Source organism: Mirounga leonina, unplaced genomic scaffold (assembly GCF_011800145.1).
Source record: "Mirounga leonina isolate KUSES-001 unplaced genomic scaffold, KU_Mleo_1.0 Mir_150, whole genome shotgun sequence".
NCBI classification, from domain to species: domain Eukaryota; kingdom Metazoa; phylum Chordata; class Mammalia; order Carnivora; family Phocidae; genus Mirounga; species Mirounga leonina.
The window spans coordinates 24,899,403-24,962,640 of record NW_023270374.1 but is presented as its reverse complement, the minus strand read 5'-3'; the positions used below and the strand labels follow the sequence as shown (position 1 = coordinate 24,962,640).

The 63,238-nt window shown below is 48.5% G+C and overlaps 2 protein-coding genes across 2 annotated transcripts in view; both read right to left on the bottom strand.

Annotated features, from left to right (window-relative positions):
* Positions 1-2,898: 2,898 nt before the first annotated feature.
* SNPH (syntaphilin) lies at positions 2,899-11,989 on the bottom strand. Its single transcript, XM_035005685.1, has 4 exons — positions 11,500-11,989; positions 10,688-10,795; positions 7,437-7,586; positions 2,899-4,397 (listed from the first exon to the last, which is right to left on the bottom strand). The coding sequence occupies exons 1-4, from the start codon at positions 11,679-11,681 to the stop codon at positions 3,215-3,217; spliced, it is 1,623 nt and encodes a 540-aa protein (XP_034861576.1). The 5' UTR covers positions 11,682-11,989; the 3' UTR covers positions 2,899-3,214.
* A 34,360-nt stretch (positions 11,990-46,349) lies between these two features.
* Positions 46,350-63,238, bottom strand: part of RAD21L1 (RAD21 cohesin complex component like 1) — a 26,358-nt gene continuing 9,469 nt past the window's right edge. The window contains exons 4-12 of the mRNA XM_035005684.1: positions 61,832-62,002; positions 60,833-60,928; positions 59,752-59,859; positions 57,925-58,151; positions 57,588-57,687; positions 56,624-56,748; positions 54,174-54,269; positions 51,581-51,658; positions 46,350-46,582 (exon numbers count right to left, since the gene is read on the bottom strand). Of these exons, the coding sequence (XP_034861575.1) occupies positions 46,394-46,582; positions 51,581-51,658; positions 54,174-54,269; positions 56,624-56,748; positions 57,588-57,687; positions 57,925-58,151; positions 59,752-59,859; positions 60,833-60,928; positions 61,832-61,838 (1,026 nt within the window). The 5' untranslated portion in view covers positions 61,839-62,002 and the 3' untranslated portion in view covers positions 46,350-46,393. The remainder of the gene's footprint in view (positions 46,583-51,580; positions 51,659-54,173; positions 54,270-56,623; positions 56,749-57,587; positions 57,688-57,924; positions 58,152-59,751; positions 59,860-60,832; positions 60,929-61,831; positions 62,003-63,238) is intronic.

Genomic DNA, 63,238 nt, shown 5'->3' with positions numbered 1-63,238 from the left:
AGGGATGGTTTGAGCCCCCTGCCTCGCTCCTCGGGGTGGAGGGGAAACACGATATAAAGAAAACAGGCCCAGGGTCTTGCTGTGTTTTCATGCTTTAATTCAGAGCTGTCTGCTGTGGGTACAACTCTGTCTGAACAGGACAAAGGAGACAAAATGAAGACCCTCCCCACCTTCCATCTTCCTGTATCCCCTGAATTCTCCGTCGAGGGGATGGCCCAATGGGAGAGTATGCTGTGACTTCTTGGTACTGGCCCCCTAGGTCAGAGAAGGAGGTCCTGAGTTCCCTGGGCTCAGGCCCTCGGTAGACCCTTGTCCCAGAACTTCGTGGATGCCTGCCCCTCCCCAAGCGCTCGCTGTCTGACAGCCTGGTGCTAGCGATGCCTGGGAAGGCTGTTCAGTGAAAAGCTAAGCTATCCCCTTGGGAGATGCGCAGCATAAACTCCGCTGGAGGCCAGCTCTCGGTGCAGAGTCGCAGCCCCGGCTCTGATTCCTGCCTGAGCCCGGAGCAGGAGCAGCAGAGAGGCCCAGACCCAGGCCCTCCAACTAAGCAGAGGCCACTTCTGGCCGCTGGGCTCCAAGGGACCAGCGGTTCAGTAGGTGGTTCCTGGGGAAATGTCCTTTAGGATTGAATCAGCGCCAGCCGGAGGCCAGGGGGCAGGGGAGGTCCCCCGAGGATTTCTGCGCCAGGAGCCGAGGGCAGGAGGGCAAGGCCATGGCCCAGCCGGAGGAGGTATTAAGCAAGAAAGTAAAGGGGAGCTTTGGAGGAAGAGCACTGCGCGGGCGGCCCCCGGCCCTGGCCTTGCCCTCCTGCCCCACACTCCGTGGCCCGCGGCGCCAGGGCCGGGAGCCAGCAGGCCGCGGTGCCCGGTGCTCGGAGCTGCGCGCGCGGCGCTGCCCCCCTTGCAGAGATGCGGCTACTGAGCACGCGCGCGCGTGCGCACCAGGGCCCGGGCCACCGGCCCGCGTGCTCGCAGGGTCCGTGCCGGGACCTGGCGCAGAGCCACCGCCTCCACTGACCCGAGGAGGACAAGCCCGTTGCAGGCTCCGAGAGAAGACCCTCGACGCTGTGGGCGAGGGCCCCGCAACCCAGAGCGGCGGCCCCACTCACCTCAGGCGCGGCCCTTCAGCGGGCGTCCTCCGGCGGGACGGAGCGGCTGCGGCGCCGACCACGTCCACCGAAACACAAGACACGACGGGAAGGCCACAGATAGCAAGACACAGGCAGGAGCAGAGGGGCTGCGCGGCTCGACTGAATTCCAGTGTGAAAAATACATAGATTTCATGTTGTCAAATGGAGTCATACATTTATTTTCTCGGCAAAGCTTGGGCTACTTCTAAGGAGACACTAGGCAGCTTCGCGAGTACACGGCACAGGAGGCTGGGTCCACGGCCAGGCCCGGCTGGCTTTGGATTGGGTTTGTCCACCGCCCCCCGTGTCCCGACCCCAGCGTCTGTGGGGCAGCCCCAGCCAGGCCCCAGGAGTTCGGGTCTGGTTTGGCTGGGGTGGGGGAGCTCCACTAAGGATGGCTGGTCTGTCTGAGGCCCCAACCGGTGGGGGGAGCCTTGGACGCACAAAGCGTGTGGCAGAGGGGGCTGTCGCCCCCATGGCTGAGCTGGCTGCCCACTCCCAGTGCATGCAGGTGCCCCCCCGCCTTGAGTGGAGGGCGCAGAGAGGAAAGGCGGGCCCCCTAAGTCAGGCAGCGGCTGTCGGAGCAGCGGGGGTGGGCGAGCAACCTGGGCAGAGAACCAGAGTGGCCCCGGGGCCAGAGGGATAAGTGAGACCCGGGGTCCCACCAACCCACCCCAGATGTGGGGCCTGACCTCTGAAGAGTGGGAGGGGCCACCAGATGGGTGTAAGCCCCACAAGGGAGAAGGAGTGCGTTTACTCTGTCAAATAATAGTGGTGGTAAAATGTCAGCAGCTTTGCTGGGGGACCACATGGGGTCCCAGGGAAGGAGGGGGGACAGTGAAGCTCCCAGGCCACATGGCCTCAGGCTGTGAGCAGGGAGGCCGCAGGGCTCCCACCTGCCCTGCCCCGTCCCTGCCTGAGAGACAACCCGGGGCACCCTGCTTTGGCCGGGACGAACATCATGGCTTCAGCATCCCATCGTGCCATCCGTCCTGCTGGGAGTCCCTCCAGAGGCAGGCAGGTCTAAGTCTAGGAGCCCTCACCCTAGAATGCAAGCAGCCCCTCAGTGGAGATGCTGGGGTGCATGAGAGCCAAGCCCCAAAGTGAACATAGTGCAAAGCAGAAGTTGGGCCCGAGGCCCCCCAGAGAAACTTGGGGTGAGCTCCAGGGGCAGTCGTCGGGCTTCTCAAAGCAGCTGAGGATTGCCGAGTCCAGCCCCGCCTCCCGGACTGCAGGACCTTGTCTCAGAAGGGCTGGAGGAGGCCCCCTGGGCTGCCAGCCCCCTGCCTCCTCCTCTGGGGCCCGCAGACGCTCCAGCCCCAGCACCAGCCTGTCCGGCTCAGCTCTCACGGGAAGAACGATCTGACACAGCCAGACGCGGCGACAGGGAAGCGGAGCCTGGGGAAGGTCCAGGACGAACAGACACAAGAGCCACGCTGCGCTCTGCCGCCTCGTGCCCAACATCGCCCCGTCTTTCCTCCGGCCCGTGCCTATGGCCGGACGAGGCTTCCGAATCCCAGAGCGGGGAGCGGCCGGAAGACGCTGGAACTGCAGCCGGGGCCCGGGGGTTGCAGACCCCGCTCCGAGTCCTGGGCCGGTGGCCTGTGCTCTGGGCGAGGAGCTAATACTGGCCCAGAAGGCTGGACTGAGGGCAGGGGGCGGCTGGAGGGGCGTGGGCGGTGACACGGGGGTGGGGGCGGGACACGGGGGTGGGGGCGCGGGGCTCCCGTGGGCACGTCAGGCCCCGCCTCCCCACATCGACACACCGGAGACTTCGGGGAGGGAGGAGGGGGTGGGCGGGCGGCCCCGTGCGGAGGTCCAGGTGGACAGGGCCGGGTGGGGGCACCTGCCCACCTCCCCTCTCTGCAGTGCGTCCCTTCGGCGTGCCTCCCTGCCTTTGGTCTCTCTTCCCTTGTCCTCTGTCACAGTTTGAGGGTGCCTTCCCCCAACCCCGACTGCCAGCCCCCCGACACTGTTCACGTCCCGAACGAGCCACTCCCAAACCCCAAACGGAAGTAAGACGAGGCCCCCGGGGCACGAGCGGGAGGGAGAGCGGCAGCCCCACCGTCCGTGGTCAGGCGGCGCTCACAGCTGGGAGCTGCGGGCCGGGGCGCCCGGGCCGTGCGGGCTCAGCGAGCGGCAGCTGACCCTGCGGATGGAGTGCAGGGCCACAGTGCAGCAGCCCCGCAGCAGCGAGCTGATGTTGTAAACCGGCTGGCCCTGGCGCCGCTGCGAGCGGCAGAGCCAGGCCACCGTGGGCACGGCCGGCACCACCACGGCCAGCAGATCCACGATGTAGTGGCGGCTCCAGTAGCTCTTGGGCTCCTTCTCGGCGGCCGCCGCCGCCTCCTCTTCCACCGGGCACGCCACGCTCACCGACGGGCCGGGGCCGGGGCCGGGGCTGGCCCCCGGCCGGTGCGCGCTCGGCCCTCGGGTGATGGGCTCTGGGGCCTCCAGCTCGTCACCCACCGTCACCACCACGGCGGAGTTGGGGTCTTTGGGCCCCAGGGGGTGGGGCTCCAGCTCTGGGCCCCCGACCCCCAATTCAGGGACTGCCCCGCAGACCTGGGCCTGGGTCACTTTCTCCAGGATGGCGTCCAGGTCCGGCTGGTAGTGCGCGAAGTCCGTCTGGATGGCGCGCTCCTGCATGCAGCTGGCCTGCACCCCGGCCTCCAGGCCGCACAGCAGCTTCTCGTAGGTGTTGCTGGCGGGGAAGCGGGGACCCAGGCCGAAGCTGCTGTGCAGCGAGCCCTCCTCCGGGCCGCAGTCCACCCCCGACGACAGCAGGCTGCTGGCCTCCAGCGCGTCCGTCCGGCTCAGCGTGTCCTCGGTCAGCCCCGCGAAGCCACTGTCAGCCCCGTCCTCAGCAGAGGCCCCCGGGTGGTCGCTGGGGGGGCGGTCGCCGCAGACGGCGGGGTCACTCAGCTTGGTGTAGGTGGAGCTGCGGGTGAGGGAGCGGGCAGGGGACCCGCCGGCCGACTCCCCGGCACCATCCTCCTTGGCCATGCCGTTCTGGGCCACTTCCATGCTGTGTAGCAGCGTCTCCAGCTTCTTGTTCTGGATGTTGATGTCCACGAAGTACTTCTGCAGCCCCTTGTCCTTATCAATCAGGTTGTTCTTGACTGTGTCGATGACCTGCTTGAGCTGCTTGATCTCCTTGCGAGCCTCCTTCAGGGCCAGCTGGGCCTCCACGCGGTGGCACTCCTCCTCGATCCAGTCCTCCTGCATGCGCGACAGCTGCGTCTTCAGGTCATCGATCTCGGTGTCCCTGGGAGCAGAGGAGACACACATGCTCGCTGCCTGGCCTGTCACCACCACCAAGGACAAGCAGGGAAGGGCTGTCACCCAGGACAGAGGACCTGTGTGCCTCCTGGCCCAGAGCCAGACACAAAAGCCCTGACTCAGTGCCTCCTTCTCACTCCAGAGGGGGTGAGGGGGTGGCCAAGGGGCCTCCTCCCCCCATCCCCCGGGGTCAGGGTAGGGGGAGAAGAAATGTCTAGGCCCCTCTGCATCCTCAGCCCTGGAGGCTGAAATGCAGACGACCGTCCCCACTTAAATCCATCACCTACAGGAGACATTAGACAAGAAAGACGCTCAGTGTATAAATAAATGCCTACTGCTATAAAAACCAAACACATCTATTTTAAAATCTTAACCTAAGACAATAAGAACTAAACGTAAAATCTCTGCCCCTACGAAAGCCGGTGGTGCAGACTGTCCTCGGGGGTCCCCCGCCGGAGCCCCCGGAGGGGGGAGGCAGCGGGCTGCTCTGCTTTGCTGTGGAACTTACTGCCACCATGTGGCGGGTGGGGGGGGGGCTGCCGGCCTCACGCCTCCCCTCAGTGCGGGGGATGAAATGTGGTGGGTGCGGCAGAGGAAAACGGTGACCACAGGTGGCTCTCTTTTATCCACACTGGTCATCTCTGCTTTGTATCTACTGTGAAGGGGATGGGCCCAAAAGATGGACAAGAAGGCACAGGCCATTTCCGAGAGAAGAGGCCAGCGCCAAGCAAAGCAGACACGGGCACCCCGAGTCACAGACGAATCTGGGGTGCAGCGGAGGGAGGCGAGTTAGAAGAACATCCTATCAAGTCTGGCGGAAAAGGCAGCGTGAGACGGGGCAGGATGCGGTGAAGGCCGTGAGGGTGAAGGAAAGCCACTCCCGAGCCAGCAGGTCTTGCGGGGAGAGGGGGGGCGGGGCACACCCACCCCGGCACCCACCCCAGCCATGCGGCCCACGTGCCCCACATTCACGGAAACGCAATGCACACAGGGCTGACTGTCACTTTGAGGGTGAGAAGCCCAGCAGAGGGACCATCCCCGATCAAGCACCGTGCGCTCTGCGGAGTCAGATGGGAGGGTCAGTTCAGGAAATGAGGCCAGGAAGTGTGCTCTGCGGAACGTCGAGGGGTCCGGGCTGAGAGGCTGCGGTGGCCGGCAAGGTCAGCAATGGCATTACCTGGGAAGGGGCGGACTGGCCCGCCTACCAGGACACAGCGCCGTGATGGCAGCGGGGAACCAGAGCGGCTCAGAGTGGCCATGACAGACGGGCCACTGGGCACGGGGCCCTTACTGGCGTTCCTTCTAGGGAAACCTGCCACACTGACGCCGAGTGCCGGGAGGGAGGAGCTGCTTGGAGGAAGGGATTGGGCATGCTCCGTGGGGCTGGGCCCTGCCCCTCTCTCCTTGGAGCTGGTGGGACCCCAGGCCAGGCAGCTCTGGCTTCCCCACCCTGTCTAGGACATTACAGTTGAACTGAGCCTTGAAGGATGAGTTTGCCCAGGGAGCAGCATGGGGGCAAGGCCATCTCAGGAAGTGGGGCACAGCAAACAAAAGCACAGGGGGTAGAAGCTTCTTTATGGAGAAGGTAGGTTACTGCAGGAGACGGGTATCAAAGTGAACACGCGGAGCGCGTGCGGCAAAGAGCTGCCATGGGTCCCTGCAGGACTAGCAGGCAGAGAGCGGCCAGGGATTTAAGGTGGGGCCCGTCCATGCCAGGGCGGCGTGCCCAAACCACGCAGGGCAGATGGTCTGCCCAAGCCACTGGGCCAGCCCCAGAAGGGAAGCCGGGAGACGGGCTGTCTGCTTCCTGAGCCCGTGAGTGCAAGTGGCCAGGCAGACCCAGGGCATCACCTAGAAGATGACGGGAAATAAACATAGAAATGCCAACTCAACAGAGAAGGAGGCCACAGAATGCCACCTGTAACTTCCCGTAGTTCAGAACCACAGCAGAGCCAAACCGCATCGGCTGCTTGGCAAAGCTCTGGCCATGGAAGCCACGCTCACGCGTATTACAGGCTTCCGTTTATATGCGGTGTCCAGAACAGACGAATCCATAAAGACAGAAAGACGAGTGGTTACCAGGGGCCTGGGCCACGACTACTACCGGGAATGGCCTTCCTTTCTGGGGTGATGAGAATGTTCTGGGACCAGATACCAGTGAGGGTTGCATGATTCGGTGCCTACACGAAACATCGCTGAGTGGTACACTTGAGAGAGGGGAACTCTACGGGCTGTGAGTGACGTGTGCATCACGCTGCATAGTTTTACAAAAAGAGCAAAGAGGAAAGAAGCCATGATCGTGTCGGCCTGCCCCGGCCCCCAGTGCCCAGGGCAACTCAGAGTCGGCTGCCTGTTCGGACACTGTCCAGAGGAGATGGCGAAGAGTTGGGGGCAGTGCTGAAGCTGCGGTCATAAAGATGAAGCCGGTGGCCCAGAAAGGTAGCAGCCGAGAGGGTCAGGATTGGCCCTCAGGTCCGGAGAGTGAGCTCAGAGGGGATCGCGGGGGCTCCCGGGGGACCCCGGGGCTGAGTAGGAGCTCGAGAAAGGTTTCTCATGATGTCCCATCGTCTGTAAGTACATGAGCAGAAAGGCCTCTGGGGCCTGAACCCGTGGGCCAAGAGCCCCCTGGTGACTCCCTGGGCGGAAGCAAAGGGGCCGGCAGGTTGTTTCTCCCCCCGCAGGGAAGGTAAGCCAAGGAGAATGCCCTGGGCTCCTGCTCTCCAGCTGGGAAGGAGCCAGGGGACAAGAAGTGGCCCACAGGGGCCACCAGGCTCAAACTGAGAGAGCACTGCCATGGGTGTGGGGAGGACCAGCAGGCTGGCCGGGAGAGCAGCGGATGGGAGGAGGGGGATGGCTTGGGGCTCTAGAAAGGGGGTCCTACGGGCCTTTGCCGGAAGGGAAAGGGCAGGCTGGGTGCCGGGAAGCCCTCAGCCACTCCTTCCTCCCAGAAGTGCCCAGGGCCCTGGGGCCTCTGAGTGTGGAGAAGGCGGCGTGTCCCCAGGGCTGCCCCTGGCTGGCAGCTCACCGGTCCTGCAGCCGGTCCTGGGTGTCCTTCAGCCGGGCCTTCAGGTGCCGGATGCACACCTCCTTCTGCTGCAGGGGGGTCAGGTACTGCTCCGGGGTGGGGGGCTTGACGCCGTGGTTGTCGCTGCAGAGCGTGTACTTCATGGAGCGCCTGCAAGGGGACACGTGTCAGCGGGGAAGCCGTCCCTCACCGTCCTGGTCCCACGGCCACCAGATGGCTCCGGGCTAGGCCTCCGCGGCAGCCCGTGTGGGCCTGAGAGCACCCGGGCCTTCTGGAAGGCAGGATTTATTAAAGCTCTTCTGAGTGAAGACCACAGTGGGGAGCCTGGGGCTCCCCTAGTTACGGGTGGGGACGCATGACAGAGCCAGCGCACGGCCCGGCACCATGCAGGGCGTCCCACTGATGCTGCCATCTCAGTCCCGGGGGGGATCCCAGAACTCCGGTGTCCGGTCTCCGAACCCAGAGAACGAGGGGGGGGCCAGAGGCTGGGGGGGCGGGTGCGCCTTCCCTGTGTAATTCTCCCAGGGCCTGCGGCGGGGGGGGGGGGAAGGACCCCGCCCTGTGTAGGAGGACGCACCCTCAGAGCTGAGAGCCTTACGGCCTGGCCTGCCGGACCCTGGGGGGGACCGGGAGCGCAGACGCGCGTGCAGGCTCCGCTGTCTGCAAACGCACTCTGGTGCCCTCCTCGCTGTCCTCACGTACAAGCGCGCTCGCCCGGCCACGCACACGCCTGGTCCACGTGTGCCTGCACGCCCACCTCCGTGTGTACACGCCCGTGCCCGTGCCTCCCCACCGCCCTGCGGCCACCCTCAGGGACACTCACAAGGACCAGCACAACAGCCCACACACGGGTTCACGCAAATGCAGGCACACGCCCGTGCTCGAGGGCACGCACACACACAAGTGTGAACACCCCCTGGCTCTGGGCATCCCCTCGTCCACAGCTGTGCCCTCAGGTGGCAGCAAGCCGGCTCCACCTGCTGCCCAGCCTGGGGGGGCACAGACGCGTGCGCGTGTGTGCATGAGTGCACATGTGTGTGCGTGGGTGTGCATGCGTGCGTGTGTGCGTGCATGTGTGTGTGCGTGCGTGTGTGTGTGGCGAGCGCACCCGGGTCTCAGCACTGCACGGTGGAGGCACCCCGGCCCAGTGGAGGAGGGCGGCCTCACCCCCAGAAGGACAGCACCCGGTTCCAGCATGCTACGGCCCAGGCTTCCTGCGGCCGCGTGTGCCAGAAAGGCTGCCCGGGTCTCGGCCGAACAGTGGACGGGCTCTCACACAGCCCACCAGAGGCCCTGTGGCCACCCAACGCTGCCCCTTCAGGGCACGCGGACCCCCGGGGCTTAGGGAGGGGCGATGACACCCACAGGTCTGCAGACAGGCCGGGTTTGCCGAAGCAGCCGCCGAGGAGGCAGTTTGAAAGGTTCCGCGGGAGCTGCCTAATGTTGGAGGGAAAAGTTTTCGTAAACCGTCAGCCGCTGCAGAGAGCGTGGGGCTAGAGGTGGAGAGAAAGGGGCGGATTCTCTTCTACTGACTCACCCCGTGGTCCCTAGGTTTAACTCAAGGCCTATCACACGCCAGCCTGTTTTCCGCGTGACAAGGGGCAGAGGGGTGGCGCGGGTCGGAGCTGGGGACGCCCCGTCTGTGGGCCGCCGTGCCAGGACTCGCGCTAGAGGGGCGCGGAGCTGCGGTGAGTGAGAAGGGGTTCCTCCCCGGGCCCCGGGCAAACCAGTTAAACCAGTACAGTGGAGAATCAGAGAAGACGCTGTTCTCACTCTTCCCATTTGCTTTCATGAGTGGATTTTTTCTAATATAGCATTTCACACTCATACATTTTTATTCATTAGCTCTATCTTTGCGGAAAAAATATATGAATAACCGAGAAGAAGAACATACTATAATCCGTGGGTCTCCGCTGTTCCCGCCTCGGAACACCTGTTTGCACTGAGGCCACAGCCGAGGCCCTGCTGCTCGCCCATAATGGCTACCATCCACATGGGCAAGAAGACCCTCCCACGGGGGCAGTGCTCAACCTCAGGGCTGGGACAGTCCCTTGCGCTGCAGTTATGACGTGCACTGCAAAAATCTGCTACTAATGAGAAGGTGTTCAAGTTGCCAATCGTATACTTTGCAAAATGTGAGCACATCATCCCGCTCACGCCCCCTGCACTCAGGGTGGGGTCCCGGCCAGGAGGCTGGGGCGTGGGTCCTGCGTGTGTGTGTCACCCATCATGTGTGTCGAGGTGGAAAACTCTGAGAACGGCTCCCTCAGTGTGATCTGAACATCACTTCACACCAACGACACCCTCTCCGCTGGAAGGGCAAGACCAGCCAAGACATCAACTCACCGAAGCCTGCGGGATGTTAGCCCTACTTGACGGATAAGGGAAAGACTCAGGGACTGGAAGAATGAATGCCCAGCCCGCACTCCCCGAGCTCCGGGCTCCTCCGGGGGATCAGGATGGAGCGCTCAGCTTCCCTTCACCTGCCTCCGCAGCCTGCTTTTCCAGTTCCATTCCCCTCTCTGGAGTGCACAACATAGCATGTGCTGCATTGTAACACACTCCACCTCCCAAACCTGCCGCAGCTCTGCCAGGGCGCAGGTGGACCCCCCGAGGAGAGCAGGACGGCAGACGCCCTAGGAGCCTGCTGCTCTCCGTTCCTGCCTTTTCCCCCAAGAGAACCCCAATTCTGTGCACGGTGGCAGGGTACCAGGGACAACGCTGGCGCTCCCCACACCACCTGGCCGGCAGCTGTCACCCAATCCTATGTCTCAGTGCCAGCCGGCAAGGCGTAGACGGAATTCCTGGGCAAGTGTCCCTTCTCAGAAAACATGGGTGTGTTGTCGGGGGGGGGGGGGGGGGGGTGGCCTTTCTACCTTCTTCCTTCCTGGCCCCGAGGCTGACCTGATGCCTGGAGGTGTAGGAGCCTCTGGTAAGGGCGAGGGCAAAAGCTGTACCCCAAGGACGGTAGAGCAGGAAGACGGGACGGGGTCCCCGACACTTCAGGGAGCTGCCTGCCGCTGGGCCCCGGTTCTGAAAGCATCACCCCTGGCTCATGTAAGCCCCTGTCTTTGGGACAGGGAGTCCCAGAGTGTGCAGCCGGGCGTCACCTTTCCCTCTCTCGGGCAGGAGCTGAGGCTCTGGGGGAATGAGCTGCTGGAGGTCGCGCAGCCAGAGTCGGCCGGTCCCCACCCGCGCAGCCGGGGCGCGGGGTGCAGGTGCATCGCCAGCCGGGCACGGGGAGGGGTTACCTGGGCGTGGGGCTGCTGTCGCTGCCCTTGCAGGAGCCCGAGTTGCTGCTGCTGCTGAGAGAGGAGGTGCCGTAGGCGTCCCGCACGCTCACGGGGGGAGAGGTGCGCCTGGAGGCAGGAAGAAGAGGCAGGTGCTCGCTCGGGCTGGCAGGCACCTGCGGACACTGGGCGAACACCGCCAGGCCGCTGCGGCCCAAAGGGCCCCCGCTGCGGGGTCACGGGCCGGGAAGAGAAGCAGCGGGGAGAGGGGGACGCACAGACAGGGGTGACAGAACAGACAGCGCAAATCAAGATGGAAAACCAGGAGCAGGCTGGTCCTCCTGGCTCCCCAGGACAGGAATGGAGGCTGGGCGGGGCCAAGGGTGGGGTCCCATCTGCCCTCGCCAGGGGTCCTCCACTTCCAGGGTCCCCCGAGCCCCGAGGAGGGCCCTGCAGGGGCTGGTGCAGGTGGGGCAGAGGGGGCAGGCAGGGGTAAGGACAAGAGGAGGGGCACACACAGGTCAAAGTGGGGGGCCATGTGAGTCAGAGTGGAGGACGGCACGAGTCCCCCCTGGTCACTGTGAAGCTCAACAGCAATACTGAGGATGGTTCGGGTCCAGTGGTTTATTAAACTGCTTCGGAGAACTTTATATCCACTGTGTCCCTTGAGCCCTTCAGTAGTTCCTGGAGGAGGTGAGTGATAGCAAGCCCATTCTAAAGCTGGGAAAACTGGGGAAATGACTTGCTCAAGGATACACTGTAAGTTGGTGGCAGTGGGGGGTGGGGCAGAGACCCTCCCTCCTCCCACCCTCCGAAGCCAAGGGGACACTCACCTGCGGGATCCAGCAGAGGCCCGTCTACTGCCCGGCAGAGACATGGCCATGAGGCTGCGGGTCCGGGTGAAGGGCGGGATGGGTGGTGTCCCCGGGGCTGAGGAGAGAGGGCGCGTTGGGGGTGCCGCGGGGAGGCCCGGACAAGGCCATGTCATCCTCTCGTTAGGGCCGCTGCCTGGCATGGCTCCTCCTCTTACCCTTCAGCAGGACACCCCAGGACCGAGCAAGGGCCCGTAGGCCAGGCGCTAGCCACAGCTGTCTCCACCAACGAAGTTAGCGCACTCCTGCCCCCCGACTTAAAATCTCGATCGTCAGGGCTTCAGGGGCAGCCAGGAATCATAGATCCAACCCCGGGTTCTCCAGATGATTGAACGTGGAGACAGAGCTCGAAGGCCTTGCCCAAGGTCACACGGGCATCGGGGCAGGGCCTCCTGACCCCCAGCGCAGCACCAAGTCCTCTACGCTATAAGCCAGGCCCCCCGATCCCTGACTCGGACCCCACCCTGCGCTGGACAATCCTCCCTCCTCGGTGGGGGCTGCAGGCTGGAGGACTCCTGGAGCAGGACCAGGATCCCCAAATTAGGCTGGGCTAGTCTCGACGTCACCTTCCCAGAGCGCCCGTTGGCGTGTGGCTTGGGGCTTCCTGTCTATAGGGGAGACAAGACAGACCAACATACCAGCACATGTGTAGAAAGACATATGGATACACACGAATGTGAAAAGGTACTACGTCCCTGCCATTCCAAGACAGGCCGCACCCGTCTCAGGGAGCATGCTCAGGATCTGCCCACGATGCAGGACATGCGGCCGGGCCCTCCCGCATGCATGCGGCACACAGGCATGCCTGCACCTGTCCATGCAAACATGCATGCTGACTTCGGCACGTGTCAGGACCTCAGAGCACAGGCTCAAAGCAGATGAGGAAGGGGGCAAATGGGTACAGAAGCCCTCCTCTGGGGAGGGGGGGGTCGGTGGGCTGGAAGGAGTAGGAAGTGACCAGGCCTGTAGAGACCCATCCTTGGCAGTCTTGACAAGCGGGTAGAGGCTTAGGCTCCAAGGGCAGCCCTACAGGGGTTTAAGGAGGGGAGAAGCCCCCTGTTGGGCTGGGCGTTGGCTGTTGTAGGAAGGAGTCCTGTCCTGGGCATCATCCCAGAGACGGAGGGGCTTGGGCTCTTTGCAGCCACGAGTCCTGCCAGCCCCAGAGACCCCTGTTCCCTCCTTCCATGCTCAGAGCAGGGACTAAGGACAGAAGCCTGGGTTACTGGAGACGTGGCCAAGGACCCTGTGCCCCGACCTTCCCCCATGCTGGGGAGAAGCGGTCACTGGGCCCCGCTGTGCACAGACCCCGGGCCAAGCACATTACGTACAGTGCACCATTGGCTCCTCCCAAAAACCCTATGAGGAAGTGCTGTGATTAGTCCCCCTACAGATGAGGAACCTGAGCCTCCGAGAGGGAGGCACACGCCCCAGTCACAACCCCAGCGTGTGGCCGGGCCAACAGGGGAACCAGACCAACACGAGATGCCCAGGGGCCGGGCCTCAAACTCCGGAGTCCCCTGGCCGGGCACCACCCCTTCCCACGTCAGGGCCTCCGGGGAGCCTGCTCATCCTGCCCAGTGGCGGGCCTGCCTCCTGAGGGGACAAAGGCACCGCTCAGGTGGCCTGTTTCCCGGCTGTGACACCGAGCAGAGCCTGTGCCCCTGGAGGGCCCGGACACAGCCGGCATTGTCTGCCCAGAGGTGTCGGGTGCCGGGCCCAGGAGCTGCCGACACCAGGCCTGTGACCTGAGCTGCTCGCCCCAGCTCGGGGACATGTCCCACCCATCGTCCCCGGTCACGCAGGCACGGTCGGGCCAGCCCCTGGAGGAGGAATCATGGGACCACAGTGCTGCCCTCACTTGTCAGGAAGGCCACCAACGACTCCGCGCCTCCTGGCATGGCTTGGGGGGCCCAGAAGGGCGATGTGTTATCACATTTATCACATTTGGGCCCGAGGTGGCCGAGCTGCAGGGCCAGACAGACCCTGGCTTCTAGTCCCAGGCAGCCTGGCTTCCCTGGCAGCCTCCCCGCTTCCCTTCTTGCTTTTGGGAGGATGCACTGAGGGGCCGGTGCCTGCAGGAGGACAGCCTGGCAGAGGCAGGACTCGGGTCGGAGCGCTGGCCTCACTCTTCAGAGGCAGCTTGGGCCAGGGTTGCTAGGGAGCTCGGAAACTCCAGGTGGAGTCCCAGGCCTCTGTCCGGGGAGGCAGGCAACATGCCCGGTTTGCCTTGGAGCCGAGTGTGGCCTCGGTACAATGAGGGCTTTGTCTCAGTTGTCCCTGCTCCTACCTCGCTTGACGACCCCATACCTCCCTCCTCTTGTGCTCCCTCTTCATTCCTCCCTGGCCCAGGGGGTGCGGGTGGGGGGACGGGGGACAGTGTTTGAACCTGGATGGACCCAATGGTCTCCTGGGAGGCCAGAGCTGGCCATTCCTCCGGGACAGAGGTGGAAGTGGCATTTCCCCTGCTGGGATGGGACCTTGCAGGCGGGGGTCCCTCATGGGAGGGCAGAAGCCACCCAGGCTCAAAGGGAGCCACCTCTCCAGGATCCTACTCAGAAAGCTGGGCGTGCTCTCTCCAGTCCTTCCTCCTGCTCTGGGCCCCAGAGAGGAGGCAGGTTGCCGTGGCATATGTCGCCAGGCCGCCTGCCTGCTCCCCTGGATCCCACAGCCCTGTGCCGAGGCCGCCAGAGGCTGCTGCTTGGAAGGGAAGGGAAGGCGTACCTTGGGGAGCTGGGCTCAGAGTCTCTTATCACCTCAACACCAGAGTAAAGCCAGCCCCTTCGTCCAGCCTCCCTCCTCTTCCCCATCCTGCCCGCACCATGACAACGCTGCTGCACGCCCCCTTTGATCAGCGCCTCACACACGCTGCAGGTTCCCGAAGGCCTACCGTGGGGGTCCGGGGGATATAGCGGGATCCAGGGAACAGGAGACAGAAGGATGCAGAAGTAGAGTCAAACAGATCTGGGCTCAAATCCCAGCTCTGTCGCCCTCCAGGTGCATGCCTTGGGCACGTCACACCACTTCTCTGCATCTCAGCTTCCTCATCTGTGACAGATGCACCTCGTGGGCTACTGTGGCAGGATAATGCGTGCCTGGGGCTCAGCCCAGCACACAACAAAACACGCACTCAAAAGCGGGAATCGCCAGTATCTTGGAAGTAGATCATTGCAACACGACGTGAGCTTCAAAACACGAACACATTCAAGGCATCACACGTGACCTCTCAGGGGTCAGAGAAAGCTTGTCCAAAAAGAAATTTACACTGGGTCTTGAAGGATGAATAGGAGTTCGTCGGTCGGAGAAAGCAAGTGGGAAAGAAGGAGGAGACTGGGCAAAGGCAGTGAGTAGTTCAATGGCATGACAGCCGAGGGAACCAGGGCGCCTGGTGAGATCAGAGGCAGGGTGGGGGTGAGGCTGCAGGACGAAGCAGCGCCAGGCCACGCAGCGCCACCTAAGGCAGGGTCCTGTTGTCCTGTGGGCAACAGGAAGCCAGGAAGGGCCTTGGAAGGGGGAGGGACATGATCAGACTTGCAGTTCAGAAAGCCCCTGGGCAGGGGGCCTTTGTGGAGTGTGGCTGGCAGAATACGGGCAGGGAGACCAGGTAGGTTATGGAGACCTCCCAGGTGAGACACGAGAAGAGCCCGGGTCAGGGCGGCAGCAGAAACAGAGGAAGCCATGAAACCTCCAGATGCAACAGGGGCCCCCGATTACGTAAAAATTGGGCACAATGCTTGATTCTGGCATTCAAGGCCCACTCCTCTATACCCCTGCCCCCGTGCTCTCAGTGGCCCCCCAGAAAGGCCCCGTCAGTCACCCCCGCAGCTCCGCACGGGCTGTCGGTCCAGCCTGCAGCCCGCTCCCTGCCCTGTCCTCATGCACACGTCACACGCCTTCTGCAAGGCTCTGCCCCGCGTGTCTTCTCCCCTGGACTTCTCCCATCACTCACGGTCGTGACCACTCAGCATACCATGCCTTGGGTCGAATCTCAGGGAACACCACCCTCCGGGGGAGTTCATAAAAATAAACACAATCAACACACAACTGTTAGTGACACAATGGTCTAAGCAGGCACGACTGGGAGGCCAGGAGTTGGATTAAATGGTCTCTAGGACACTTCTGGATCCAACCTTCTCTGATTCTGGGCTGTTAATGAAATGATGGACTTCCAGTGAATGCTCTCTTCTTCCGTTCCTAGGGCTCCTGGGTTTCAGCTCCTCCCCTGCAACATGAGAAAGCTGCATTCTTCAAAGACTCAGTGGCCTTTTACTCAATCAACATGTCATGGGGGAGAAACCAGGCACTTGCGTTAATCTAATATTCTAGCTAAGTGAAAGTCCCCGTATGTACTAGAAATGATTTTTTTTTGCAAAGACTCGGCCATCAGTAAAAGAAGAAAGCTATCCTGAAATCCAAGGGAACAGAACAATCTGTGTCTCATGACTCAAGCCTCTGACAGCTGTGGAAAGCAGAGCCTTGCGATCCACAGAACAGAACCTGGGGGGGTGGTCCTCTCTCTGCCAAGGCAACATGAGAAGGCAGAACAGCAGCGCACCCGGTGCCCCTCGAATGTCAAAGCCGGGAGAAGCAGGAGGTGGAAGGCTCGCCTGGGTCAGTGCCAGGAGCCGTGCTCCGCGTCTCAGAGGATTAGTGCCCCCGGGGGCTCTCCACGGCTGAGGAGCTCAGTAAACCTTCCACCGGCCCCCCCGCAGTTGGCCGCACCCTCAGAGAAACGGAGGACCTTTCTTCCTGAACTTGGGAAGGGGGTGGCGGTGGCACTTCTCCAGCTCGCTGCCTGTGCCCTGCACAAGGTGCCCTCGGCGCTGGATCCGGAGCTGGGAGCAGGACAGACAGCCCCCCGGGGGGCTGCCCAAGGCCAGCGGGACCTGGCTGAGGGCTGCGACGGCCACTCCACAGGCGGCCTTCAGGGATTAGACTCAGATTCCCGACCTTGGCGAGCCTCGGGGCCCCAAGCCCTGCGGGGGGCTGCAAACCATCCAGAGAATTTGCCTCTGGGGCTGTGGGGGGGAATGGGAGGGTGGGCTCAGGGCTCCTTCCCCTCTTCGCCTGCAGGGACCCCCTCCTGCATCCGTTCCACACAGGCGAGATCTGCAGTCAGATTGCTGCTCTAGCTAAAAAGGTTTTGCTGCTTAAAATCTACGTACTGTGTATTTTCCACAGTGAGCCCTTCCTGTCTAGAAGGATGGCTATTATCAAAGAGACGGACAATAACCAGCGTGGGGGTGGGAGGCGAGAAGCTGGAGCTCTCATGCCCTGCTGGTGGGAAGGCGGGGCGGCCGAGAGAAACAGTGGCAGTTCCCCAAAATGTTAGCCGGAGAGTTACCGCGTGGCCTAGCAATTGCCCTGGTAGGTAGATACCCCGAAGAACAGAAAACAGAAGCTCGCACAAAAACTTGCTTAGGAATAGTGGCACTCTTCACGGTAGCTGAAAGGAGAAAACCAACCCACGAGTCCGCCAGCATCCAGGGAATGGATGAACCAAACGTGGTACGTATGGCGGATGGGACACCTGCCACAACATGGGTGACCGTGAAATATGCCAAATGAAAGAAGCCAGACACAAAAGACCACACATGGTCTGATTCCACTTATATGAAAGGTCCCTAACAGGCAAATCGGTGGAGACCCAAAGTGGATCAGTGGTTGCCAAAGGCTAGGAGAAGGAGGAAGAGGGCATGACAGCTAGTGGGAATCTCTTTTGGGGAAGAGGAAAATGTCCTGGAATTAGATAGTAGTGATGGATCACAACTCTGTGAATATACTAAACCCTCCTGAATTGTACATTTTGGGGGGGGGAGGTATTCCTTTTTTTAATTAAATTAATTAATATATAGTGTATTAGTTTCAGAGGTAGAATTTAGTGATTCATCAGTTGCATATAACACCCAGTGCTCATTACATCATGTGCCCTCCTTAATGCCCATCACCCAGTTACCCCATCCCCCCACCCACCTCCCCTCCAGCAACCCTCAGTTTGTTCCCTATGATTAAGAGTCTGTTATGGTGGGCGCCTGGGTGGCTCAGTCAGTTGAGCGTCTGCCTTCGGCTCAGGTCGTGATCCCAGGGTCCTGGGATCGAGCCCCACATCGGGCTCCCTGCTCTGCGGGGAGCCTGCTTCTCCCTCTCCCACTCCCCCTGCTTGTGTTCCCTCTCTCGCTGTGTCTCTCTCTGTCAAATAAATAAATAAAATCTTAAAAAAAAAAAAAAAAGAGTCCGTTATGGTTTATCTCCCTCTCTGGTTTCTTCTTGTTTCATTTTTTCCTCTCTTCCCCTATGATCCTGTTTTGTTTCTTAAATTCCATATATGAGTGAGAGCATATGCTCATTGTCTTTCTCTGATTTACTTATTTCGGTTAGCATAATACCCTCTAGTTCCATCCACATCGTTGCAAATGACAAGATTTCATTTTTTTCATGGCTGAGTAATATTCCATTGTCTGAATTGTACATTTTAAAAGGGGGATTTTATGATGTATGAACTTTTATCACAATAAAAAACACATTTTTTAAACCTACATAATATATATGTTTTAAATGAACAGTTGTAAAAGGACAGGCCTGGTCCAAAAAGGGGAAGGGAATTGCCTAGGGTGGCCCGGCCAGGTGCCACGGGGTGAGAACTAGAAGCAGCCCCTCCAACCCTCTGCCTGACTTCAGGCAGCCGGCCCTGGGAGCTTTCCTGGCACTCCTGACTCTGGGTCAGCCCGGAGGAGACAGGAGATGGAGGCTGCCCCTTTTGAAGTTTTGTGTCTCCACCAGCCCATCTGATCCTCTCCTGTCCCCCGCGCAGGGAGGCCGGGTGGACGCTGTTCCGTCTGACGCGTGGGAAACCTGAAGCCGCAGAGGTGGCAAGACTGCCCAAGGTCACACCTTGGACCTCCAGGCCGTTGGCACCCGCATTTCTACTGCATCAGAAGGTCTCATAATACAATGGAACTGGGATACATAGCGTTATGCTGCACAAGAGAGGAGAAATCTGCTTTCCTAGAAGACTCTAAGAGTGTGGTGGAAGAGAGGGGGTGACAGGGTGCTTCTACAAGGTAGGACACCACCAAAACAGGAGGTAAGCAGAGCAAGGACCAGCGTTAAAAAAGAAATTTCTCATGTGCCTCTCCCCTAGCCAGTGTCTCTCCCTGCACCCCCCGGAACCCAGGCTGAGGGCAAAGGAGAAGCCCTCACCATGAAGACCACCGTTCTCACCTCCTCAGCAGAAGCAGCATCCTGCCTCTTAGCCCGGGGGGGCTCAGTGAGCCCTCCTCCACTGAGGGACCCTCAGCTCCTCCCGGCCACCTCACCTGGTTCCTCTTGGTGACCTTGAGTCTCAGCCACCATGCATTTGGTGGGAGTCACCCTTCTGACCCCACCTATCTCTTCAGGACCCAGGCAAGGGAGCGGACTGATGGATGGCTGGGGAAGTCCTGGGCCATCGGAGGACTGAGAGTTTCCAGCTCTTTCTGTCACGGCCTCCCTCCTGAAGGGGGATCTCTCTTTTCCCTTCTTCAGAGAGAGTCTTTGCTCTACCACCACCTCGGGCTTGTCAGAGCAGGCCCAGGAGTGACTCTGAAATTCCTGGCACCCTCTCCCAGGCCAGCTGCCCCGGGGTGGCCTCCTATGTGGGGAGGGGGCAGCAGGGAACACTGGCTTCCATCCCACACCACCCCCCGCAGCTGCTCCAGGGCTGCCTGTCTACAGACACCCACGGGGAGGTAGGGGAGCCGGGGGGCTCTGTTGCTGGCCCCAGCTCAGTGGCTTCCTGGCAAGTGACTCTGGCAGATGGAGGTCCTCAGCGACCTTGGCCGCAGCATATGCTCTCTTGGGCTTCCTGGCTGATAGAGCTGTCAAGCCTGAGCCTGGCTTCTCTCCCTAACCCCTCCTCCCGAACTTCCAGCTCTAAAGCATCAGAGGAAGGGGAAGATGGCGGGGCCTCCATGTCTAGGGACTCTCCCATTAGTCCAGGTCTCCGCCTGGCCCCCTTCCCCACTCCCACATTTACCCTCAAGTACCAACAGGGCGAACACACTCTCAGAAGTCCAGAATGGAAGGGATCTTGGGTAGACTTTGTCACGACCTATCATTGTACAGCGAGAAAATAAAACCCAGAGAGGAGCCTGAGATCTGTCTGAGGTTTGTGTCCAGCACCAGGCTGGGAGCCCCACTCCTGACGCCAGTGACGAGCCCCCACCCCTTGCCCTCATTTGAATCCAGGCAGAAGTTCTAGAAAGTAAGAACAAAAGGTAGCTTTTTGGGTAAAAAAGTCATGGAAGAGAGGCCTAGAGGTAAGACCGTGTACATCCCACCCACTTTTAGGGCAGCTCATGATGGCACATGATAAAACATACACCGAAACCGGGAGGGCAGAAGGGGTTGCCACAGCGTGATGACGATGCACCGTGGACGAGGTTCAGATGCAGCTCTGAGCTTCCTGGCCACCAATGCAAAACAAGAAATTATGCCCAGTCTTCTTGTTCTCGTGGTTATGGGAGAGCAAGAAGCAAACCAGTTCTCCAGGAGACATAAGGATCTTGAAGTGAATGCTACAAGAGACACTTCAGCATGGGATTTGCGGTGGGGAAGGAGTGCCCCCCGGGAACCTGCAAGTTCAAGGGGAGACGGTGCCCCCAGAGCCTACCTGGGGCACCTTGTGTGTGCTGTGCTCCGCCTACGGGAGGCTGCAGGACATATGAACACATGGGACACAAGGACTGAAGGGATGTGAGCCTGTCATCCCCTCTGCCCGGGGCCACAGCCCCTTTCCATGGAGACAGCCCCCTCCCAATCCGAGATCAGAGGGCTTCCATCTTCCTGGGACCCACATCACCTCCTGCTGCCTCTGGCTCGCCCTCCCTCTCTCTGAGCATTGCCCCACAATCTAGTCCAACTGCCACACTTTCCTAAGCAGAAAACCGCAGACTTGCCAAAGGCCACGGTGTGAGCTGCGGGACGGGGACATGAGACCGAAGGTGGGCCAGCTGATTCCCATCCCACCAACCATCCTGGGCACGCTGCTCCTGCTGGGAGCCAAGTCTCATCCAGCTCCTTGAAGGTCCTGGGGGCTGTGTGCGGGGATACTAGTCCCACTTACCCAACTGTTCCTGTTTGAGCCCAGGAACCATGGCCCCCCGCCCCCCCTTGTCAGCCACGCTTCGTCTCTCCTCCCAGGGCCCCTTTCCTTCCCAGCTGCTGGCTTCCCTGCCATCCTCAGCAGCTGATCCTTGTCTGGCTGATTTCCAGCGGGCATTTCCCATGTCAGGTCCAATTCTTTCACCTTCGCTAAAGTCTGGGGCTTTTGGCGGGGCCCGGTATGGCTCACACTTGCTACAGGAGGGTGGGTAATCATATAAACCCTTCTCTCAAGAAATCTTCCCTCTCTGGAGGGGCTGCCCCACCCCTTCATTTACCGAAAATGAACATTTAAAAATGCTTTAAAAGGTAGATTCCGCAAACATCTATGTTCTATGTTGAAAGTTCTCTGAATGAGGTTAAGAGACTTCATAATCTAAAAGAAAGGAACCATGGTTTTGGCCTCAAATATAGCTGGATTTGAATTCCAAACCCCACCACCCACTATCTCTATGACAGCAGGACTTGACTTCTCTGAGCCTTTGTCTCTTTATCTGTAAAGTGGGGCTACTTCCAGTTGTTGTGCATGAGCATGGTCATGGTTAGTGGGAAGGTCGCTAAATGCCTAGCAGGAGCCCAGTTTATAGAGAGCATTCCACAAACAGTAGTAATTATTTATTAACCTAAATCTAGTCTTCTTTTAATGTTATTCATATATATCACATCTTTACCCCAGTCCAGAGTCTAATCTGAAATATCATAATAGCTGGTATCTCAGGGGCTCCTGACTACAGAATCATTTATATACACTTAGGTCCACGGGCAAAAAGAAAGAAAAAGTCACAAACCAATCATTGTCTACCAAATGGCAGACTTTCAGGACATTGCCACTTCGATCTAACAGAAGGTCTTAAAAATGAACATGTCCACAATTCACAGTGGTGATGGGTATTAAAGAGGGCACGTTCTGCATGGAGCACTGGGTGTTATACGCAAACAATGAATCATGGAACACTACATCAAAAACTAATGATGTAATGTATGGTGGTTAACATAACATAATAAAATAAAATTTAAAAAAGATGAACGTGTCCAAAATACAAAGTCCTGCTCTGGATGTGAGGTCTCCCCGCTTCGTCTCTGGCCCAAGCCACCAGCTCCCTCCGGGTGATGCATCAGTCTCAGCCCTACAAGCTCCACACAGTAGCCAGAGGGATCCTTTTAGAGTATGAATCTGGTCATGTCGTTCCTCTGCCCAAAACCCTTCCCAATGGTCCCCTGTTGGAATGCATGCCAAAGTCCTTACTCTGGCTGATGTTGAGCCCTGCATCCTGTCCCCCCTCCTTCTCCCTCTGACCTCACCTCCTGCTCCCCTCATGCATGCTGCTCCAGCCACACTCCCACTCAGGGCCTTTGCACAGGCTGTTCCCTCTGCCTGGAATGTTCTCCCCGATCTCTGCCCCGTGTATTCTCTCTCCCCCTGCAGGTCTTTACTCCAAGGCCACCTTCTCCGTGAACCTGCCTCAACCACTTTGTTTAAAATACAACCCTCCCTCTCCAGCACTCCTTCTTTCTGCTCATGCATTTTCTCCAAAGCCCTTAGCAACAGATATTTCTGCATTTACTTTCTTTCTAGGATATAAGTTCCAGGAAGGTAAGGATGTCTGTGCATTTTGTTCTTTATATAATTCTCAGCACCTAGACCAGTGCCTGGCACATCACAGGCCCTCAATAAATATTTGCTGAATAAGTGGGTGTGTATGCACTTGGTTTGATGTCACCACCCATGTACGTGCAGGCTTCTTAGCAAATCAAAACGGGGCAAAAAACAAAAACAAAAACAAAAAACCCTCTATGGCACTTGGTTAATATTATTACAGTCTTTTGTATACATGGTGTCTTATCTGGGGGCTTGTCTCTCCTGCTACACCATGAGCCAGAGGTCATCTGAATCATCAGGATGTAGCACGGACTGGAGGACAAAACCCTTAATAACCACCCCTGAGGGAAAAGGATGAAAGCAGTCACTTAGCACCTCACCAGGCCCCCGGGAGTCCTGGGGGCTCCACATTTATGCTCTCAATTCACACTTACGTCCCCCCACAGGTTAGGGAGTGTCCTCTCCATTTTACTACCAAGGAAGCTCAGGCTCGGGGGACCCACTGGTATGTACGAGGTGGCAGCACCAGGGGGGCCCCAGGATCGGTGCAGCTGCCCCTCCAAATCACATCTCCACACCAGAAAGTCCAAGTAGTTGTGCTGACAACTCCTAATCCTGGTAGCAGCCCCCAGAGAAAGATGAAGGAGACACAATTAGAGTGGATGGAGCCTCACTATCTGCGGATTCTGGATTTGCGAATTCACCTACTCACTAAAAATGATCTGTATCCCCCGAATCAACACCCGTGGCTCTTGCACGGACACGCACAATGGGGTGAAGAATGGGAGTTCCTGATGTGCACGTTTCCAGTTGTGGGGCGAAGGCAACCTCGTTTCACTTCTTATACTGCTAAGAGGTCCTTTCTGCAGCCTATTTAGTACCACATTTTTAAAAACATTTTTGTCCTTCTTGTTGGTGATTTTGCTGTGTAAAACGACCCGCAGTGTAGTGTGGAGGCTAGTGTTCCCATGCACGAGAAGCGGTGATGCCGCTTTCTGCCTTCTGGAGAAAATGGGTGTGTCAGGTGATGTTGTGCAGTAGGAATTACAGTGCTGTCCATGTGAGTTCCATATGAATGACATCAACAAGTTATATTAAAGAAGGTGTCTTTAGACAGAAACACCCTAAAACAAGGTGACGCATTGGCCCATTGATGGGAACGATGTGACTGGGGGCTCGCAGGAACCCAGCCCCGTGTTCTCCCTCAGGAGCCACGGTCACTAATTCCAGGTCCGCAGCCGCTTCGCAGAACATACCAGTGCAAAGAACAAGCATTGCCTATACTAAGTCCAGCTCTCCAGGACACAGATCTGCACACACAGCATGCACGATGTACTCCCACTCCACATGTGCTCGGTTCCAGGTACCAAACACCATCGTTCGCACCAGCACCTGGTTCGCACCACCACCCGAGGGGTGTAACGACCACATGTAGGAGGAGCTCAGGGGATCGAGGCAGACACTCCTGGATTCAACTCCCAGCACAGCTGGGGTTGTATGCCTTCCGGTGGGTCACACTCAGGGCCAACTTCCTTGTGGGCGTGTGAGGTTCATCATGGTCACGATGATGAAGCGAGGCTGTGCACGACAACTGCCAAGCACCGTGCCAAGCACACAAGCCACAGCTGGGATTGAGTTTCTGGCAGGCAGCAGGGCAGAGCCTTTTAAAGCCCACGCATTTGCCTAGGGTGTGTAAGGGGGCCCAGGGGAGCCACTTAGGGCCACCTCCTCCTTAGCGGACTGGCCTTCCTCCTCTGACAGGCCTGAGCCTCCTTCTGCCTAGCACCGTCTCCATTTGTAGACTAGGAGTCCAGGAACCAGATGGCCAAAGCCAAAAGGTGCCAGAGACAGGTGACTCCAGAGGTCCCAGATGGGGCTCACAGGCCATATCATCATGCCAGTAGACCACTTTCCCTCGGCCTGCATATGTACATATTTTCATCTGAGTCGACATTAATAAATTGAGACATTTTGTATTTAAAAAAATCCAGATTTCTGGCTTGTCTTAAACACCCCAAAAGATCTTGCCTCTCTGCGTCTGCATTCCTGCATGGCACTGACCCACCGAGGCTGGGAGGCGGCTCCTTTTTGCTAGTGTTCTTATCGGCCCTCTTGCTCTCACACCTCGGCTATTTTGCTCGTTAGCTGCCTAGTGCTGGAGTTTGGAACCTCTGGTCTCGTCCAATCTCACTTTACAGGTAAGTGGGGGGTGGGGGGTGCTCGCCCGAGGCCCCAGGTAAGTCGGTGGTGGAGCCGGAACTCGAACCCTAGACCTGCAGCTCTGCATCCCGGGCACTGAGAGGCACAGGAGGCTGGGAACCTGCAGAATGGGGATGTGGGCTGAGGGGGAGATCCTGTTCAGCAGAAGGCTGCTGGGGCCGGACGGAGAGCTAAAAAGCACACCTGCTCTGCTTGCAGTCAGCAGAACTCTTCTCCCCACCTGCTGGCGAGCTGACCTTCCCCACCCTGTAAGATAAACTCTTGTACAGACTCTGTTGACACAGTGCTCTCAGGTGTCCCTCTCACCTGTGCTGCCCCACCCCCCTCCCCCTCCCCCCCTCCCCTGCCAAGGTGAAGATCTTCATTATCATAAGGGGCCCCCCCGGGGTGGGGGGTGGCATGCCAAGCAGGGGCTTTGTCCTGGGGCAAAAACTAGTTCTTAGCAGAGGATCCACTGTGAGCTTTAGCTTCCTCATTTGCAAAATGGGGTATCCGCTGGCAAGGCTGAATTAGATAATGCGTGTGAAGAGCCTGGCACACACGCCCCAGTGAACGCTAGTTTCTTTCCCTTATTTTATAAACCAAGGGCCTGGAGACAAGTGAATGATTCATTCCAAGAAGTTCAAGAAATTGAAAGGGACTTCCTTAGCTCCCACTGGATAATTTTAAAAGGTTAAATATAGTTAGAATTGCGAAGGTATTTATTATAGTTATAAAAGTAGCACACTTAAAAAAAAAAACAACCTACAGTTTTGCTACTCAAAGATAAACCACTGGTTAAATTCATTGCTGCTTCCTCCAGTTTTTTTCTAAGCACAGAAAAAAATGTTTTTGAGGGGAGGTGGGGAATTACTTTTACATAGTTATAACCATGGTATATATGCACCTTTATATCTTTTAAAAATTTAACATAGTTTAAGAATTGCCTATGCCATGGCATATTCTTTATAAAAAATATGTTTTCTAAAGATTCTATTTTTTTAAAGTAACCTCCACACTCAACGTGGGGCTCGAACTTACAACCCTGAGATCAAGAGTCGCACGCTCCATCGACTGAGCCAGCCGGGCGTCCCCATAAAAAGTATTTTATGGGCTGCATAATTTTCCATTTCATGGGTCCATCATGGTTAAGTTAACTTTCTCCCTTGTTGAATATTTAGACTTTCTCACTATCAAAAAGAATGCTACCATGCAGACCTTTGTGCATAATTGTTTTCCTGTATTTAGAACTACTGCCTCAGGATAGATCCCCAGGGGTGGGTTTATAGCGTCAATGAATATGCTGCCAAACTGCTTTCCTAAAGGGTTGAGTTACCAGAAGATTCTCCCACCCATAACATATGCACATCAGCTGTGTTTCCCATTGGACGAAACCACTGGCACTTAGCTCTGCCTCTTAAAAGGCAAGAAGTTCAAGCTCAAACGCAGAGAATTATCCGCGATGATCTTTCTGGGTTTCTTCAGCTTTGGGACAAGTGTCTTCACCTGCATGGGGCAAGCAGGGAAACTCCTGGAGACACCTAGCTCAAGAGCGACCTAGCTCCAAGCAGGCCTGAAAGCAAGTCCCCGGAGTCTCTCCCCTCTCTCCTAATGATCGCACTCCTTCCCCGTGTGGCAGGTGGCTTCAGTCCATATTCACCCAGCCTCTGCTGTGTGCTGAGTCCTCCCTAACGGTCCCCGGACTCACAGTTCTTGCCAGGGAGGGGCTGCGCATGGGAGGGAGAGAGTCCCTCTACAGAACTCAGGAGGAGGTATGCGGGAGCGGGGCTCTGAAGGTTGGGTGCGGAGCTGCCTGGGGAGGAGCATTCCAGATGCAGGGCGAGGTGGGGGCCAGCAGGAGGCGGAGAAGGAAGAGAGCTCCAGGGGTAGCTCAAGGCACAGGGGAATGGAGAGGGAGGCTGGACGCAGGGAGAGGGCCTTTGGAGCCTATAAGTTCTGAGCAGAGGAATGACAAGGTTGGGTTTATCTTACAGAAGCTGATGCTGTCCCAGCTGTGCTGGGGATGGGCTCGAGAGGGATGGGGAGGGGCACCAGGAGACCCTAGAGGGGAACAGAGGAGGGGGAGTGAGAGAAGCAAAGATGGCTTCCAGAGAAACTAAGGACGGAGGCTCCTAAGGGCCCAGAAGAGAGGGGTGGTGGGGAATGAGGGCAGGGGGAGAAACGTGGTGGAGTCCAGGTGTCTGGGTAGGTTCGGGGTGGTGGACATGACTCACTGCCTGTGCAGTGTTCACTCTCCCCCTTAGTCACAGGACCCTAGTGTGGGTCAGGGGTGGTGATCAATACACCTGACCTGACCCACACAAGCCTGCAGAGAGCCTCGGCCGTGCTGGCCTCGCGCTGTGAGCAGCGGCACCCCGCCTGGGCCCGCGAATGGGGCCACATGTCGTTTAGCCTGCAAGGGCCCAGAGGAGTGGGCATCACGCCTCCGGCGGCTCGGGTCTCCCAGGGGCCGGGGACACAGTGGATTCCAAATCAAGGCCTAGCAGACACCTGCTGACGGAAGTCAGGCAGCCAAACAGAATGATCCGGGAGTTCCTGAGAACCCCACGAGCTCAAACCAGGTACCGGGAAAGCGGCCCTGAGAGGGCTCCACCCTCCACCTCTCCTGGGACACAGCCTGGCAGAGCTAAGGGAGCCAGGACACTCAGCTCTGCCAGAGACTGACTCACGAGCCTCAGGGCACAGCTCCCTTGACCTCTTGGTACCTCAGTCTCCCCATCTGTAAAATGGAGATAACACCCCCTACTTGATGGCATGGTTGTGCTAAGCCGGCGTCTGCCTTCCTTGGCAGCCTGTTTCCCATCACGTCTGCTTCCCAGCCATCTCACTGAGCTCACCCTGTGGACTCATGCTTTTGCCAATGCAGTGCCCTCTGCCCAGAAAGCCCTTCCAAGCTCTGCTCTTCCTCGTCTTCCAAGCTCAATTCGAGCACGGATGCCCATGTGAACCTTCACGGGAGATGGAGCTCACACTTCCTCCTGGGAGGCCCCTTGCACACGCTCCCTTCAGAGCACTTCTTACACCAACAGGACACAGGTTGTTTGCACACAGGCTCACCTGTGGACCACAATCTTCCATCTTTTGAGGGTTTCTAAGCCCCCGCCCCGGCCCCCCACAGGCATCTGGCGTAAGCGGCATGCGTGCTGCAGGCTAGTGGTCAGAGGGCTCTGGCAGAAGAGGCGATGAGCCTTCAAGCAGGCACTGCCCCAGCCTACACAGCCCCCGCACCTGGCCCAGGGTGGAATCCAACAAACCTTCCTCAGTGAGTACAGAGCTCCTCCTCCTCCTCTGCCTCCCAAAGGCCTTTTGATGGCAACAGATAGCCCCAACACATACTCCATGTCCTTGGAGCTGGACGGCCAGCTAAAGAGCTCCACTGGCCTCTCACTCATGAGCTGTGCCCCCCTTACAGACCAGGTGAGGGCGGCTCAGAAAGGTTACCTAACTCGCCTCGGGTCAAGGAACAAAGGGCATCAAGGACTCCACCATGGGCCCTCTTCCTCTCGAGATCAGAGGTCTGTGTGGGCTCTGACGCCACACCCCATGGGATCTCGGACCGAGAAACTGTTGAGATGTGTGAGCTTTAAGAACGTCTAGGAGCTGTCCTTCTGTCTTCTACCTGTGGCAGAGAAGACATAAATCCAGAAGCAGGAGTCCCTCAGGAAGCCAGTCTCCCTCTAAGCCTCTCTCTCTCTCTCTCACCCACATGTGCATGCCCACATTGAGTCTGTAACTCCCACTGGGCCCTCCAGGGCAAGACACACATTGGGAGAAAATACTTGCAAAATACATATTTGACAAAGAACTTGCATCCAGAATGTATAAAGAACGCTTACAGCTCAATAAGAAGACCAACAACCAAATGATTAAATATTAAAAGTGGGCAAAATGTTTAAACAGAAATTTCGAAGAAGATATATGGATGGCAAATAAGCACAGAAAGAGATGTTCAACATCATCATTAGGAAAATGCCAATTAAAGCCATAAAGAGATCCCACTGCACACCTGTTAGAACACGTAACATTGAAAAGACTGACCATACCAAGTGCTGGTGAGGATGTGGAGCAACCGGAACTTTCATACACTGAAGATGGGATTGTAGAATGGTACAGCCACTCTGGAAACTCTTGGGAGGTTTCTTAAAAAGCTAAATATATATTTGCCAAATGATCCAGCCTTTCTACTTCACTCCTAGGTATTCGCCCAAAAGAATAGGGAAGTATTATCCATGCAAAGGCTTACACACATGCTCACAGCAGTTTTATTTGTAATAGCAAAAAACTGGAAAAAACCCAACTGTCCATCAGCAGTTGTCCATTAGCGATAAATTAATCATGCTTTTTCTTTATCCACACAATGGAATACTACTCAGCAATAAAAAGGAATATATTGATATACAAAACAACATGAATCCCAAAATAATTATGCTAAGTGAAAGAAGCCAGAACCACCCCCCCAAAAAAAAAACAACAAAAAAGCACACACTGTACGATTCCATTTATATAAAATTCTAGAAAATGCACAGTCATGGACAGTGATAGAAAGCACATCAGAGGCTGCCTGGGGATGGGGGAGGTATGAGAGGGAGGAATTACAAAGCAGCAAGAGGAAACTTTGGGGGATGATGGATTTGTTCGTTATCTTAACTGGGGTGATGATTTACACCATGTCAAAACTTACCAAACCGTACACTTTAAATGTGTGCAGCTTGTTGCCTGTTGACCACACTTCAATAAAACTGGGAGAAGGAGAAAGAGGGGAAGGGGCAGGGGAAAGAGAAGGAGAAGCAACCCCAGCAAGCAGGAGTCGTTCTCAGGAAACCGGACACACACACACGGACACAAACGGACACACAGACGCTGACTCTGAAACTGCCACTTGGCCTCTAAGAGTCTCTCAATCCAGGATTCCAACTAAAAGGGACACCAAGCCACTTGTCATTTGCTCGACTTTTCCAGAGTCCCCCGCGCCGTGTGCATGGCTCAAGCTGGGCCCCGGAGATGAAGCCCGCGCAGGCCTAGCCCTGGGAAGTTCCTTCTGTCAGCCGTAGTGCGGCCGCCCCAGAATCTGGCCTTGACACTGAGCTGCACGCCTCAGACATCCCAGCCAGGTTCCCTTCACACCCCGTCCGAGGTCCTTCTCTGCTCGAGGCTTCCTCCCCGAGCAGAGGCCAGCTTCTCCTCTGTGCCGGCCAGGCGGCAGGGCTGTCCGTGGGGAGTGCGCTCGTGGCCCGACCGCAGCACGACCCGATCAGACAGCGCAGACCTCGGCCGCAGGGCCAATGTGACTTCCAAAGAATGGGACCTGCCCCCCACCTCCCGCACTGAGGAGTGGCCAGAAGCCTCTCCTCACGCCTGTCTCTCGAGGGTGGCTTCTGTGCCGGGCCTCCCAGGCTGCCAGCCAAGTCCCCTCTTCAGAGGCTGCTGACCCAGCTTCCAGAACGCCTGTGGTAGGGAGGCCTGGCCAGCGCCAGCTTCGAGAGGGGCAGCGAGGTGTCTGGAGGCCTCAGCCCCTGGAGACCCGATCCCGACAGTGCTGCTGAAAAGGGCACAGGGAGGGCCTTGGGAGCCATGGGCCCAGAAGCAGGAGATCACAAAGTGCCAAAGTCATGCGGCCTCGTGGACGCCGGACACTCTGGCCCAGGCCTGCGGTTCCGGCCTCGTTGCCCTTCTCTGCCATCACTCTAGCCCGGCAACTACGAAGCCCAGGTGCCTGGTATCTAGAACTTTCCACGGAGGACGCCGACGGACGGCCTGCCACAGACGCATTTTAATAGGCGCACTTAAAAATGTTGCCTAGTTGGCCACATTTTAGAAACAAGAGATGTGGGCGCCTGGGTGGCTCAGTTGGTTGAGCGACTGCCTTCGGCTCAGGTCATGATCCTGGAGTCCCGGGATCGAGTCCCGCATCGGGCTCCCCGCTCAGCAGGGGGTCTGCTTCTCCCTCTGACCCTCTTCCCTCTCATGCTCTCTGTCTCTCATTCTCTCTCTCAAATAAATAAATAAAATCTTAAAAAAAAAAAAAAAAAGAAACAAGAGATGTCACAAACATCCCTGTCCTGTCTTATAAATCAGAAGACCTGCAAAACACTGGCCCCACACGCTGGCCTGGCGAGAGAGGCAGGCCAGCAGCTGCCTCTTGCAAGCAACCACTCTGCAGTGTGCTCTAATCCCTAATCCCTGTTCTGCCTCTGTCAACAACGGAGCTTGAGGTCCCCTGCTTGCCATGTTTTATTCTGGCATCTAGACCTCCTAGTGACAATAGGAGGTAGATAGCCTCATGTCCCCATTTTACAGAATAGGAAACAGAGCAGCGTGACTCCAGAGCCAAACACAAGAACACGTCTGTGACGAACGGAGCAAAACATGGACAGTAGAGTTTTTAATAAGGCAAAATGCATTTAATTTGGAGTACTTTTTTTTTTTTAACTGATATTTTATAGCCTTCTTGCTTTGGGGATAGAGGTGTTAAAATGCTCTTTCTCTCACTGTATGGCAGTGGTAGTAAACAGAAATCTGTTTAAGTGTCATTTGAATGTCCATCTGGCAAAATATAAAGTTGGCAAAGCTAGGACAGATTCCCAAATGTACTGATCTTTGAAATCTAGGTCTGAGAACCACTGTTCTGCTATATAGCCTTCCAGTCCCAGAACGATAGTGTGCTTTTGTTATTTCTCCTGATTAAAAAAACAAAACCAAAAACAACCCAATCCTAAATCACCTCTACCTGCACCTCATCATACCTTTGAAGAGGTGGCTTTTGAACTGAGCGTTCCCCGAGCCCCCTCCCTCCAGCAAGCCTGCAGAGTATTTGCTTGTGCTTCTTGTTATATTTATCTCATTCCTCCTCGGGTTACAGTTATCTGTATCCTACCCACTCTTGCACCCCCTGAAGAGCTTATAGAACAGAAGAAAGAGTTGGCCAGTCAGCGCTTGAAGGGCCCTCAGAGACCCCCCGCCTCTGCCTGTCAGTTTGTAGGTGTGGAAAAGCCAAGGGCCTGGCCTCAGGCCACCCAGGGAGTTGAGGGCAGAGCAGAGCCGAGATGAGGACCTGAGTCTCCTGATGCCTTGGTGCTGGCTCTTTCCACTTCCCCAGGCTTCTCCCCAGACACTCCCTTCTGGTTGGCTTAGCATCTTGATTCAGAGGACAGTGCTGAACATTTAACTAATGCTGTATCAATTATCTGTCCAGGGGCACAGCAGCCTGGGGAACACAGGCCTCCTCTTCTCTACGGGCTCTCTGCTCTAGCTACATATCACCGGCATTAAGCCTTCACTCAGCGTGAGCTGCCCATCAAATGAAGAAATGGCCCTCCAGCCCCTGGTGACCTGGATGCAGAAAGACCCCATATGGCTCAGGAATACAATCCCAATTAGGCCAGAGTTATGATCCCAGCCTTGCTGAGTAATCTTGGGTAAATGCCTTCACCTCTCCAGGTGTCAGGTGCTCCAGACAGGTGGCATGCTGAGAATAGAGATGAAGAATTCCCCAAGCCTATTGGCTTAGTTATCCAGCATTAGACAGGCTTTCCAAGAGGAATTTCAGAGTCTCACCTCTAGAAGCCTCTAAAGACAGGAAAGATTCTCATCCGCCTGGGACAGATGGATTATTCCACTAGAGCTGTGCCAGAGTGAGCTTGAATGGTCCCTCAGACTCTGTGGCCACTTTTGGTGTTGCTGGGGTCAAAAGCCAACAAATCTTTAGAACGGTTTGGAAAGGTCCTAAGCTGGGTGGATGATGAGGATGATGGTGATTCATAAACTCAATTCAGAGTTTCAAGGACATGACAATGGCATCATCTCTCTAGAGCCTTCCTGATCCCTCGGAGTAGGAAAGATCATCTCCCCTCTCTGACCCACCATTACACACCATTATCAGTAGGCATCACAGCTCCTAGATGGTTTATCATACCTACATGTTTAGATGTTTGTCTCCTGCTTAGGTATCAGTTTCTTGAAACTAGGGATCACCTCTTACTTTATCCTGGATCCCATGCGCTTAGCCCAGGGCCTGGCTAAGAAGTAATAAGCAAATGCTGATCAACGTTTAGCTAGACAAGGAATCCCCCCACCCTCCCCATTCTGGGACAAGGTGGCAGTTAGGTCTTTTAGAGCCAATAGATGCATCTAGTCCATCTGCAGGATGGAAACGCCAACTTCCGGAGGGAGACTGGCTTACCCAAAATTACTCAGTTAATGCGAGGGCCCAGACCAGAAGCAACCCTGTTGACTCTCAGTACAGTGTGCCCCCAGCTAAACCTTCTCAGCTAGCCACACATTCGCTGTGTAACTCTGGGCAAGGCTCTATGTCTCTCCGTCCTGGCTTTCTCTTTTGTGGAATGGGTAAAAGTCATAACGGGATTGTCTCAGGAATAAATAAAACAGAGCACAACACATAGGGAGCACTTAAACAGTGTGTCTGTCGTGACTGTCGTTCAGGTCCAGCAGTGAAAGGGCACCCACCACCCATCAGCAAAGCACGGCTCATGGTGACAGGAGGGCTTCCCAGCCCTGCTGTACATGCTCTTCAACCCAGCAAGTCCCCTGCAGTCATCACTTTGGGGCAGTACCTGATTTCTGGTCACGAACCCTTCACTGCTTTCCCTTCTCCAAACCCCGAGGCAGGTGCGCAAGGGCACACACAATTCCCAGCCATGACAGCAAGGTATATACAGGGTGAGGGAGTGAAACCTTCGGAAGAGCATGCTCTTCCGGGTCAGACAGACCTGGTGTCAGGTAATATGCTGCCCTTCCTAGTTGTGCAACCGCAGCCAAGTCAATCCCTCTCAACCTCGGGCTCCCCATCTTTCAAATAGATATAATTTGTGACGAGGATCACCCGAGGTAGGTAACAGCCTGGTATTCCACAGATGATACTAAGAGTAATAATACTTGTCCCATTTTCATTTAACAAAATGCACATGACAAAATGTCAGAACCAGAAGGAGCGTTAGGGATCAAGTAGTCCAGTCCTGTCATCTGATAGCTGGGGACCCAGAGGTCCTGATTGGCCCAAAGTCACACAATGGGGCAGGGGTGGAGTGAGACCTGGGGCCTGGGTCTCTGGATTTTCTACTGCGTGTCCACTTCGGCCCACTTGATTCTCCTCATCTGCCCCCCCACCCCCCATACCTCCAAGCACATTGACGGGCTGGAATCAGGTTCTTCCCAACCCTCTTCCCTTCATGCTCCTCTTAAACCAGGCGGCACCATCTGTTTGCCAACATCACCCCTCTGCCAGGCACACTGAGCCCCTTCCAGCCTGCCTCGAGGAGAAGGTGAACCAACTGCTGGCTATTGGCATTAGCACTAATGACACTATTAGTAATAGTGATTAATGGCAACCAGCAACCTGCACAGTGTCCTGTGCTTAGCAGCGCTTTTCTGACAACTGTCAACACATTCCCGCCGTTTCTCCCTAACCTAGTAGGCTGAGGGACATAACTTCCTCAAACTTATTCAACACTTACTGAGCACCTATTTTGTGCCAAGCCATGGGCCAGAGGTTGGAGACACAGAGAGGAAAAAGATGGGGCTTCTGTTGGGAGGAGCTCACAATCTAATGGGGACTTAGGGCAGGTGGGGACATAACTTCATTTGGCCCAAATGATGCAGCAGCAAAATGCCCTGCCCCAGCCTACAGGGAGCCTTCTCTATCATGCTGTAAGAGGCAGAGTGTATCTGTGGAATAAATTGGAGCAAGAAAGGGTGACTGCTAGGCTGAAAGGACAGCAGGAGGGAAGATAAAGAATAGGAAATACAGACACCAAACACTGCCTGTCTCAGGGAGATTCTAGTGGGAGACTGCAGGGAGGGCAAGGGAGGAACAGCAGGCCCCATATGGGATCAGGAGGCCCTGGCCCTGACCCCTGCCAGCACACAAGATTCTGATGCTTCTCTTCCCTTAGGGACTTTGCCCTCGGATGCCAAGATTTTCCAAACCCAGTGCTGGACTGTATATGCCTCCTTGGGTCCATCATTAGCTAGAATGATGTCACGGTCCTTGCAGTGGAAGTGTTTGTACCTCCTGGATGCTTCCTAGGCCCTCAGCCCAACACACTCCAGCATTCATTATGCCCTGGCAGGGACGCCATCCGCAGGGATGCGGAAGAGATCGGTGGGGTGGGGGAGGGGGAGAAGAGGCTAAAAGCAGCCACCCCTCCTTTCTTCCCCCAGTCTATCTCTCAAGTCCTACGACCCTGAACACCTACTATGTGCTGGGCACAGGCATGGTTTTAGATACTTCCTTATATGTCTCATTTAATCATCACTCAACCCTCTGAGGCATGCCTGTCTCTTCCCAGATTTACAGATGAGGAAATTGAAGCCTGGGGATGGAAAGTAACCCCACGAAGGTCACCCCACTATAGGACTGTCTGATGCCTCCTGTTCCATGAGGCTCACAAGGTCATGTTTCACTAGAGAAGTCCAGAGTTGAAAGAGACCAACTGAGGAAACCCCAATTATTTCATAAACCCAAGCTTAAATTCTGGGTTGCTTTAGAGGGGCCCCCCTAACATGTAAGAGCTACTTGAGTGGCATATCACAACTATACAGACCATCGAATCCAACTCCTGCATTTAACAGATGAACAGACAAGACACCCACGCCTAAAGGATTTTAAGATGGCTACTGGTGGCCTACTAGGAGGCTAAGGGAATCGAAGCCCAATCTCTGGCACTTTCCCTACACCACCCTGCTTGCAGAGATCACCTTTTCCTGATAAGCTCCTCTAGCCCATCCCACCCTCCAGATGGGCAGAGAGGGCAGAGGAAACAGGCAGCTGTGTGACCAGGCCTCTCCTCAGTCTGCAGGGTTGAGGAAGGGAATATGGGGCTTCCCAGGCTAGTAGGTGTTCTGCTGAGGAGCGGAGGGAGCTCCAGGGAGACTGAGGCTCAGATCTCCCCCTGTAGCGGTCATGGGCATGTTTTCCAGGGCCCTGAGGCTTCGCTGGAGAGAATGTGGTAAAGAAGCAGTCATTGGCACTTGACCTTGGGTTGGGTGTGTGTGTGTTGGGGGGGGTTCCACCCCTCTTTCACCCCTAGGTACCCTTGCTCCTCCTCAAAAAAGGAAAGGGGCTTAAATATTTGCTAAATACCTGAAGAGGAAGACATTTAAGAACGGGGTGGTCCCTAAACCTCTCCTAATCGCCCACCTTGGGCATCTTCCCTGCAGCAATCAGCATCCTGTAATTAGTGATTTTCAGGGTTTGGGGGAGGGATGGGGGGGAATGAAGGGAGGGTAAAAATGAGTCACAGTTAACTCCTCCTCGGCCGGTGCCCTCTGAGGGATCCTACCGCAGCCGGCGGTCGCCAGCGGCCCCCGCCCGCCCGCCCGCCCGCCGGGTGCAGCTCAGGGCCCCCTCCGGGCTCGGCCGCGGCCTCCTCACCTGAGTCCACTGGCGCTCCGCAGCCCGCCGGCTCTCACCGTTCCGGTCCCGCTTGGCGCAGCGCCTCTGCAGTCGCGGCTGCAGCTGTCTGGCCCTGATCAGCAACCTGCGGCGGTGGGGGAAAACACACAGACAGGGGCGGGTGAACGCGGGCGGGGACACCGGGCAGCCGAGCCCCCCGCAGCTGACAGCTGGGCCGCTGAAGCCAGAAAGCCCGGAGGGCAGGCTGCCTGCCGGGCGCTCAGTCCCGTCTGCTCCCCGGCGCGGCCCGCGCCTCCCCTCCCCCCAACCGCACGCGGCACTCGCCGCTGCGGTGGGCGCAGCTGGGCGGGGGGCCCGGAGGTCCCCGGGGTCCCTGTCATCACCTGCGGAGGCTTCCATGGCTTCGGCTGCCCTGCCCAGGCCGCCGACCTGCTCTCCGGAGCCCCTGCTGGAGGCGGCTCGCCAGGGCTGGGGCTGCCGGGAGGGAGGGGAGGGGAGGGTGAGGTGGATGGAAGGGACCAGCCAGTGGGCGGCTCGCTGGCAGCTGCGTAAGCGGCCCGTCTTCACTTTCCTTCTTAAAGAGATAGTTGGCATCTTGCTCCAGAGGACGCGGGAGCCGGGGCCGAGCACGCATGGGGTGGGGTCCTCTCGCACCTACACGCCACCCTGTGCTTAAGCTGGGCAATGAGGCACGGAGGAAAGTGCATTGTCCACTGACAGGCTGTGGGATCCCGGGCAAATGCCTTCACCTCCCTGGGCCTCAGCTTTTTCATCCGTAACATGGGTTGATGATACCAATCTCACTTCCTGGCACACTGCCGGCTTATGTTAAATAGTAATGTCATCTGAATTCCGTGAGGAACACTTTTCACTTCTGAGTACCAGGGTTACTTATTTAATGTGAACAGCATTTGGACTACTAAGAAAAATGATGGCAAGAATCTTAAATATCTGAAAACGAAAATGTTTGTCTTTGAAGTATTAAGATGGTGAATCTTTGAAAACATGGAGAGATAATCACAACCTAAATTAAATGTTCGTTATACACCTTTTCCCTCTGTCTTCGATCTGCTAATGCCGGGGAGATAAGGGGACCAAAGAATCCAGAGAAGTGGCTTCTCTGCCTAGCCCTTCCACTTCTAGCCATGCAACTTTAGAAAGTGAACTACTCTCTGGACCTGTTTATCTGTTCCATGTGTGAGAAGTGGGGTGCAGCAGGAAGGGGCTCTTCTGAAGCAGCCTCTCTGGTCAGTCATTCCTTGCCTCAAAACCATCCCTTACTTTTCCAGATCTCTGCTCAAATGTCACTGACTCAGGGAGGCCTTCCTTGGCCACCGTACATAACATAGTAATTTCCTCCTCCCCTACTCCTTTTGCCCTAGTTTTGCTATATTTCCAGCTGACATGTGGTATATATATACTATTTGTCTGTCATTGTCACCCCTACTAGAATGTACACTCTTTGAGGGAAGGAACTTGGTACTTTCCCCTGCTATATTCCCAGTGCCTAGAATAGTGCCTGACACTTATCAGGTGCTCAGTAAATATTGACTAAGTGAACGAGAGAGCAAGCATACATTGTGCCAGGCCCAGTCTTCCATATGAACACTAGGCCAGATGCCATCCTTCTCTCCTAAGACTCTCACGTCAAGTTTGTCTACTCTTGGCAAGGCTGAACTTGTACCCTCTACCCTCCACCAAAGCTGAGAGAGAATTTTTAAAGTGATTTTACCCACTTTATATCATGATTCTGCAGTACAGGCCTGGTGAGAAATAGTACTTACAAAGTACAGGGGAAAAAAAACAGTTACTTTAAATTTAGTGTTACTTGGGGCGCCTGGGTGGCTCAGTTGGTTAAGCGACTGCCTTCGGCTCAGATCATGATCCTGGAGTCCCGGGATCGAGTCCGGCATCGGGCTCCCTGCTCGGCAGGGAGTCTGCTTCGTCCTCTGACCCTATCCCCTCTCATGTGTTCTCTCTCTCTCAAATAAATAAATAAAATCTTAAAAAAAAAATAAAAAAAAAATAAATTTAGTGTTACTTTTCAAAGTTAAGTCTTTTTCTGTGGCTGGAATTTGTGATAAATCCACCACTCTGTAATGATGCCTATAATTTTGAAACTTATGCCTATAAATTTTTTTGGTGTTGGTTATATTTTTCCTTCTATTCTATTAAATTGAATTTTCCTATCAGATGGCCATCATTAATTATGCTTTGTGGAAAAACATGGCAGGGCAATTGTAGCAGGAATAGGAAATTGTTGAAAAAGCCATGTGAAATAAGGTCTGCTGTCTAAAAAAACCCCCAAAACTAATGCTGTATTAGCAAGTCAATCAATAATATGTTCTATCCGCCCTAAAGCCCACTTAAATTATGTGACTTCTTTGCACTTGAAGCAAAACCAAAGGAAGCCATACAATTTGTTTTATCAGGAGATAATTTCTAAGATCCTCATTAAAATAAATTTTGTCTGTCCCCATGGGTTTTTGGTTTTTTTTGCTTGGTACTTAGAAGACTACATTTCCCAGAAATCTCCACAAGGAACTTCCCCCAATCAAGAGAGCACCTCCACCCACATTACTTCCATCTGGGATGGTGTTAGCTAGTAAAGAATTCTCTCCTCAGCATCATAAGGAATGTGATGAAGAGAGCCAGTATTTAGTTATAATGTAAATTACAACAAATGAGGATTTTAAGCATAAATCAAATTATTCTAAAGAAATTAGTAGTTTGGGGGTACCTGGGTGGCTCAGTTGGTTAAGTGGCTGCCTTTGGCTCAGTTCATGATCTCAGGGTCACGGAATCGAGCCCCCCCTCCCCTGCGGGTAGTCTGCTTCTCCTTCTCTCCCTTCCCCCCACTCGCGCGTGCGTGCTCAAGCTCTCTCGCTCAAATAAATAAATAAAATCTTTTTTTTAAAAATATTTTATTTATTTATTTAACAGAGAGAGACACAGCGAGAGAGAGGGAACACAAGCAGGGGGAGTGGGGGAGGGAGAAGCAGGCTTCCCACCGAGCAGGGAGCCTGATGTGGGACTCGATCCTAGGACCCTGGGATCATGACCTGAGCTGAAGGCAGACGCTTAACAACTGAGCCACCCAGGCGCCCAATAAATAAAATCTTTAAAAAAATTAGTTTTGTTTTATACTAATTGGGAGATACTTTTTTTTGACAGAGAGACACAGCAAGAGAGGGAACACAAGCAAGGGGAGTGGGAGAGGGAGAAGCAGGCTTCCCGCTGAGCAGGGAGCCCGATGCGGGGCTCGATCCAGGACCCTGGGATCATGACCCGAGCTGAAGGCAGACGCTCAACGACTGAGCCACCCAGGCGCCCCTAATTGGGAGATACTTAAATTTGTTTAGTTTCAAAAGCAATTTTGGTTCCAATTCTGGGTAAACACTCCTCCCACTGAATGCAGCAATAAAACCTGTGAACAAGTAGCAGCTACATGAGTAGTCTGAAGAGAAAATACTAGCAGGCAAATTGGGGAAGAAGGCCAGAATTTTCTGGCCTAGTGAACTAGCAAATTTACCATTTTGGTTTCCTCTGGTATCCCCTGGCCTAGTCTCAAGGCAGCCCAAACCTGGAATTGGGGAATCAACACAGAAAGAGCTCCCAAAGCAGCTCTCTAGTTCTGACCTGCGGTTCAGGAAAGGAGAGCCCCTTATGTTCAGTGTGAGTGAGGGAAAATAATTTTTCTTTTTTAATCTTTTCTCCATTGTCTCATGACCCAGCTCCCAGGCAATCCTGCAGTGGTGGCTAGGACAACAGGGACCCACATGTCTCAAACTCTGAGGAAGGAGAGACTTCTCCAATCAGAGTAACTGTGGTCCTGAGAGATGGTGAGCCTCTGATGTTTTTTGTCTCCTTCTGTCCTCCCATCATTTGGCTCCAGATGCAGGTGCAATTGTGGGAAGAAGCCAACAAAAGAGAAGAGTAAATAAATCTCCACACTCCAGCTTTCTGGTGAACCCCAAAGAGAGAAACCGAATAATAATAATAGAAAAAAAATAATTTTCAGTTACTACTGAAAACAAGGAAAAAAATCTTGAAAGCAATCAGAGAAAAATGATGTATTAATTATACAGGAAGAGTGATTTGAATAACTGTGGATTTATCAACCAAAACCATAGATGGCAAGAGAAAATGGAACAAAATTTTTAAATTGCTGAAAGAAAAGATCAGTCAACCAGGATTCCATATCCAGCAAAATTATACTTCAGGAATAAAGGTGATATGAAGACATTCTCAGATAAAGGAAAACTAAAAGAATTCATTGTCAGCAGATCTGCTCTGAAGGAACTGCTGAAGAAAATTCTTCAGACAGAAGAGAAATATTAGAAGGAAATGTGGGGCGCCTGGGTGGCTCAGTTGGTTAAGCGACTGCCTTCGGCTCAGGTCATGATCCTGGAGTCCCTGGATCGAGTCCCGCATCGGGCTCCCTGCTCGGCGGGGAGCCTGCTTCTCCCTCTGCCTCTGCCTCTGTCTCTCTCTCTGTCTCTCATGAATGAATAAATAAAATCTTTAAAAAAAAATAAAAAATAAAAAATAAAATGGAATTTTAAAAATATGTTTAAATATTCCAAAATAAGGCAAGAAAGGGGGAACAGAGAAACAATAAATAGGGGGAACAAATAGTAAACAAATAATAAAATGGTAGATTGATGTGCAAACATATGAATATTTATATTAAAAATAAATGGTTTAGATACATCAATTAAAGAGATAATCAGAATGGATAAAAAATGACTTAAAAAGATGTTGTCTATAAAAAGCTCACTTTAAATATAATGACATAGGTAGTTTAAAAGTAAGACATAGAAAAATACATACCATGCAATCACAAATCAAGAGAAAGCTGGAATGGCTTAAGATGAGAAAAAGTAGATTTCAGAGCAAAGAAAATTACCAGGGATAAAGAGAATCATTATACAAAAATAAAAGGGTCACTTACCAGGAAGACTTAATTGTAAATGTGTATGCACCTAATAAAAGAGCTTCTATATACATTAGGCAAAAGCCATCAGAACTGAAAGGAGAAATACACAGTCACAATTACAGCTACAGAGGAATACTCTTTTTCTCAATAATCAGTAGAATGAGTAGACAGAAAATAAGTAAGGATAAGGAGAAGTGAAGAGCACTTGTCAATCAACTAGGTCCAACTGACATTGATAGAACACTTCACCTAACAACTGCAGAATATATGCTTTTCAAGAGCCATGGAACATCCGCCAAGACAAACCCTATACTGGGTCATAAAACAAACCTTAACAAATTTAAAAGAATCAAACTCATTTAAAGTATGTTCCCTGATCATCATGATTTAGACTAGAAATGAATTACAGAAAAATAACAGGAAAACCTCCCTTGGAAATTAAATAATATCCTTCTAAATCATCTACAGGTCAAAAAGGAAGTCTCAAAAGAAATTAGAAAATAGGGGTACCTGGGCTGGCTCAGTTGGTTAAGCACCTGCCTTTGGCTCAGGTCATGATCCTGGGGCCCTGGGATCAAGCCCCACATCAGGCTCCCTGCTCGGCGGGGAGTCTGCTTCTCCCTCTCTCTCTGCCTCTCCCCCCACTCAGGCTCTTTTTGTCTCTAATAAATAAATAAAATCTTTAATAAAAAGAAATTAGAAAATATTTTGAACTGAACAAAAGTAAAAATGCAACATATCAAAATTTGTGCAATGCAGCTAAAGCAGTACTTGAAGGGAAATACATAACATTAAGAGTTTAAATTAGAAAAGAAGAAAGGTTTTGGGGCACCTGGGTGGCAGATAAGCATCTGCCTTCGGCTCAGGTCATGATCAGGGTCCCGGGATCGAGACCCACATTGGGCTCCCTACTCAATGGGGAGTCTGCTTCTCCCTCTGCCTCTCCCCCTGCTTGTGCTCTCTCTCTCTCTGTCGAATAAATAAATAAAATCTTTAAAAAAAAAAAAAAAAGAAGGCCTCAAATCAATTAAGCTTCCATTTTAGCAAAATAAACTCCAAGCAAGCCAAAGGAAAGAAATAACAAATATCAAAGCAAAAATTAATGAAATTGAAAAAAGAAAAAGGAGAAAATCCATGAAACCAAAAGCTGGTTCTTTGAAAAGACCAATAAAATTAATAAATCTCTAGTATGACTGAAAAGAGAAAGAGAGAAGACACAGATTAACAGTATCTGGAATGAAAGAGGGGTTATTACTGTTGACCTTGCAGACCTTAAAATGATAATAAGGGAATATTCCAAACGACTCTACACACATAATCACCCATTTAGATGAAATGGAACAATTCCTCGAAAACTGGAAACTACCAAAAGTCACTCAAAATGAAAAAGATACCTGAATAGCCCTACAACTATTTTAAAAATGGAATTCATAGTTTAAAACCTTCCTAAATATAAATCCTCAGATCCAGATTATTTCATGTGTAAATTCTACCAAACATTTAAGTAAGAAATAACACTAATTCTACGTAGTCTCTTCCAGAAAAATAAGAGGAGGAAACACATTCCAAGTTATTTTATGAAGCCAGTACTACCTTGATACCAAAACCAGGAGAAAATAATATAGGAAAAGACAAATACCCTCATGAACTAATATCCCTCATGAACACACATGCAAAAATCCTAAACAAAAACAAAACACCAAATCCATATGAAAACATGTTCAATATCATGAGTTATTACGAAAATGCAAATCAAAACTATGAGATATTTCACATTCGCTAAGATAGCTATAATTTTAAAAAGGAACAATAACAAGCACTGACGAAGATGTAAAGAAATTGAAACTCTCAGGGTGTCTGGGTGGCTCAGTTGGTTAAGCGGCTGCCTTCGGCTCAGGTCATGATCCTGGGGTCCTGGGATTGAGCCCTACGTCTGGCTCCCTGCTCTGCGGAGAGCCTGCTTCTCCCTCACCCTCTGCCTGCCACTCTGCCTACTTGTGCTCTCTATCTGTCGAATAAATAAATAAAATCCTAAAAATAAAAAAAGAAATTGGAACTCTCATACATTGCTGATAGAAATGTAAAATGGCACAGCTACTTTGGAAGACGGCTTGACAGTTCCTCAAAAAGTTAAACATGGAGTTATCATATGACCCAGCAATTCCACTCCTAGGTATATATCCAAGAAAGATGAAAACATGCATACACAAAAACTTAAATACTAATGTTCACAGCAGCATTATTCCTAATAGTCAAAAAGTTGGAGCAACTACGTGTCTACCAACTGATGAATGGATAAACAAAATGTATATCCATATAATGGAATATTAATTTGGCCATTAAACAGAATGAAGTACAGATACATTCTACAACGTGGATAAACCTTGAAAATGTTATGCTAAGTGAAAAAAGTCAGACACAAGACATATACTGTATGAGAGTCAAAAGGTGCCTTAGTGGTTGCCTGGAGCTGTGGGGAAAAAGGAGTGGGGAGTGACTGTAATAAGTATGGGGTTTCTTTTTGAGTGATGAAAATATTCTAAAATTAGATAATGGGAATAGTTGCCTAACACTGAATATACTAAAAACATGAAGTGAACACTTTAAAAGGGGTGAATTCTATGGTATGTAAATTATGTCTCAATAAAGCTGGTAAAGTAAATTAGCAAATTGAATCTGGAGATCAAGTAGAGTTTATCCTGGAAATGCATCATAGCCGCGTAGAGTTTATCCTGGAAAGGCAAAACTGATTAAAAAATTCAAAAATCAATTGGTGAAATCCACCATATTAACAGGGTAAAGAAAAACCTCATGAAACAATCAATTCAGAGTGTTTAACAAAATTCATCCATTCACACACACACACAAAACCAACTCTCAGCAAACTAAGAATAAAAGGAATATCCTCAACCTGACAAAAATTATTCCTCCCCCCCAAACCAGTTACAGCTAATATCATACAGAACGGTGAAGGTGAATGCTTTCCTTCTCACACTGGGAACAGACTGACAAGGAAGAAATGAAACTGTCCTTTCTTGTAGACAACATGATTGTCTATGTAGAAAATCCCAAGGACTCTACAAAAAAACAAACTCCTGGAACTAATTTTTAAGTTTAGCAAGGTCACAGAATACAAAATTCATCCACGGAAGTCAATTGCATGAATGACAAAATTATAGAGATGGAGAACAGATTAGTGGTTGTCAAGAACTAGGGAGGAGGGTACAGAGGGAGGTGGCTGTGGATTCAAAAGGGTATGACAAGTGATCCTTGTTATGGAGCTCTTCTGCTTCTTGACTGTGGTGGTGGTCACATGAAGCTACATATGTAATAAAATTGCATAGAACTGAATACACACAAATGAGTGCATGTAGAACTGGTGAAATATAAATAAGAGGAATAGACTGTATCAATGTCAATTTCCTGTGCTATTGTACTATAATTATGCAAAACGTTACCATGGGGGGAACTGGGTGAAGGGTATACAGGATCTTTCTGTGTTGTTTTTTTGCAATGGCATGGAGTCCTACAATTATCTCAAAATAAAAAGTAACAAAAGGTCAGTTGTAACTCTCACACTGCTAGTGTGAGTGCAAAAGGTACATCCACTCTGGGAAATGACCTGATAATTTCTTATCGAGTTAAACATGCTCTTACCATATGAACCAGCAATCCCACTCCTAGATATTTACCCTAGAGAAATAAACTTCTATTCACACAAAAGCTGTACACGAGTATATGCAGCAGTTCCATTTATAACTGTCCAAAACTGGAAACAACTTCAATGTCCTCCAGGGGGTAAATGGATAAATAAAGTGTGGTGTATCCAGACTACAGAATACTATTCAGCAATTAATAGTATCAAACCACTGATAAGTACAACCACTTGGACAAATCTCAAAGGCATAGTGAGTGAAAGAAGCCGTATTATTTGATTCCGTGTATATGACATTCTTAAAAAAACAAAACTATAGTCATGTAAAAGAGTGGTTGCTAGGAGTTAGGATGGGGAAGGGAGTGATTACAAAGTGATAACACAGAGGAGTTTTTTGGGTGACGTTATTGTTGGTATCCTGAATGTAGTGGTGGTCAAAGGAATCTAGATGTGTGTTAAAATTCACAGAACTGTGTGCCAAAATGAAAAAGTCAATTTTTCTGTATGTTAATTAAAAAAAAATACTTTTTTGGGGACTCTAAATCATGTATCTTTCAAAAAATAAAAGACATTTTTAAAAAGACAATTTTGACATTTCAATCTTATATAATTAATACATTCAAAGAGGCCATTTAGAATTTCATTTCCAGCATAATTCCAGATCCAAGGGGATTGAAGAGACTACTATAGGCTTCACTTTATAGTATACGATGGAGCTCACAGAGCATTATATGAAAATTTCCTAACTCAAACTTCAACTAAGAAAAAAGAAAAACAATAGTTTTAATGTCAAAAATGCTCAGTAGGGACGCCTGGGTGGCTCAGTTGGTTAAGCGGCTGCCTTCGGCTCAGGTCATGATCCCAGGGTCCTGGGATCGAGTCCCACATCGGGCTCCTTGCTCAGAAGGGAGCCTGCTTCTCCCTCTGCCTGCCTCTCCCCCTGCTTGTGTTCTGTCTCTCTCTCTGACAAATAAATAAATAAAATCTTTAAAAAAAAAAAAAAATGCTCAGTAAACACCAAGTAAAAGAACATTTATTTTAATAACCTTTATTTGAATTGTAGCTGCAGACAACATGCTGAGTAAGCGTCTGCTAATTTTTTAACATAAGCAGATTTAATTTTGTTGACATATGAATAGTAGTTATAATAATCATTAAATAATAAATAAAAATGTTAAATGACCTATAAATAGGCTAAAAGCCACTCAGATAATTTAAAACAAAGATGTATTTTAGAACCTTTAAGATAGTAGATTAAAAACCATAGTGTTAGGTCAAATCAAGGAGTATCTGCATTAGAATCAAATTAATTATTGCCTGTGGGGAAGTAAGGAAGAATTAATTATTAATTACTCCATGAAATTTAAGTAAATAATCCAATGTAAAATGGCTTTTAAAAAATATCCTTAAATGTTTCTTGAAGGTACATAGTATTTTAAAAATGTATTCTAAATGCAACATTCAAGTCAGGGAAATGGTAAATACTATACATTCAAGTTAGCTAAGTTAAAAATGTTACTTAGCTACAATTAAGTATTTCTGTAAGCATATAGGTTTCCAATTCTGGCTATGATTATTCTGAATTTACAAAGAGGAAATAGGAGTCAGACTATATATGAAATGGATCAGACCTTTAGCTGCTTCCAGACAGCTTCTGCATTAAATTGAACAATCTATGGGGCGCCTGGGTGGCTCAGTCGTTAAGCGTCTGCCTTCAGCTCAGGTCATGATTCCAAGGTCCTGGGATCTAGCCCCGCATCGGGCTCCCTGCTCGGCCGGGAGCCTGCTTCTCCCTCTCCCACTCCCCCTGCTTGTGTTCCCCTCTCTCGCTGTGTCTCTGTCAAATAAATAAAATCTTAAAAAAAAAAAAAAATTGAACAATCTACACAGAAATTCCAATGATTACATAAATCTGTATGTTCTGGATTTCCTTCACATTTTATGGAACATTGGTCCCACTGTAGCTATAATATCTGCATAGGGAGCACTCTGGCTCAGCTCAATAGCCTGATGTTTTTTTAGGACAAGAAAGCTATAAAATTTGGCAGCAGCTTGTTTTTGGTCACTATTTCTGCAGAGCTTCATCAGACTAAAGTACTTCATTCCCATCTTGTTGGATTCCTGGGAAAATAATTAGAAAAGAAGAAAGGAAAGAGAAACAACATCATTAAAAGTACAGCAGGCTTTTGATGCATAATGAATAAAATATTGATATTTTTGGTAAATGAGCATGAAATCCTAAAATGGAGAAATGCAAATGACTCATTAATAAACTTAAAAAACATTATAGGTCATTGAGTATAAGCTTGGTTCATTGAGAAAATGCACACAAAAGAACTCTTAAAGTGTTATATAAATTTCTGATGTGTTATACAAATGTTAGGCCTTTTAAAAATTTGATGTTGGGGCGCCTGGGTGGCTCAGTCGTTAAGCGTCTGCCTTCGGCTCAGGTCATGGTCCCAGGGTCCTGGGATCGAGCCCCGCATCGGGCTCCCTGCTCCGCGGGAAGCCTGCTTCTCCCTCTCCCACTCCCCCTGCTTGTGTTCCCTCTCTCGCTGTCTCTCTCTGTGTTAAATAAATAAATAGAATCTTAAAAAAAAAAAATTTGATGTTAACATAAATGGGCTCTTGTGGAAAGTGAAGTCAGTTTAGACTTGCAGGCAGAAAACAATCCACAGGACTTTGGGAGGCTTCAAATACAATGAAAATTATCAGCCTTATCAGGCTTCTTTTCCTTAAAGGTAGTGGGAGGTGGGGGTGACTATAAACAACTATAGTTATAAATGTAAAATTATATTTATATCTTAGTGGCAGAGGAATATGACTATATAAACATCTCGCAGTTTCTTGGCACAGATTAAAAAGATGTTGGATTCACCATAGGGCGCCTATGAACGTACTAGAAAAAACTGAGATACAATAAAGTATTTAGTTATGGATAAAGATAACTCATTTTATGAAGACTAGTACTTGGAATCAGAGTTCTAGAATAGAAGTACAGTATAGTTTTTTTAGTTAGAAATACTGTGATGAATACTGATCAGTATCCCTTGAGCTTCTAATTCCTTTGATAGCTGTGAAGTATTTTTAGAAATACCATATACAGTTTTTTTTTTTTTTTTTTTTGCTAATCCACAACATTTAGCAAACTAATAAATTAAATACTTTAAAATACTTTATCTCAACAACAGGAGTGGACAGGTATCAGCCGCCTTTCAGAGATGGCATGCCAAAACTTTGCTTATTCGCTCTTGAGGAGACAAGATGTGGATTGCCTGACTTTTTCCCCTGGGAGAGAAGAGGGACACCCTTTCAATTTCAATAATCCTTTTGAAAAATACCCCAATATGCAAGCTGAACACACATGCTTATTTATTCTGTTCCCTCCAGAAACCTCTCTAAAACGAAGGTAAAAGAATAAAAGGTGACAACGGAAGGAGATAAAGACAAACTGAAAGACTGACTGACTTAGCAGAGTAGAGAAAGTTAAAACCTAAGTTTTAACTTAGGGAGGGAGGAAAAGCCAGCAGAAAACAAGCCAGTGTGAGCTATAGAACCTTGGAAAAGCTCAGGAATTGCAGGTAACAGTATAAGATGGAGATAAAAATTCCTCAGAAGTCTACTTGGGAGTAGTCAGACCCTCAGGTCCACTCTACCACTTCACTGAACCAGGAGACCATGACTCCAATACCCTGCAAGGAGGCAGGAAGTGGCCTTTCTAAAGATTCCAACCGCTGAGGCTCTAGAGTTGGGATACCAAGCACTGTGGATGGTGGAGAAGTGTCATACCACAAGCTAGGGGTTAAGTGAAATTCTACAAGCTAAACAATGAGACAGTCAAGGTCTTGCCTTCCCCCTCTTGGTTCCTGAACCAGCAGCATCATGCTTATATCTCCTGGGCAGTAGATTTGAAGATTTAGCTCGGAAAACTGAGAACTACAGATAATGGTGCCTGTGTGTGTGCAAGTGTGTGTGTGTTGCGGGGGGAGGGGGGGGAGGCACCGCCCAGTTATCTCACTATTAAGACCATAAGTCTACAAGCCCCACCCTTGCTTATATATCTTCCAATCTGATTTTTGCTGGCTCACTTTTTTTTTTTTTTTTTTAAGATTTATTTATTTATTTTAGAGACAGAAAGAGAGCATGAGCGGGAAGGGCAGAGAGAGAGGGAGAGAGAATCTCAAGCCGACTTCTCGCTGAGCACAAAACTGAGGTTGGGATTGATCTCACAACCCTGAGATTACAACCTGGGCCGAAACCAAGAGTCTGATGCTCAACCAGCTTCGCCACTGAGGCACCCCCTTTGCTGTCTCACTTTTAAAGAAGAACAGATAACCAAAGATCTACCAGACATTTGAGTTTAATTTCTAACATTCAAGAGCATCACTAACATTCAAGAGAATCACTAAGCAAACACAGACAATGTAGGGACCAGAAGAAAACTATAACCTATGAAAGAGAAGACTCTGTATCCATAAAACATAATGAGGATGATTATTGAAAGAAAGCAGATTAGTGGTTGCTTGAGGAGGGGGGAGGGGGGCCAGTGGGAGAGATGGGACAAAGGATTATCAAGAGGCACAGGAAACTTTTTGGGGTTGTAGATATATACGTTCACTATCTTGATTGTGGTGATGGTTTCACAGATATATACATAATGTCAAATTATCTACTATATACTTTAAATAGGTATGGTTTATTGTATGTTAATAATACCTCAATAAAGCTGTTAAAAAACTAACTAAATAAATGAAAAGATTAGGATGCTACAAAACAAAAGAATAATTAATAACTAAGAAAAAAACTCCTGGAAAACAAAAAAGGTGAAAGTAGAAATAAAATTCAATAAAAACTGGAAGATAAAGTTGAAGACATTTTCTAGAGGGTAGAAAAAAATAAAAAGACAAGGGGAATTAATATAAGGGATAAAAGATTTTTTAAAAATTAAAGGTGTAAAAATAAATAAAAAATAAATAAATAAAAATAAAAATAAAAATTAAAGGTGTAACTCAGGGGACCCAACATCTGACCTGTAGGCAATCCAGAAAGATAGAACAGATTAATAACACGAAGGAAATCTAAGAAATACAATAAAATTTCCTAGAATTCAAGGACATGAACTTTCAGAATAAAGAACCCATTACCTGCTCAGCACAATAAATGAAAAAAGACCCATATCAAAACACATCATCATGAAATTTCAGACCACTAGGAGTAAAGAAAAGACCTAAACATTTCCAGAGAGAAAATAAAGGTCACCTACAAAGGACTGCCAACCAAGCAGCATCTAACTTCTCAGTAACAACGCAAGAAGCCTAGATATGTTCAAAGTCTTCAACATCTGAAAGATATTATTTTCAAACTATATTCAGAGACACCAAATCAAGTTAAAGGTAAAAAAAAGAAATTTTCAGACTTGTACATAGGGTGTCTATCTCCTATGCACTCTTTATCTCAGGAAATTATGAAAGGATGTTAACCACCAAAAAATTCAAGGTAAAGAAGATCAAAGCATTGAGAAATAAAGAAACTAATATAGGAAAGAAACAAAGGAATTCCCATATTATGATTAAGGAATGTCCCAAGATAAAAACTGGGGAAAAGACCTAGAGAGCAGCTAGTCCAATTAGAACAAGAGGATGATAAGCTCTGGAAGGAATATCTGCAAGAAAACATACTGGAACTGATGAATCAATTGACACATTTGAGCATATTAAAAGGGGTTTCATTATATTGTCAGAGTTTGAGAAAAGAATTAAGGATGAGTATACAGACACTAAGCAAATGGGAAAAATGAGGCAATGATTAACTCCAAAAAAACCCACTATAAAGTTGACAAGAAAAGAAATGTAATTACACTAATTTTTACATAGTCTTTGTAGCAGTGACTGCTGATTGTCTCTTAATATCCATTCTTGTCTTCTTTCATAGCAATAGAATAATTAGCTGGGCCCAAGGTTGCCAGATAAGGACTACATTTCCCAGATAGATGTGGCAAGGTGACTAAGTGCTGGGCAATGAAATGTGAAAAGTGATACACACAATTTCTTGTTGTACCCTTAAAGGAAATTTTGCTGCTGAACAGAATGCAGACATGGTGGGTACTTAGCCATTTTTGATTCTGAGAAAATAAAGAAAATGAGATAAAGGTAACCTGGGTCTCTGACAACTTTGTGAGCATAGAGGCTATACCAGATTATACTTTATCTTTTTAAACCACTGATATTTTGGCTCTTTGTCAAAATCAAACCTACATCATAACTATTACAATTATAACACTGTAAACACTGAATACTGTGCTAAAAACAGACTGCGGTGAGAAAGCTATAACTATGCTAAATTTTCATTTTACGTTGAAAGAAGTCAACAGATGAAATTTAAAGCTGAAATATCAAGAAAGAACAGTAAGAATATGTAATTAGAAATATAGATATCAATACTGAATGAAATAGCTTAATATAGTTGCCTCTGGTGAGCAGGACTTAGTAAATAAGGAAGGTAGGACAAAAAACTTCTCTGTTTCCTTCTTAGCCTTATAGCATAGAACTATTGAACTTTAAAAATTATATACATGTATTATTTTGATTAAAATATGTTAATTTTTTTTGAGAGAGAGAGTGAGAGCAGGGAAGGAGGTGGGAGGGGCAGAGGGAGAGAGAGAATTTCAAGCAGGCTCCATGCCCAGCACAACTTGGGGCTCTATCTCATGACCTGAGATCATGACCTGAGCCAAAATCAAGAGTCAGATACTTAACTTACTGAGCCACCCAGGTGCCCCAAAATATAAGTTAAATTTTAAAATGATCTGTTTTAAACTGTTATAAACTTAGTTTCATATAGAGAATTAGTTGATAGCCTGCTAAACACAAGAATGGGACATACACTAGATGTCTTAGGAGCATGAGTATAGGTAAGAAGTTGATTAGAATATGCAGGCACCAAAAGCAAACTCCCACAGTTAGCCCTGGATATACTGCTCAAAATCATTTCATTCTAGTGGAATTTGGTCTCAACAAAAAAATAATGAAGACGAATTCATTTTTATTAATATCTAGAAGATTGACATCAGCATTTTATTTTTAAAAACAAAAATAGGATTGACAAACCCTACCATCTTACCCGCAAACTATTTAACATCTGAAGAATTCTTCGATTCCATCTCTCTGTCTCGATATTTTGTTCATTCCCTGATGACTCCTGTTTGAATGATTGATAAAATATTTCATTTAAACAAATTTCACCATATGTTTACTATTTGCCAAGCATAGTGTTAGCTGCTACAAGAAACCCAACTATAACACTGGGTCCTGCTAAATAGAGTTTATAGTCTGATGATAGAGAGAATAGGAAACATACAAATATGTATCAATCTTTGCAGGATTATATCTATGCTACCTAGGCAATGAGAGGCTCCAGAGTAGGAGATTCTGCAGTCTGTTTTGGTAATGCATCCAAGAGGATTATGTCCTTACTTTCAAAAGTAAAATCAGCAGTGACTTTTGGTTAGGACTATCCCAGCTCTGGTCAATTTGAACTGAGTTGACAGGAATAAACATAAAGCTATAGAAAAACTGCCTTGTAAAGGCCTTTATGTGAACTTACCTGGTGATAAAGATGGTCTAATTAATAAGTGATGTTTAGCAATCTGTGTACAATTGGATTAGAACCTTTTTGATTTCAAGGGTAACTTGCCCAAAAAAGATCAACCCACTTCCTGTCATATTATCTGAATAGATTCATTCTTTTCAGTCTTTAAAATTTAGCCACCTTCAGAAACACCTCAATATTTAAAAATTGTCAAGTTGAAATCCCTTCACAGGAACTCACTCTAAGTTCTTATCAACTAACACTTTATGAGCTAAGAACAGAACTGGGGATAGGAAAGGTGCTGATGAATCTGACAAAAGAGCAAGTCTACAAAGTGCAGGGGGTGGGGGGGTAGGGGGGAGGAAGGTGGCACAGAACTGACCTACTTTATAATTTTTCCTAGGCTAGCTCTGACCAAGCAATCATCCTTACCACAGGTACACTGTTTGTCAAGCGTCACTTCATGGGTACCTTTGGAGCCCAGACACTTCCTATCTGTTTTCAATTTCACAGACTCCAAAATGATTTCAGAAAGTTCCAGAATATTCTAGATGATATTTTGAATCACTTGAAACTAAGGGGACTGCAGAGTCCTCATTCCTACCAGTTATACTGCCTTCCTGGTCCTGCCGATACAGCTTTCTTTCTTACATTCCAGTGGGAATGACCTGAAAATATGGTCACTTTATCCTGAAGAGTTTTCCAAATCCCTCCAGGTACAATTTACTTTTATTTCTTTCTGGTCTGCCTTGGGATAACTGAGTTCACCCAATTACTGGTGTTTATTATATAGTTAAATACACAAATGCTGTTTTTCAAATATAAAAAGCAGTGGACCAACTTTGTTAAGATCCATGAGACTGCAGCTTCACCTATAACTGCACAACTAAACTAACCAGGAAAATGCTCAGAAAAAATAGTCTGTGCGCTTTGCTGAAGCCTGTCTACTTGATCTATCTGGACACCTTACCGCTGAATCCATTGTGTGGAAAGCCCAGTGGATTATTAAAACAGCTGAACTTGTGCTGTGTTGTGGTTTGCTTGACCATGTATGAAAATAACCTGTGTCTACAGAAGCAAAGAGAAAGGTGAAAATGAATCAACCCACTTCTGGCCGAGCTGTTTGGATGTTTCAGGTAAAAAGTTCAGGTATCTATCCTGTCCTAGATTATCTAGAGAATTCAGTCTGTTTTCCACATATGAAAAAGCCATCTAGTGGTCTTGGAACTCATTATAAAGATAATTTATGTAAGAACAAACTAGCATCTGGCACTAATAGCTATTTTGATATTATTCAATAAGAAACTTTTGCTAAAATTCATTACAATCTTAAAAATGCTTTCAGCACTGTGGTACAAAGACTGGAGAAATAAGAACATGATACTTATGGAGCCAGGTGAGTCAGATATTACTTCTGGCTTTGCTACTGAATTGTGTCCCTTTGAGCAGACCACTTTCTTTTTTTGATTTCTAGAAATCTTGGACAGATATAGGCCTTGACCCATATAATGTTTTGGAAAAAAAAAATGCCATGCTTGTTTCTTGTTTTTTCATTTTCCATTTATAAATAAAGTAAAATTTCAAATGCCCTAAGATGTACCTCTATTATAGCTCTGCTTCTTTAAAGCTGTTGTAAGTTAAAACAGTGATTCTCAATATTTTTAACCTATGACTACCTTTGATAACATAAAAATCTCACAATTTTCTTTCAAATTATTTGAAGTTTCAAAATAAGTTAAAGAAAGGAAAAAGGTCAAAGCAATTCTGAGTATGTTTTATCAAACTACTGACATACCTCTTTGTTGAGATGACTAATTTAAATAATAATTCTAGACAGTAACATGACAGCTCTAAAACCAATTTTTAGGCAAATAAGGTGGTAACTATTTAGGAACAAAGTTTTTTGTTTTTGTTTTTGTTTTTTTGAAGATTTTATTTATTCATTAGAGAGAGAGAGTGCACAAGCAAGGGAAGCAGCAGGCAGAGGGAGAAGGAGAAGCAGGGCTCGATCCAGGACCCTGGGATCATGACCTTAGCCGAAGGCACATGGTTAACTGACTGAGCCACCCAGGCGCCCCAGGAACAAAGTTTTTAGGAACATTCTCAAGACTATGCATATATTTACCAACTCCACTGTACAATTCTCAATTTCTTGTGCTAAGATCGCATTCATTAAAGAGGATTCCTCAGTAGCTGAAGATACCATTTCAACAATATCCTGCTAAAGCAAATGAGGGAAAGATAGGTAAGTCATCACAGTAGTAGTAATCACAGGAACAATTTTATTTTGTTAATGAATGCTCATTTCTAAAACTAATTTAAAATACTACCTGCATTCACAAAATATTATTTCTGAAATATCCTAGATAGGCTGCCCTGTTTTCCATACGCCTCCACAAATGAAGAACCGGCACATCCCTGCCCTCTTTGCTGCCCATCCTTTCCACTCCTACCTCCTTCACCACTGCAGACCTCATATCAAACACCTTCATAGCTGTGTGGCTAAGACCACTTTCCTTTGAAGCATTTTGTCTAGCCCCAGCCCCTACCTCTATCCTCACACCAGTACCAGGTGGCAGAGGAAGGAGAACTATAAACAGAGGGCTGAAAATGGGGGAAGGGATATTAATATCCCTACCTTGGGCCATGGCAAGATTCTTGCCACCACTGCTAGAGTTGTCACTGGCAAAAGGGGAGAAAAACTGTGTCCTCTGGAAGGGGAGCAAAGGCATAAAGGAAGAAGGAATAAGAGAAAGCCAGAGATTCTCCATTCCTTATCATCTCCTTTTTTCATTGCTATAGAAACAGTCGGCCCCTTTTTCATCTTTAACCAGTCTTCAAGTTAGGAGCCTCCTACAACAAAGGGTACTTGATTTTTCATTTCAGCTTTTAAAATTTTTAGTGAATATAAGGATTTGCATTTTATTTTATTATTTTTTTTAAAAGATTTTACTTATTTATTTAATAGAACGAGAGAGAGAGAGACAGCAAGAGAGGGAACACCAGCAGGGGGAGTGGGAGAGGGAGAAGCGGGCTTCCCGCTGAGCAGGGAGCCCGATGCGGGGCTCGATCCCAGGACCCCGGTATCATGACCTGAGCCGAAGGCAGACGCTTAACCGACTGAGCCACCCAGGCGCCCCGCATTTTATTTTTTAATCTACATGTTTGTGGAGACTTATTTTTTTTCTCTCTTAATTTCTATGAATATTCTACATTTTAGGTACTCTCAATTTTGCAGTTACTTTACATAAAAAATGTTTTATGAAAATTTGAAAATGATTAATCAGAATCAATATTTTTCTGTTCTGTCGATGTGTTCCCATTCCTGATTATATTTCACATCTGTTCACTATTTTTGGAAGCAGAATAAGAATGGAATTGAAAATTAAAGCGTAAGTATAGAGTAAAGGAGTTAAGAGGGTCAAGAGAACTCCTGTATCAATCTCTATACTTCAAGCACTTGGGAAAATCTGTTTTGTTACTATGTTAAAAAATTATGAACTAAACAAACCTGCCTGATCACAATTTTCAGTAGGTGCACTCTAAGAAATGCCTGAGCCCAAATAAGGAAGACAGTATACTGGCAACCCAATATCTCAATATCTAGTATACTATCAAATATTTAGTAAAATACATTGTTTTAATGCATTATAAAATTGTCTTTCCTTGCAAGGGCATTCAGTTCCAATATGGATTGACTTTTTTTTTTTTTAAGATTTTATTTATTTGAGAGAGAGACTGAGAGAGAGAGAGCATGAGAGTGGGGAGGGTCAGAGGGAGAAGCAGACTCCCTGCTGAGCAGGGAGCCCGATGTGGGACTCGATCCCAGGACTCCAGGATCATGACCTGAGCCGAAGGCAGTCGCTTAACCAACTGAGCCACCCAGGTGCCCTGGATTGACTTTGAATTCCCTGAGTGGTTATCAAAATACAGTGATGATGGAACAAACCAGAAAAGCACTAGTTTATTTTTATCTGGTTTGGCTATAATATTTATATTTGTACAACCACTAAAGTGACAATGGGGAATATATTTTAAAGCACATCGTTTCCAATGATGCTTTTAAATAACTATGTTTTTTTGAATAAAAATTACATCTTCAAATAAAATTTTTTAAAAATTTTGTTTGGTCATGGATTTTAGATAGTCTTTTGGATTCAAGGTTAAGGTAATTATAGGTCTAAAACATAGTCTTAGAGGTGAGAAGAGTGAATTTATGATCAGAAACAAAACATAGGTGCACTGTCTAGAGTCCTAAAAAATTCCATGATATTGAATGTGGGGCCCAGTAGGATTCTCAGGATATAATTGGATTCAAGTACACTCATCTATTTGATGTACCATGCAAAATGTTACAGTATGAAACTACTTATCTTGTAATTTACTATCCAAGCTTCAGAAAATACTGTTCTGTGGATGAAAATCACACTTTACATAGTACTGCCACTTACTAAACAAATTACAGAATAAGATGGAATATAAACTATAAATGTAAGAAGACATATCAGAGTCTCAAGTTTTCTTCACTCTGTGTCAGAAAAATAATATTTTTATGATTTTCTTTGATTAACTTACCTCAGAATTAATATTTTTATTGATATCCTCATGAGAGCTATACTTAGATCCATCGATCACATCTTTCCAAGTTTTGAATTGATTTAAGTCTTGCTGGGAATTTAGTTCTTCCATCACGGAGGTCTCTGAATTATTATGGAAGTAAAGATTTCACCAAAATACCTTTCAAACTTAAATTGGAATATGGTTGTTAAAAAAGAAAGCTTCTGACAGAAAACTTGGAATCCAAGAATTTAAGCAAAGGGTGTACAAATTTTCTTATAGTTTCCCAAGATCATGTATATTTATCTTCTCTTTCCCCTTGTCTGCTTCTTACCACCTCCACTCCCCATCCTCCATGAACTATCTCCCCCACACTCACTCCAACACATGCACTCACAAGACAACATGGATAGTTCAAGCCCATCTTGGTGTATGGTTCAGTAGATTTTATGCCTTCAGGACAGGTGATCAGGAAGCAGAGATTGATTTACTACCAGAGCTGGTTTTATTATTCCTTTATAATAGTCACAATAATAATCAGTAATTATTAATACTCCATGTATCCTCTAGGTGGATGGAAGTATCTATGTCTCAGGTTAATTGTATGGTTTAAATGCTATTCTTATCACTAGGTGACTTTTCATGTTAGCTGTCTTAAAGTGAAACATTACCCTCCTAGATAAAAATAGTTTTATCTGTTGAAGGTTTAGAGTACTGCCTGTAGGGATGGGGGAGATAGGAAGAGTGAGATTAGGAAGAATCCACATAGTATATATACCTCATCTTTTTAATGTAGCTTGTTGGACAAAAATTAATCTGCAGGCAATGCTGATGTAACAATTTCTTTTAAGTTGAAATACTCTTCTAGAGATAGCATTTATACATGGGAATATGGAACTGGATCCCATTTTCATTTGAAATGTAAAATGACATTTTTGTTTCTATAACATTCCCTTCAACACCAACAGTTAGGATGTCTCACCTGTTATGTTTTTGCTTTCCACGTCTTCCCTTACTGATTCCTTCTGTACCAATTTTCTTCCAAGTTTAAAGCCAGAGGACAGAAAGCATTTTGTAAACAACTGTAAAAACATACATTTTTATTTCTTGTTTTTGTACAAGTAAAACAATTCAATAAAATACAACCACATGTGCTAAAAAATGAAAACTATAACTCATGCACACACATCAAGCAAATTAATTCAAAAGTAAGGGGTATTTTTTACAAGTTTACATTCTGTTGTATACATGAATGTAAATATGCATTTATTTATTTATAACCAAACACTGCACCTACATAAAAAGATGAAAACTATTACCATTTTCAGTTCAGCATGAGTCAAATCCTGGGCAGCAGTTGACAGAAGTGTGTCCACTCCTCCCTTCTTCTTCCACATCATCAATCTTTGGGTAGGAGGTGCAAGTTCCAAAACCATAAGTGTGTCCGTAAAGGAAGTAAGTTGTTTATGCATAATTTTGCTACTGATCTCCTTGATTGGATCTATGAGCAATTTCCTCTTTTTGCCTTTTCTCTTCTCAGCAATGTCTAAATATAAGAAATAGGCACAAATGTGATTGGTTGTACAGCTTTGTAAAATGATATTCTAGGCACTACATATCTAAGAAATATCTACCACAGTGTAACCTACAGAGTTGCCATGGGAAGAAAATCCCTTTCTCTCTACTGAATAATTATGCTTCACAAGGTTTTTGCACAGCTAAAGTATCTGAGTAGCCAACAGTTGATGCATTTTGTAAAGTGTTCCTTCCAAGTGCTTAGGAGGGACTCTGTTGACCTAGCAGGAAGACAACTGAGGAAATCTGGAGCAGAGGACATAATGAGGGAAGTTGCTCAATTTTGAAATTCCCTAAAATATCCATATAATAGGATATTTTGAAACATTAATTTGTATTTGGCCAGTATATTTTTCCCTCCTCCACTGAAATTCATACACAAATTCCAAGTAGGTAGCTAGGCCCATGGGATTTCACTCCTTTAGATAATTTTACCAGGTAGAAAGAAAGCAGAAATTACGCTTTTCCTTAGTAAAGATGCAAAAAGGGAAGATTAGATTTCCCAGAATGGGTGAAGATCTGAGATCAGATGGAGCCAGATGGAAAAGTAACCTGCCTGCTAATGTGCCTTAGTAAAATCCTGGGAACGTGACAAGATCCCAGAAGGGCTGCTGTGTGATGACCCCAGAGGCTATATAGACTGGGACAGTGGGTACCACAAATTGTTGTGGCTGATGACCTAAGTTTCCTTTCCACCTGCCACACCCCTCCCCCAAATTTTGACACTACATGGCTTAGGGCACACAGGGGAACTGTACAGATTGAAATTTTTGCCAACCCAGTGAGATAGAAGCTCAGAGTTGCATACAGTAAAGAAAAAAACTTGAGTGCTTTATTCCTTGCATGCCTGAGTTTATAACTGAAATTCATATCAATTATACCACTTAAAACTATGATGTCCTTACAAGGTCAGGTTATATATTAGATTCATATTTATCTTTTATTCCTAAAAATATGCATGAGGTTAAATGTTAGAGGGCATAGGCCTCTCTTCTGATCCTTTTATTCTGCCTTATTTTATATTCATTTGCATGTTTATCCATCTTCCCAATCAGATTGTAAGCCTCTTAAAAGCAGGTACTATATCTTCTTCATTTCTCGGCCCAACAGAGAGTAATGGTTCTGTAACTACTGGCATTGAACTCAGTTTTAGATTTTCCAGTTTCCCAAACTGGGTATATGGCTTGACCATGACTGACAATAATGAAAGGATCACCTCAAATTTCCTCCACACTCTTTCCCTATCATATTGCAAATGTTATTACTGGGTTGACTACCTCCGATAATATTTCACAGATTATCTCACAGTAAATAAGATAGTGTATCAGAAATAAAAACAAAGGGGGGCCTGGGTGGCTTAGTCGATTAAGCAGCCAACTCTCTTGATTTCGGCTCAGGTCATGATCTCAGCATTGTGAGATCGAGTCCTGTATCAGGCTCCACACTCAGTGGGGAGTCTGCTTGTGGATTCTCTCTCTCCCTCTCCCTTTGCCCCTCCCCCCTCAAATAAATAAATCTTTAAAAAAATTTTAAAAATAAAAAATAAAAACAAAAACATGAATGAGTCTGACCTGCAGCATCAATTGGGTCAAGGGTAAGTCCTTGTTCTTCATTTGATAATGTTTCATCCATTTTTCCATTTTCAGGTAGACATATATACTCTGGATTATCTGGTTCCACTAATAACATCACCATAAAAGGAATTATTAAAAAAATAATGGTTATGTTATAAGTTAGATGCTTGTATGAGAACGAAAGCAAAAGATAATGATAATTGAAGATTTATATTGCTAACTGGAGCCAAATCTGATTTTTAGAATCACGTACTTAATGGAGTTGAAGAGACACAGAGATTATATGGTCTGGGGCCCAGTGTCTAGGTGAATCAAGTATCATCACCTTCTTCTGCACATGTAACATCTAAGGTTAGACTTAGTAGAAACAGTGGTAGCAACCACAATAAATGACCAACATAAATTTGATTATATGTCTGCTAAAAAACTTGTATTCTGTTAAATCATTTAATTATTAGTTGACCCATAAAGATCCATAAGTAAATTTATATCGCCTCTCTTTTTACATTTTAAATTTCTACTATGTGTTAGGAGGGAAATGTAACATCAAAAGAGTGAAGAATCAAAATGGGTTTATTCATGGTTTTAATTCTCAGGAAAAATCAGAAAGACTTTAAATAATCTGAGGTACCTTCACATGAATTTCAAGTAGAAAATATCCCCACATCTGTAATTTTTCTCAAATTGTATATAGATTGTCCAATTATATTAATGCCAATATGGTATTAATAATTAACAATATTAATAATTAATAACCATATTAATGACAAACATTAATGATGTTTTGAACATGTAGCACATATTATTTTAATGATTCAAAAGCATAGTATTCTCGCAGTGTTTAAACGTGCTCTCATACCAAAAAAACCCAATCCTGGTTAAATAACATTGTTGTACATTTCTTGGAGCCTAGTTTCCTATTCCATATTGTCTAGGGTCAGACTCAAGAGAGTTTGAGGGACAACATTCTTTACTATCATTCACTATACTATATTGCTACCTAAACTGTGCAGTTACAAGGCTTAATTTGAATATTAGTATCTGTTCACTTTCTACACAAAGGATAATTTCATCATACCCACTATAGTATCAGGAGGCTCAGGAGGCAGAGAAATTTCTCTGCTCAAATGCACATCTTCTAACAGGATATTTTGATCATCTTGCAGTAGATTGTCTTAAAAAACACAATAAATACTTTTGTCATACAGAGTTGACTCTGTCATTTGTTCACTAAACATTTATTGACATTATTGTATACAGGATTATAAAGTACAACCCTACTTAAGTAGATTTGATTTGTTACATAGACTATCATATTTCAAGCAGGATAATATAAAAATTTATATATATCATTTCCTTTCCTTTATTAAATAGATGTTTAATTTCAGGAGATATTTACTAAACTAATACCAAGATAGTAACCTTATTACACAGCCATGTTTAGATTTCAAATCAAGAAGTAAAAGCTTTCAAAATTCTTTGGTAGAGATTTAAGGTAGAACCACTGTTTTTTCATAATTTTGAAATTTCAAAAAGTTTGCCATAGCCAGCCTTTTAAAGTAAACTAGAGAATTAAAAAAACATGTTACTTAGCCATCAATATCTTTAAAATGTGTATTTAGATTTCCTAGTTTTTGTCTACCCTATTTCTATGATTATTTTATAATAACATCATAATATAAATATAAAATTATAATATAAAATGTTGGACAGATCCTTTAGAATAGCTATTTCACAATTTCTGTTAAGGAAAACAATGTTTTCTAATATATGATCTAATATATTTTGTGAGGAATATATTAACTCCACTCCTTCCCCTTTAAAAATTAGGAATTTGTAAAAATAAAAACAAGTAGTATTTTATAACCTATATGAAAAATGTGTTTAAATAGATGGCTATTCACTTAGACCTAGCCTAAATGTTTAAATACACAATAGATTTTGAAAACTTGTGTAAAAAATATATTGATTTATATGACACAGGGGCATACCTGAAATTTTAGTTTGATCTAATAAACCTATTAATACATTCTAGTATGATTGAAATATCCAATTTCCATATAACCAGACAGCATACCAATCATCTCTCCTGCAGCCCCTTCATCTCCAAATCCATCTCCACTGTCATAGAACAGAGATTTTTCTCCGGCAAGGCTTCCAGAACTATGTTCAACTAAAGGACCACTGGAATTCAGCAATATGTTGTCATCAAAGAGGCTATGTCTTCTGAGAATTTCTGATTCCTCCCCTAAATAAATATATATCATTAATACTGAGTTAGCCATAGAAACATAGAGTTTTAGGGTTAGATGGAAATTCAGATATCTTTTTGTGTAGCCCCTCCCATTTTACAGATAAGAAAAATGAGAGCTAAAAAACTTATTTGAATTGTTCAACTAATGTCATTCAGTTAATCAGTGGAGACTGGATTTCTAAAGCAATAGGAAAATACATTAGGATAGAGTTTTTAGTTGTAGTTCAGCTGAATAATTTCCCAGAGGATAATTATTGGCAGTGGAATGATTTCTCTACATTAGATAGGTCATGTCCTGCTTGATAAGCATTATTTCATATTATTTCAAGTACAATTGCTTGTGTTGTTTATCCATAATGGAGGTTTGGAAAATAAGAAGCATATCTGTCTTCTTAGGAATGGAAAGGTAGTTAAAATATTAAAGAATGGGCTTATAACACTCATTCAATAAACATTTATTGAATGACTGGGTATTAGGCAATCTACTAGGTGTTGGAGATACGGCAGTCAAAAAGACAAAACCCGGTCAGCTAACATTAACCGAGGCTAACATTAACCGAGTACTTATTATGTGCATTATATTATGTAACAGAAGATACTATTATAATCCTTATTGTACAGACAAGGAAACATGTCCATAGAAAGGTTTTATAATTTGCACACAGGCATACCCTAATAAATGACAAAGCCAGGATTTGAACCTAGCAGAGATAGGACAGTATCTGTTAGAATTTCACTGGTAAAATATTTTGCAAAATGGCAACTTATGAGAGCAAACTCCGAAGACTCCACAGCAGCAGATAAAATGAATGCCCTGCTTCAAACTGACTTGCTTCCAGATTGGCCATCAGCACATGTATATTCTTTGCCTTTCTTGGGTTTCAGTCTCTAGGTCCAGGAGTCTGAAACCAGCGGTCAGACAGAAGTTGGTCTTCTCTTCCCTCTCTTTAACAACCCATGTTAATTAGTGTTAGTCAGTAAAGAAAATAATGAAGTATCACTTATATTAAGATTCTTCTATAGGCCTACATCTCCTAGAAAGGAAGAGTTGAAAAAGGCAGCCTTCATTGCACTGGATTAAAGATTTGCTCAATAGAAGACTGACTTAAAAACAAACAAACAAACCAAACCCCCCTTCCCAAACCAAAAATATGTTCACATCTTCCAGAAGCAGCTTGAAAGCTCCCAAAAGAAAAACCAGACTTGGCCAATAAGATAATAACATTTATG

Bases quoted from the DNA above. Each gene is read 5' to 3' on its own strand.
- SNPH (XM_035005685.1), bottom strand. From the start codon at position 11,681: ATGCCAGGCAGCGGCCCTAACGAGAGGATGACATGGCCTTGTCCGGGC. The intron at 7,587-10,687 runs GTAACCCCTCCC...GTCCCCTTGCAG, and splicing joins GACAGCAGCCCCACGCCCAG to GCGCTCCATGAAGTACACGC. The intron at 4,398-7,436 runs GTGAGCTGCCAG...CTCTGCTCCCAG, and splicing joins CAGGACCGGCTGCAGGACCG to GGACACCGAGATCGATGACC.